At 36.5% G+C, this 66697-nt stretch overlaps 3 protein-coding genes across 3 annotated transcripts; 2 read left to right on the top strand and 1 right to left on the bottom strand.

Annotated features, from left to right (window-relative positions):
- Positions 1 to 38551: 38551 nt before the first annotated feature.
- Positions 38552 to 46978, bottom strand: LOC104896073 (hypothetical protein). Its single transcript, XM_010682767.4, has 7 exons — positions 46527 to 46978; positions 45981 to 46072; positions 45734 to 45875; positions 43381 to 43685; positions 41178 to 41231; positions 40942 to 41072; positions 38552 to 39155 (listed from the first exon to the last, which is right to left on the bottom strand). The coding sequence occupies exons 1-7, from the start codon at positions 46618 to 46620 to the stop codon at positions 38963 to 38965; spliced, it is 1011 nt and encodes a 336-aa protein (XP_010681069.2). The 5' UTR covers positions 46621 to 46978; the 3' UTR covers positions 38552 to 38962.
- A 5047-nt stretch (positions 46979 to 52025) lies between these two features.
- On the top strand, positions 52026 to 59845 carry LOC104896072 (ras-related protein Rab7). Its single transcript, XM_010682766.4, has 7 exons — positions 52026 to 52441; positions 52571 to 52597; positions 53260 to 53359; positions 53438 to 53584; positions 54704 to 54784; positions 54933 to 55096; positions 59406 to 59845. The coding sequence occupies exons 1-7, from the start codon at positions 52386 to 52388 to the stop codon at positions 59479 to 59481; spliced, it is 651 nt and encodes a 216-aa protein (XP_010681068.2). The 5' UTR covers positions 52026 to 52385; the 3' UTR covers positions 59482 to 59845.
- A 1160-nt stretch (positions 59846 to 61005) lies between these two features.
- LOC104896071 (probable leucine-rich repeat receptor-like protein kinase At1g35710) lies at positions 61006 to 63650 on the top strand. The gene has a single exon (XM_010682765.4). It carries the CDS (start codon positions 61390 to 61392, stop codon positions 63523 to 63525), a length of 2136 nt encoding a protein of 711 aa, XP_010681067.2. The 5' UTR covers positions 61006 to 61389; the 3' UTR covers positions 63526 to 63650.
- Positions 63651 to 66697: the final 3047 nt, after the last annotated feature.

The following is a 66697-nucleotide window of genomic DNA, read 5'->3' as shown; positions in this document are numbered from 1 at the left end:
TTGAACATTAGACATACGAAGTATAATTGTTTTTAGTTGCAAAATTTGATTGGTTTATTTTCTATCACTTAAGTCTCTCACTATTCTTTTTTATTTTTTTTGTTTTTACTTTTCAAAGTTAAATTCTATGAACAAAATAGAAATTTTATTGAATTTATTTATGATTTCTAATATTATAATTTTTTAGTTGATTTTTGAATTAAATACAGTACTTCATAAATTGTAAAGAAAGTGGACACTTTGATTTCAAGTCAATTTTTTCGTAGGTTGTAATTTGTGAGTGATTGTTATAATTATATTTTTGGTATATTTATTTGAAGCCCCCTTTGATTTGTAAGTGAATTTGTAATTTAGAATGGGAAGGGGGTAACATAGGAGGAATGATAAACCTCTTTTTGCTATATGTTTGCAAACATCTAGCAGGGGTAAAACTGTCAATATATATAGGAAATAGTTGTCAGTCAAACAAAAAAGTTATCTCGAAAATTGCAAAGTGTCAGTCAAACCAAAAAGTAGTCGCGAAGATTCCGATGCTAAAATATAGTGTTCATGCTACTAAAACTAGTGTTCGTGTAACTAAAAATAGTGTTCATGCAACTAACAAATAGTGTTCATGAAATATAAAATAGTGTTTTATTCATCTTCTATTTCATGGGACCCATATCACCAAAAAGTTATCTCGAAAATTGCAGATTGTCAGTCAAACCAAAAAGTAGTCGCGAAAATTCCGATGCTAAAAAATAGTGTTCATGCTACTAAAACTAGTGTTCGTGTAACTAAAAATAGTGTTCATGCAACTAACAAATAGTGTTCATGAAATATAAATAGTGTTTTATTCCTCTTTATCTGCTAGATGTTTACAAACATCTAGCAAAAAGAGGTTTATCATTCCTCGTAACATAGTCTCTTTATTCAGGGACACCATAGCTCCCCTTCCTTTATATAATAGAGATATTTCATTATCAGAGTGAACATGCAACTTCGCTACAACATTAAAAAAAAAAGGTAATTAATTCGACAAGCAAAAGTAGTTGAATATATTTTTTCTGAATAAAATGCATTATTGTCGAGTGATGCCTGACTGATGAGAAGATGAGGGCCCAGAGTCACATGAAGTGATGAAACTAGTTACAGAAAACGAACAAGTATAGTTATGGCCTATGGGCCACATGGCTAGCAAATGGACTAGGAACTTAGGAAGTGGAATAATAGGTTGTAAATGCACACTTTGTTTAAGATGAAGCTATACGTATACTCGGTGAGTCGGTGTATGTCATGTGGATCTCAACTTAGGAAGTCTCGAAGTGGAATAGTAGGTACTCAATTTTTCTGAGAAGACGAATACCCCTTGGATAAGTGGAAGGAGAGGCGCCAATTGAAGACTTGACTTTAGAAAGGACAAGAATCGAACTTTTGTCACAAAGGTGAAATGAAGGCCTCTAATCAATTAGATCAACCTTGATTCTTATTAGATTAGTAGGTACTTAATTGTTTATAGTGAATATACTTTATAATAAATAAGGATATGCATATATAGTGTATGAAGGTGAAATATAACCATGTAAGTTAGTCATTGTTTTGTTGTACAATTCAACTAACTTGTCAACTTGGTATTATAATGACGGGTGCATGTCGTTGCTAGAGTGTCATTGTTAACGCAAAAAAAATGACTTATACCTAATATGTACACGGTACAATTCATATATATACTGTTAATATATCACCGTTATAAACACCAAGGATCTTTGGGTCGAATATGGCTCCCTTGCTCCCACATGAAAGACCAATGTTCAAATCTTGGTCGAAACAATAACTTCAATATTGTGAGGAGTGGTGGATTGGGACTTGTTGGGCCTTTGGATGAGGGACCCATTGCGAGGGTATTCCAGAGGAAATTTTTCTTGCCACTGGATTCTTGAAAGGGGTTCCAAAAAAATATAATCGGAATATATCCGAACAAGCTCTAAAGTTTTATAGGTTATTCTCCTCAATTTCTCATAGATATGAGTTGAGTCTAAAGTTCAATGACATTAAAGATTTGATGGATACTTTTGACCTAACTTGGTTGAGGCTGTAAATAAATTAATAGAATACTATTGAAATATAGGAAAATCCAGACTTTTTTAATCGTATCCTCATTGTAGGAATCATGCCTTGAATCTGTTCGACAAAATGCGTCGAAAAGGCAAGTTTGGAGGTCTGCCCGATCGGGCTCGAGACAAAAGTTTTAACTAGATGGTTTTGTAGGACGCGGGATGGGGTTGGGCGTGTTCCCCGATCGGACGCCTTAGCGAACAACGACCGGGCGTGGTCGCTCGATCTGGCCTGCATCTATTCTAGGGTATAGAAAATTAGCGCCCGATCAGGCGGTGGCCGGTTTTGACGCGGAAAGCATTTTCTGACGTGGTATAAATAGGTTGTTAATCTAATTATTTTAGACTACGAATTAAGTCTAATTCTCTCTATAATCTGGTTTTCCTCGCATAATAAAATATTCTCTCTCTGTCCGTGGATGTAGCTAAATTGGTGAACCACGTAAATCTGTTGTGCGTTTTTCATTGTTTTACATTCGATTATTTGTTTCTTTCTCACGACAGTTGTAACAAATTGGTATTAGGAGCTTTCTGTTCGATCTGGATGAGAAAGATGTCTGGTATAAATGTGAAAATTGATAAAATTCACTAGGAGAAAGAGTTTCAGTCTGTGGCAAATCAAGATGCGGGCTTTACTGAAGCAACAGAGGTTGTGGGCACCGTTGACGAAGAAGTCAACAGATTCAATTACCGCTGACATGACCACTCTGAAGGAGAAGGGTCATTCAACAATTATGTTGTGTATGGCTGATGACATAATCACTGAAGTTGCGGAGGAGGAAATCGCATCTGGTCTGTGGTTGAAATTAGAGAATTTGTATATGTAGAAATCTCTAACCAATAAGTTGCTTTTGAAGCAACGTCTGTTTAGCCTGCGAATGAATGAAGGTACACCTCTTAGAGATCACATAGATTAATTAAATACAATATTGTTAGAATTGCGTAATATTTATGTTAAGGTGGAGGATGAGGATGTCGCTTTGATTCTGCTTATTTCTTTATTGTTATCATATGAAAATTTTGTGTAATGTTTCATTGTTGGTAAAGATTATGTGTCCCTAAAAGAGGTTACATCATCTCTGCATACTAGGGAATTGCGCCATAAGGCATCTGGTAGTACATGTACAGATAATCAGGCTTATAGATTAGTAGCCAGTAGTGGTGGTAAGCGACGTGGTAAAAAGAATATCAAAAAATCTGGAAATTCTAAAGGGGGTCCTAAACCTAATAATGTGTCTGTAATTACTGTAAGGAGAAGGGGCAATGGAAAAAGTAATGTCCTAAAAAGAAGCATCAGTAGAATAAAATCTAGCTCTGGTTCAGCTACTGTTGCAGCAGAAAATTCGAATTATGAGGATTATCTTGCTGTAGTTCCTAATAGTAAACATATTGTAATGATGTGCGGGTTCATGATTCTGGAGCGTCGTATCATATGAGTCCTCGTAGGGAGTGGTTCACTACTTATGAGCAGGCAGATAGAGATAATATTTCAATGGAAAACAGTGCAGTCTGTAAGACAAATGGAATAGGCTCTATCAAGATCCGGACACATGATGGTACATTATGCACTTTGAATAATGTTAGACATGTTCCACAGATGACCAAGAATTTGATTTCACTTAGTCTGCTAGACAATAAGGGATTCAGTTTCAGAGGTGGGGTGGAGTTGTATATGTATGCAAGGGTTCAAAGGATGTATTGAAGGGGGTCAAGTATGGTACCTTGTATGTTTCGCAGGGTTCTACTCTCTCGGGTTTAGCTGCTATTGCGTCGTCTGAAATTTAGAAGGGGGATATGACCAAGCTATGGTACATGAGACTTGGACATGTGAGTGAGAGAGGGATGCAAATCCTCTCCAAGGCTAATCTTCTGGGTGGCCATAAGGTCACAAACCTAGAGTTTTGTGAGCATTGTGTTTTTGGAAATTACATCGTAGCAAGTTTCCTAAGGGCATTCATGAACAAAAGGTACTCTGGATTATATCCACTCTGATTGTTGGGGTCCTTCACGGTGGAGTTTTGGAGGTCACAGGTATTTTGTATCTTTACATGATGATTTTTCAAGAATGACTTGGTATGTTATGAGACAAAAGGTGAAGCTTTCAAGAATTTAAGCAGTGGAAGGCATTAGTGGAAAATCAAACTGGGAAGAAGATCAAAAGGCTAGAACTGATAATGGTCTGGAATTTTGTTTGTCTAGTTCAAGAGTTCTGTAAGAATGAAGGGATTGCTAGGCATCACACTGTCAGAAATACACCACACAGAATGGTGTAGCAGAAAATGAATCAGACACTTCTGGAGAGAGCTCGGTGCATGCTCTCTAATGCTGGATGAATAAAAGGTTTGGGGAGAAGCTTCATACAACATGTTATTTGATAATCGTGGACCTCACTGGATCAATCTCAAAACACCATATGAGATGTGGTCAGGTAAGCCTGCAGATTACTCAGATATGCGAGTTTTTGGTTACTGTAATGTTTACTATCATGTAATTGAGGGTAAGTTGGAGCCAAAGGCTAAAAGGGATTGTTTGTAGGATATGAGGATGGAGTAAAGGATTATAGAATTTGGTCCCCATATGAGGGTTGGGTTATACTGAGTAGAAATGTTGTCTTTGATGAAAATTCTATGTTTAATCCTACTGTAAAGTGTATTGTTGTAGCAGATAGTGGTAGTGTTGATAAACATGTGGAGCAGCAAGTCACTATTGATGAGAGTGATGATTATCAACACATTGTTTCTCAAGCACCACCATCTTCAATACCAAATGAAGAGGTGCCTAACCTGGCTCGGGAGCGTCCTGGATAAAATTTGGGGAAACCCCCAAACAGGTATGGTTTTGAATATATGGTGGCTTATGCACTACAAGTTGCTGAGGAGGTGGATGTATAATGCCATCCACATACAGGAAAGCAGTTACACGTACGGAGTCTACCCATTGGCTTGCAGCAATAGGAGATGAGATGGAGTCACTTCACAAGAACGAGACTTAGGAGCTTGTGCCTAAGCCTCCAGGTAGGAAAACTGTTACTTGTAAATGGGTTTTCAAGAAAAAGGAGGGGATAACATCTGCAGAGGGGGTCAAGTATAAGGATCAACTGGTTGCAAGAGGGTTCACACAAAGGGAGGTGTAAACTACAATGACATATTTTCTAGTCAGACACAATTCCATCAGGGTGCTACTAACAATAGTTGCACATTAGGATTTTGAGCTTGAGCAACTAGGTGTGAAAACAACTTTTCTACATGGAGAGTTGGAGGAGGAGATATACATGGCTCAACCAGATGGTTTCCAGGTTCCAGGGAAGAAAAAATGTGTTTGCAAGTTGAAGAAGTCCTTATATGGGCTAATTAAAGTAGTCTCCGAGGCAGTGGTACAAGAAGTTTGATAGCTACATGATGAAGCTAGGCTACAACAAGAGTTCATATGATTGTTTTGCGTATCACAACAAGTTGACAAATGGATCTTTCATCTACTTAGTGTTATATGTAGATGATATGTTGATAGCTGCTAGGAACAAGTCAGATGATCAGGGGTTGAAGGAGCTTCTCAGTGCTGAAATTGAAACGAATAATTTGGGTGCAGCTCGAAAAATATTAGGTATGAAGATTCATAGGGAGAGGGCTCAGAAGAAGTTTTTCTTGACATATAAAGGCTACATTGAGAAGATATTTTCAAGTTTTGGCATGTCAATAGCAAAAACTATAGATAGTACTCCAAGTTCTTCGAGTAGTCATTTGTCCGTTGCGTTTGCACCTACGTCTGCTGAGGAGAAGGAGTACATGAGTCGAGTTCCTTAAGCTAGTGCATTAGGTAGCTTGATGTATGCTATGGTTTGCACTAGGCCAGATCTTACACATGCAGTCGGTGTAGTTAGTAGGTTCATGGGTGATCTTGATAAGGATTATTGGCAGGCGGTCAAGAGGGTCTTTCGGTATATTAGAGGTTCGTCGGATGTTGGTCTCATTTACGGAGGTGATCATATGGCATGTTTAGTTGCAGGTTATTCTTATTTTGATTATGCTAGGGATGTCGATGGTAGAAGTTCTATGACTAGTTGTGTTCACTTTTGGTAGTTCTGTTGTGTGTTGGAAAGCGACTTTGCAGCCTATAATGACTTTGTCTACTACTGAGGTAGAGTATATGGCTTTGACAGAAGTAGCTAAGGAGGGGTATGGTCAACGGGCCGAGGCTAGTCAGTGATTTGGGTCTACATCATGATCAGGAAACAATGTATTATCACAGCTTGAGTGCGATATGCTTGGCCAAGGATCAAGTACATCATGAGAGGACTAAACATATCAATGTCAGGTATCATTTTTTGAGGAGTGAGACAAGAATTAAGGTGAAGAAGGTAGGTACAGTTGATAATCCTGCTGATATGCCAAGCCGTTCCGCAGAGTAAGTTTCAACATTGTTTGAACTTGCTCAATCGTGATTGTTAGTTGCCCTTGTGGGGAAAATCTGGGGTCCATAGGGGCAAATCTGGTCTGGTTACCTTTCGGGGCAAATATGTTCGTAGGGACAATCTGGGTGTTGTGATCAATGCATCTGTTTTCTGGTTTATTGTGAGAGGATTAAAGTCAAGGTGGAGATTTGTAGGAATCATGCCTTGAATCTGTTCGACGAAATGCGTTGAAGAGGCAGGTTTTGACGTCCACCCGATCGAGTCGGGCAGAGCCGCCTGATCGGGCCCAAGACAAAAGTTTCAGCTGACTGGTTTTGTAAGGCGCCCCGATGTCATTAGGCGTGTTCGCTCGATCGTGCGCCTTAGTGAACAACAACCGGGAGTGGTTGCCCAATCGAGCCCGCTTCTATTTTGGTGTTCGGGAAATTACCTCCTAATAGAGCGAATGTCGCCCGACCCGATCGGACGATGGTAGGTTTTGACACGGAAACGCGTTTCCTAACGTGGGGTATAAATAAGTTGTTAACATAATTATTTTATACTACGAATAAGTCTAATTTCTCTCTCTAATCTGGTTTTCCTCACATAATAAAATATTCTGTCTCTTTCTACCCGTGGACGTAGTCAAATTGGTGAACGGCGTAAATCTGTTGTGCGTTTTTCATTGTTTTACAATCGATTATTTGTTTCTTTCTCACATATGTTATAACACTCATAATTATGAATTTTCTCGATGATAAGCCTTTTTCAATTTTCATTCTCAATGGTACCTACTAGACTATTAGTATTGGCTTTTTTCAATGATACACCATCTTACATTTTCATTCTCAACAATACTCTCCTAGTATTAGACTTTTTATGAAATTGAGTCATGAATACGATCTACCCACAAAATATTGACCAAGAACAAAGACAAAAAAATATGTTGGACGATTAACTTTGAATAAGACATAAATCGTCATATAACAATAATTATAGTTATGTGTAATAGTTGTTGTAGCATGAAAAATCAAAGGTTATAAATGAGACACGTGGCCCCATCACAGCCCTACATGCGGCACTTTTCTGCTATTGTAAAGGACATGGACCAGAAGCCTGTATGGACTAAAGTACATTTTTCTGAATAAAGAAAGGTGTACTAGCCCTTCTTATGGCCTAATTTGTACTTATGCCCAGTAAAAATAAAGAGCATCTTTTTGTTATAGATGACGTGTGCTCTCCAATCAACGAACGCCACGTGTCATAACATTATTACTTAGCCAACCAGATGCTCCCAAATTAGGGTGACATCAAAGTACAACAGTCATTTCAGACACTACAGATATTCCTTGAAATCAGGGGAAAGGTACGTTTTTCAGAGCAGTGTACTGTTATTCTACCATAAATTTTCTCTCTCTCAACTTTCTCTCTCTAAAAGTTTCCTTTCTACTCCTGATACCTGACTTAAGCTTCGGAGGGAAAGATACCACCAAAACCTCCAAGGTGGGTCCCTTTTTGCGGGTCTGAAGGCGGAGCTCAGGTTCGGATTTTGAGTCCAGACATTGTTGTACAAGTCTCTTATTAGCTAGTGAACCTACTGTTGGGGATAGTAGTATTATTTACGAGTCTAACACTACTCTTGGGGACGTTTCCTATAGCGGCCGGCCACAAGAAATTTGTGATAGTAGCAATAGACTACTTCACTAAATGGGTTGAGGTTGAGGCTATGAGAGGGATCACCACTAATGATGTAAAGGGGTTTATTTGGAAGAACATCATTACAAGATTTGGTATGCCTCAGTCTATTGTCTTTGACAATAGACCGCAGTTTGAGACGCCTAACCTCAAAGAATGGCTGGTCGATCAGAACATTAAAGCTCACTTTGCTGCTGTTACTCATCCTCAGGCAAATGGGCAGGTAGAAGCCTTTAACAAGATCCTCTCAAATGGCATAAAAAAGAAGCTGGACAATGCCAAGGGATTATGGGTAGAAGAGTTACAATTGGTTCTTTAGTCAATCAGAACGACGACCAAGAACTCGACTGGGGAAACCCCATTTATGCTCGTCTACGGTTCGGAAGTCGTCCTGCCTATTGAAATAGAAGAACCAACTCTGCGAGCCATGCTGTATTCAGAGGAAGCCAACTGGGTTGCTCTTCGCACGACTTTGGACCAGTTTCCTGAAGTCAGGGGCAATGCTTTATTAAGAATGTAGTTGTATAAGCTGCGAATGGCTCGAGAGTTTAACAAAAGGGTGGCCAGGCGGCCGCTGAAGGTGGGAGATCTTATCCTGAGGAAAAATGGAAGCGGTCGGCCGGGCTAAAAAATGGGTAAGCTCACACCGAACTGGGAAGGACCTTACATGATTGTCCAAGAAGTTCAAAGTGGCACCTTTCGTCTGGAACGTAGGGACGGCCGCCCAATTCCTCAAACGTGGAACTCAGACACTTTGAAAAAATACTACATCTGATGTAATTTGAAAGTTGTAATTTCCTGATAACAAAGTGCCATAGCACATTCATGAAAAATTAGAAATGTATACATGTATCTTGGCCCCTAGCCAAGCAAAATTCATATAATACAAATCTACTTTCATTTTATGACTGTCTCTTTGCATGTTATGCCTTGCTATTTGATTAACGGCACCCTACTATCGGCCAAGTTGGTGGTCTAGAACAAATATTCATAAAAAAAACAGCAAACTAAAAAAACACCCTCTATTAGGAGATCAGCCAACCTGTCAAAACTCGTTAAGGTTTACACATGACGAAGGCCACCAATTGATAAACTTATAAAGTTAACATCAATCTCCTAAACGAAGACGGTTGGAATCAAGAAACTTTAGTAAAAGGGTCTTACTTTCTGTCCAAAGGCCACTAACTGTAATAATCACCTTAGTAAAGGAATAAGTTATTGCAAACATTAACAAGGACGGATGGATTGCCGAAATCCTAGATTATTCTACTTTGCATAGTATATCACCATCAAACATGGTCGTTCTCCTTCTTAGTACAAAGAAAATTACGGAAATTTCTTCGTCCAAGAAGGGGGGATACATGGTAAATACACTAATGCAAGTAGGAAATCATCATTGTACAGAGAATTAAGCCTTTGTGCAATTTTGAGTGAAGTTCTGAAGAATAACTCTGGCATTTTAGGTCGAATAACTTTAGCAGTTTGGTGTTATTATTCTCATGGTTGGATTATTTCGTCCATAATTGGATCGTCAATAATTTTCAGTGAAGTTCTGACGAACAACTCTGGCATTTCAGGCCGAATAACTTTAGCACTTGCTGTTATTGTTCTCATGATTGGATTAGTTCGTCCATAATTGGATTATCAACATCTTCGGCCAAAACAATTTGCTTATAATGGGGAAAGTTATTTGGATTAAATTATTAAACTATGAGCAAAATGGAAGCAAGAGACAATAAGTGAAAAAAGAGATTCTATTATCAAAATCTAAGAGTTTAAAGTACAATGTTAGGCTAAAAAAGAAAACGGTTTTTTCATCAAATACCCCTGGCGGGGAAAGGGAGGGGGCGGCGCGACGGGCGCGGGGGGAGGGGGGCTGGGTGGTGGGGATGGGGTTGTTGGGGGGGTGGTAGGTTAGGGGAGAGAGAGAGGGGGTTAGCTTAGTTAGGTTTTTAGGGTTTTTTAGGTTAATTAGAGTTTTTTAGGGTTAATTAACACTAATGACTAACGGAGTTAACCGTCGTTAGTCATTAAGGGCATTATTTGTCATTTTTTTAAAATTTTGCGGTATCTGGTGATTTTTTAAAAAAGTTAGGGGTATCTGGTGAGTTTTGAAAAAAGCTGGGGTATTTGGTGAATAAAGTTTTTTGTCAGGGGTATTTGGTGAAAAAACTGAAAAGAAAAACTAAAGTACAAAAGTTCTGCGGCCAAGATTGAGCAGCAAAACAAAAGCTAAGCGTCCGACTCAGGAGGGTTGTTGGTGTCATCTGCTTGAGCCTCTAGATCGACCTCCTCCTCTTCCTCGTCGTCTGAGGATTCTTGGAAGACTGGGAGCTCCTATCCGGCCATTGTAGCTTTGTGAAGGCTTTCCTGAAACTCTGGACGACATTCATATCTGGGAACGTCGTCAGATTCAGCCAGCATTTTAAATGCCTTCACAGCCCAGGTCTTGGAGGTATCTATCACCTCATAAAGAGCCTCCTTGGCCGACTCAAAAGCATCAACGACCTTTTTCTTCAGGTCGTGATTTTTTGCTCGAAGAGAGCAGTTCTCTCTCCGAAGCTCAATGATCGTCAGAAGGGTCGTGTTTCTTTCGTCCCTCAGAGTGTGCTCAAGGGCAGCCTTCTTGTCCAGAAGCTCCGTCAGACGAACGAGATATCTCTTATTGGCCGATTCCAGCTCGGTTGAACGCTTCTCCCAAGCCTCCCTCGACTGGCAATATAGTACCTCCTGCTCGGCTATGGCAAATTGAGCCTTGTCCCCAGCAGTTGTAGCATCCCTGACGAGCTGCTTGTTTTCTTTTCTGAGCAATGTTGCCCAATCCTTAGTAATTATGCTGCGAGCAAATAGCTGAAAAATAGAAAGTTAAGGTATGTCAAGACGACCACAAAAAGTAAGCAAATTTTCTAAATATAAAAAAGAAGACGACAGAGAAATGAAGACTGTACCTCAGCAGCTAGTTGAGACATGTAGCCTACATGCCCAGATGAAGCCCCTCTTAAGCCTTTGATGTAAGGCTCAGGGAAGCATTTGAATAGCTCCTGTTTGAGCTTCTCACGATTGGCCGAAGTCATCCTCGCGAAGGCCGCCGAAGAGTCGTCGTCCGATAAGATGGGAGAATCGTCAGGATTTACTTCAGCTCTCCCTTTGTCTTTATCTGAAAGAGGAGACTCGTCAGTATTTCTGACGGATATAACCACGGCCAGTTTATTGGACGGACTCATCAGACATCCGCCAACGCGCAAAGTCCCAACAATGTCAGAGTAATAAGACTCACCAGAAGATCGAGAGGTTGATCTATATGCCCAGGGCATCTGTGAAACAGGCCCCGCTACGGCCCCGGAAAAAGCCGAGCCATCCTTGGCCGCGTCCGGCTGAGAAATGTTTTGTTCGGCCCCTTCAACCTCGTCCAAATTAACAGCCGCGTTCGGTTGTTCAGTAATAATAGGGTGTGCCAAACCTACTGGGCCAGTATACGGTACCATGGCCTTTTCCTCGGCTGAAAGAGGGACTTCCTCCATTGAAGGGGGAATTTCGACCTTCGACAGAGAAGGCCGGTCAGTTTTCTTTTTCTTGGCCGTGAACCCTTTGGATTTTTTGTGAGGAGGGGCATCTCCCATTACGGCCGGTATTTTCTTCGAGGTCGCCTTCTCCGCCAACGCCTTAAACGTTGGGGCATTTTTTTGAGAATAAAAGACAAAAGTTAAAAACGTAAGCGTCAAAGAAAAAAAAGAAAAGGAGATCGTCCAAAAGAATGGTAAGATTTCAATTTGGACGAGGTCCTGTCAAAAAGGGAGATCGTCCAAAAGTGTAACACCCCCAAAATCCACGCGCGCCTACCACTGCTGCGTCGCGTCGACCTCGGGGGCGTTACCGCCGCGATGGAACGCAAGGCATAATAAGAGTTAACTATAACTTAAAACATTAACTTGAAAACAAAATGCAGCGGAATTAAAATATAAATACAACTCGGGAATCATCAATGACCCCTTTCATTCAAACCACAAACCATATATAAGTCTTAGTTAAACCAATAATACTTATTTCAAAATGCTTTAAATGTAAATACCCAAGCCTAGTCCCCGTATGCTCGAGATTATGCAGCAGCACCAGCACACCTAGTCTGCTCCCCATTGTAGCATCAATGGTTCATCGCAGTTCATCAAACACATAATAACACACAATCAGCTATGCTGAGTACGTAATGAACCATTGAATACATGTAAACATAAATGATGCACACATGAACAATCTTAAACATGATGCTACACTATGTTACATCCTTTAACCTTTAATCTTTAATCTTTAATTGGCATCGAACGGGCACCGTCATCTTACTAGAATCATACGGGCTACTGAATCCTTAACAGACACTAGGTCTGTTAGATGAAATGCAAATACGGTTTTGTTTCCGTCTCACACCCATCACCTTAGTATGCATACCCCCAAGATCGAATGGAACCTTCCGCCTACTTGAGTGTCAAAATATAAGGACACTACTGTTGTCACAGTAGGCCTGCGTAGGAGCGTAGGACAAGTCCTACACTCCCCCCATTGTTCATCACTTGTAGGGAGTCCAACTACAAGATATTGCCATAATTCATTTTAATATTAACCATTCATTTCATAACCACATATAGTCATTTACCTTTTCTCTTAATTACAATGCTCAAATCGTATCTCTTGTAACACTCTTGTTACACTATGGATACATAGAATCAATTACCTGTTCTCTTCATTAAAATGCTCAAATCGTATCTCTTGTAACAACCTTGTTACACTATGGATACATAGAATCATTTACCTGTCCTCTTATGCTCGAATCATATCTCTTGTAACAACCTTGTTACACTATGGATAGATTAAAAAAATGCTCTTGTTTATATTACGATAGAATTACGCATTCCAATGCAACATATCAATTTCAATTACAAATGTCTAACCAGACAATCTCAATCAATCAAACATTCCCTATCATGCTTCTAGGTTCCAATAACATAGATTGCAACCTAATCATGATACTAATACTTGGGATTAAACTGGTACGCGTACGTACCTTGTAACGGAGAATTTTCTCTGTCTTAATCGAACGTTCCGCTTATGAAATTGGGACCTAAACCGTTAAATAAAAGCTTTAGTGCTACGTCGTTTGTAATATTAACAACTACTACGTAACTAAGACTATACGGTTTAATAATTCGAAGTAAACGATTAATAAACCCCTTGTTTAAGAATTTTCGTTACTTTTCTTATTATAAAGAGTTTAACGTCTTTTAGGAGTCAAAGCTAGTGAACATACTAATATTAGTTAGTGTCATTAGTCCACTATCTTTACTAAACCAATTAAATTAAGTCCAATCATGTTTTATGTCCAAAATCTTATGTCCAAAACTCTTAGGTCCGATCCAGTATTTTGTCCGAAAGTCAGATCCGCAATTATACTCAGATCAGTAAGAATTATTAATTAACTTATTATACTTAACATAATTATGAAAACATAATTTATTAATCATTTAATACAATATATACCTATTGGTTTTGAACCACTAGACTCGCCGGCAGGGCAACTCCGGCGACCCACTAGCTGCGCACCACCACAGCAGCCTCACGGCCCGGACCACTCGCACACCACTCTCGCGCACGATCTGCTCGCGCTCGTCGCGCAGCCTTCGCACCCACTCCAACGCGAGCCTCGTCGCTCGCACGGCTTCGCACAGCACTCGAGCTTCGTCGCTCGTCTCGAACACCGCACACACACACGCCCTTAGCCTTGCTCGTCGCGCACAGCGTCGCAACTCGCTCGCACCCTCGACTTCACTCACTGCTCAATACTCGCACGTCGCTCGTACCCTCGAGCTGACCTTCGAACGCCACTCGAGCTTCGTCGCTCGTCTCGAACACCGCACAGCAACGTCACTCACTCGCACACCTCGACGATGATCCGCGAAGGGACCCAGCGAAGGAGACGAAGTGAGGAACGAGCGGCGAGAGAGAGAGAGAAGATGAAGAGCAGCGAGAGGGAAGGGGAGAACAGCGAGAGGGAGAGGGAGAAGGAAGGCAGATGACGACTGAGGGAGAAAGGAAAATTTAGGGTTTCTCCACTTCCTCATCTTATTTCCTTTTTATAACCTTCTAAAAGTGGTAACCCTAGATCGGGTGAACTCGGTTTAACCTTTATAAATCCGAAATTAACACAACCGACTCGTATTAATATTATTATATTCTTACTATTCTGTAAATAATATTAAAATACCTTTTTATTATTTTCTTGGTATTTCTTAATTATTACGAATTAATTCCAAAAATACGGAGTATTACAAAAAGAATGGCAAGACTCCAATTTGGACGGGGTCCTGTCAAAAAGGGAGATCGTCCAATGAAAATAAAAAGTGTTTTCGGATGACGTCTCTCCACGGGAGAAAACCGGCCACAAAAGCATTGGCCCCCTTTCCCCTTGAAGCCAGAAGTGTCCTATAAAGGAGCCCGTCCAAGAAGTCAACAAAAATATCGATTCATTAGACGGAGTCCTGCAAAATAAGGAAGCCGGCCAGGGGAAATTTTGCCAGCTCCCTCTTCGAAACAGGAAACGTCTGGATTGATGCTCGTCTAGAAAACCAATATATTGATTCGATGGGAGAGCCTCGGGGGTTAAAGAAGGTCGGCTAGATGATTCTCGGACGCCTTCCGTTTTAGGGAAAGGTTCGTCCTTAAAAAAAAGAGGCCAGATGATTGTTGGACGCCTTCCGTTTTAGGGAAAGATTCATCCTAAAAAAAAAAGAGAAGAAATTTTTAGTTACCAAGGTGTCCGTCCACTTTTCAGAGTCGGACTTGTTGTACTCCTTCCATAGAGTGTTTGTGAACTTTGACATATAGTGATATCTCCCGTCCAAGATTTCTTCAGGACGGCTCTTGCAGAAGCTACACAAGAAGAAAGCCGTTGATTAGTTAATTATAATCACCAGACGAGGGCATTTACTTGGGAAAAAGTCAGAAGTATACCTCTATCCTCTGCCTGCCGCAAGCCGGCGGCGACCAAGAAGTTATCATTATAAAACATCTCTTTAAATGGAATCCAGTTGGACGGACCCTTAAAAGAAGAGTTGTTTGGAGTGGAATACTCCTATATCCTGAAGTATTCCATCATCTCCTCGACCGAGTCATCCTCTAGTTCTAAGAAGGACGTCATCCATCCAGTATTGCTGGTAGCTCGGCTGAAATATCGATATCGTCTAGCCACAGCTTCATTAGGGGCCTGGACGAATAAAAATTCCGCCTTCCAGGCGTGCATCTTGGATGTTTTGTCCCAAGACGTCAAGAAGCCATGACGGTTACATACGCTAAAACCAATCCCCTTCAATGGTCCTAGGAACTTTAGATACATAGTGTATCTAGGTAAAAGCGGCCAAGGAAGGAGCGACACCTTTCAGCTCGCAGACGGCCAGGAAGGTTAAAATATATTACGAAGAATTTGGGGCGAGTTGGTTATGGCCAATGATATAGTGTTGGAGAAGCCGTCTTATAAAAGGATGTAGGGAAAAATCGCAACCCAGCGTGCAAAGCTAGACGGTAGACGACGAAGTGGCCGGACGGGGCAATGACTATTTTATCCTCTCGTCCTGGCAAAACAAAGGAGTACACCGGCATAGGCATGGCCGAGGAGAAATGCCTAAGGTCTGAACCTACTAGTCCAAGCAAACTATTGTCAGCTAAGATGAATCTAGGGTCAGATAGAGGACCAAACGACGCCTAATTTCAGAAGAAGTAGTGGAAGGATCGTCCGAATTATTGGACGCGTTCGGTGAAATATCTACCTCGTTGGCCTCAACTGCCATACCTTGCATGGACGGGCTCATCTCAGAAAGACCCTCAGCTCATTGATCCTCTCATCCTGGACGCTTTCAGGAAAGGGAGTTGTGTGTGCTGGCCGTGCGCTTTGAACTTCGCGCTCCCCCTCGGGAGGGATTCGGCCGGTTGATGCCTCCATATGTTTGTTTCAAAACCGGCATGATATTCATCACCTCGTCTTTCAGGTTTTCGATGAGTTTGTCCATGATTTGGTGTTCTTTGATGCGGAAAAAGTGGATGGAGATCTGTTCAACGGAGGTGATTTTCTTTTCTTTTACCAGGCGACCGAGTTTTGTCATTGGGACCCACTTTTCTTCTTCGTCACGACCACCAAAGCAACGACGACCTCTTCCACGGTCGCCACGTCCTCCGCGGTCGTCGAAACCGTGATCGATTCACCTCTTTCTGCCATGGCTGGCGAGTATAAAACTCAAAAGTGGAGATTGAATCGCTGCAAATTTGGGTGCGTGAGATAGATCTAGCCATCTAGGTCGGAGAGATGAGTAAGTGAGATATAGGTAAGGAGAGGGGTGAGAGTAGAGGTGATCACAGGCCGGGCCAGGCCGGGCCGCGGCCAAAAATTTTTGCCCATTGGTCGGCCGGGCCTAAATTCGGGCTGAATTTTTGTGTCCAAAGCCCGTTATTTCGGGCCTATAGCGGGCTTTTGCGGGCCAAAACAGGCCAGGACAAAAAATAGACTAATAAGTCGTTTATTGGCTTGCCTAAAGCTCGCCCAAAGCCAAAAAAATACAGGCGGGCCGGGCCAAAAAATTCTGCCCAAAATCCAGCCAAAAAACTAGCCGGGCCAAAATGATCACCTCTAGGTGAGAGAGACGACGAGTAAGAAGTTGGGTAGGGGTGATGAACGAATGTTTAAGGAGTGGGAAGCTTATATTTTGTCCGTTATGTTACACTTTCACACATGCCAATGCACACTTTCTCCGTTTTATATTAAATGTTACCCTTTCGCACATGCCAATGCAAAATTTTAAGTACATATATCTCTAACTTTGTAATTTTAAAAATTATAAAAATACATATTAAAAAATTACATAACAAAGTGAAATTTTTGAATAGTATAGAAATTCAAATTTAAGCATCTAATATAAAACAAAGGAATTGAAGTATAAGAAGTTGATTTGCTTGGCACATTTAGCTACATTCAATGCAAATCTTTGTGTTATTTCTGTGTCAGTTGACCAACAACATTCGACGCAAATCAATAAATTGCGTTGGTTTGGAGCCAAGGTTCGACGCAAATCTGACTTCTGGTTTCTTGCTTTGGTTCATTTGCGTTGGGCGATAACGGAGAACCAACGTAATTTATATACCTGCGTCGTTTATCTTCGACGCAATAACAATGGCCGAACTTTTAACCCATTTAGGGTAACTTTTAACCCCTTTAGGATAACTTTTAGTACTTTTAGAGTAACTTTTGTCAATTTTGGGGTAAGTTTATTATACTAAGGATAGTTCTATATATTTCAAGGATAATTTTATTTATTATAAGAGTAACTATTACCACTTTTAGGGTAACTTTTACCATTTTTAGGATAACTTTTAGCAATTTTGAGGTAATTTTATATATATTTCAAGGATAACTTTTAGCACTTTTAGGGTAACTTTATATGCTATAAGAGTAACTTCTTCCACATTTAAGGTAACTATAGATATTTCAAGGACAACTTTCCACTTCCCCATCAAAATAATAAGGATTAAATAAAAGACACTCCCTTCCTTTCATCAGGAAATTTATGTTACTCCAAAAAAATGCGAAACACCTCTGCAGAGCAGTTCATAGTTCATATAATATTCTTAGAAGGACCCACCTAATAATCAGCTTATGCAAATTTCCAAGCCTCTGAATTCTGATGGGCTGAAAGTAACAGTATCAGAAAAATTGAACAAAAATTGTAGTTAAAGCATGAATCTTTTAAAGGTCACAGAAGAATTTAGATTGATATCAGACTTGGAAATCCACCATTATAAAAATGAACCAATAAGATGTGACTTTGTCAATATTGTTGCAACGACAAATTTGGCAACTCAACATCATCTTAACTAACAAAGAATGAACATATTATTGACATAAAGATCTAAGAGAATTATGAAAAGGACTAAACTAAAAGTTGAAAACTTAGATTAGAAGCAAATGTACAAAAAACTCAAATAATGCCTACTCTAATATTGACTTAAATCCTCCCTATCACCTGTAAAATCATCAGATTGGTGTTGCAAATCCTGATTCAAATCAGATTTGTTGCAAAATCTCTATCAGGCTCTCATCTGTTTATTTCTTTCCGACAGTCATTGCGTCATTTTTGGGGTCCTCCGTGAAACAGTACTCACACAAAGATGCGATGCATCAAACAATCAGTCATTTGCATGAACATGATGAGCTAAAGGTTGATTATTTCAAACAGAAGCTAGCTTAACCCAAAGTTTCTGATTTGATATAATGAGAGACCCCCCAAATTAACTTTCTTTTTCATTTTTAGCTGAACCACAGTAACCAGTAACCACCAAACCTTCAAAAAGGACTCCCACTTCCTTTTATGGTGGGGTTCCATGCTCTGGGGTGCATACTCAAGGCTAGAAACATTTGAAGATGATATGGAAACCAGCAAAACCAAGTGCAACTCCAGCTAAAAAGACTTATTACTCTTGTTCAATTGCAATGCTTTGCAATCTATGCCTCTGTCCAAATCCAAACAAATATTAACAGCGTATCAGGCCTTAGACAAAGTGAATTTGGCAGTTATCGTATTTATTTTCTGCTGATAATTTTTACAGCTTCCTTTTCTTCCTCCATGCTATTACTGACTGGCCTAAGGAGGCCTTCCAAGTCCAACAATTTCATCATCCGAAGCTCCAGCTACTAAAAAAGACAGAAAAAGAGTTGCTTTAGTTTATTAGCATATGATCGATTTATTCATAGATTAAAGAGTAAAGGATTAAAGGTAAAACTTCATTTAAGAGACAAACACAAGAAAAGAAGGGAACTAAAGTGCACTGGGAAGAAAGTCAAAAGCCAAAAAAGGAAACATATGCCTGCATTGAATCAGCAACATAACAATATACATATGCTAACACCCAATATCACATATATTATCCAAAGATCAAGAATCATATGTTATCATAAACAAGCCAAACTAAAACATTTATTCCAATGAACAACCAGAGGAGAATGGTCAAGCAGAATGAATGTCTAAGCTTGAAATGTGCATGATAAGCTGAACCTACATCGTTGTGTCTTACACAATGTTTTGCCAATTGGGCTAATAGGTTGTATGAATTTCGCCAAATATATGTTAGTGAGAGGGGGGTAACAAATAGCTTTAAAACCGCAACTAATAACAATACTTTGGAAACTAATAAAAACAGAGTATGCTACACCATAATGAACAAGATAAAAATAATAGAGAGAACACCTAAAGTAAAAAGTAGACAATACCACATGAAACGAAAGATTATGAAAATTAAAATTACAAGGAAAGATTATCAGTTTTACATCAGAGAAAGCAACAACATCCAAGTAATGTAACCATAAGATTTCATAAACACGCAAATTCAACGAAATCACAAAAATCAACACTTAATTACAAATAAACTAAACTCTAACAAACTCAACAGATTTTTATAAATGAGTAATAATTAAGCCTAAAAAAATCCAAATGTGACCTAATTCAAGAAATCAAGCCTAAAAATTTGAAACACATATAATTTTCAAATAACTAGAACAAAATTAAGCTAAAATTGATGTGAATCTAGCGATTTGCAAGTCAAAGAATGAGTAATAATTGAACTTCATGAACAAAACCATGAAAAAAACAAACGAAATCATACCAAAATTTCAGATCATAGAAGCAGCGAACAAATTATTAAGCCTAAAAAATTCCAAATGTGACCTAATTCAAGAAATTAAGCCTAAAAATTCGAAACACGTATAATTTTCAAATAACTAGAACAAAATTAAGCTAAAATTGATGTGAATCTAGCGATGATTTGCAAGTCAAAGAATGAGTAATAATTGAACTTCATGAACAAAACCATGAAAAAAACAAACGAAATCATACCAAAATTTCAGATTATAGAAGCAGCAAACAAATTATTAAGCCTAAAAAAAATCCAAATGTGACCTAATTCAATAAATTAAGCCTAAAAATTCGAAACACATCTAATTTTCAAATAGCTAGAACAAAATTAAGCTAAAATTGATGTGAATCTAGCGATTTGCAAGTGAAAGAATGAGTAATAATTGAACTTAATTCATGAACAAAACCATGAAAAAAACAAACGAAATCATACCAAAATTTCAGATCATAGAAGCAACGAACAAATTATTGGAAGGGATAGAATTAGCTGCGAGCAATTGATGAAATGCCATTGAGAGAGAAGCAATAGACCATGAGACAATCGAGCTCCGGAGAAAGTAGGATGAGAGAGAAAAACCATTGAGAGAGGAGGAAGAGAGAGAATTGCGTGTAAGAGAAGAGGAAGAGAGAGAATTTCGTGTGGGAGAGAGTAGGAGAGAGAATGAATCCTCACCATTCATTATCAGCATTTATTATAATTCATCCGATTACAGATGGACGGTCAAGATTGGATGTTTTCAGTTTTCAGCCTAGGAGTGGTTTTCACAAGATCCTATTCGTGTATATATATATATATATATATATATATATATATATATATATATATATATATATATATGTGGGTAAGATCACATAATGAGAATACTTCTTACATGAGAAATGAGAATGAATCTCAACCACATGATTGGATTAGAGTTACAACACTTGTTCATTAGAGTTATACCTCCCTAAAAAAATTGAGCCCAAAAAAAAATTTGAGTTTATTTTTCTCTAATATTCTTTTTTTTTAGTTACATCACTTTTCATTAAAGTTACATCACTTATTTATAAAAGTTATAGCGCATAAATTCATTCTCATTTCTCATGTAAGTATACATTCTTATATGAACTCACTTATATATATATATATATATATATATAATTGTTTGATGCCCATGTTGTATGGGTGCCACCCAAGTCTACTATCGGACACATCATAGAGTCCAACAGGAAAAGTCTTAGGAAGCGAACTTATAAGAGCAAAACAAGTCTTCCTTAACAAAGGACCGAGACTACTTTCGCGGTCACCGAAAAAGACAAAAGAAGGGAATCTTCCCTCCTGACAGACTCATCACTATCATATACGTGTTAAAGGATTACCTATCCTGTCAGATGAACAATACTTCTATATATAGCCCAATGGTACTATTTCTGCATGTACGTTCTCTGGTACTAAAAATAGCTTATCTGTCTCTCTCTAAGCTTTCTCTCTCTAGATCCTTATTGGACATTTGCTGACTTGAGCGTCGGAGAGCGTTTCCTCGCATAAGGGTAGCTCATGTTTGTTCTTGTGCAGTTCATCACTCACGGATAACCGTCAAATTGACGAACATTTGTTAAGTCCGCCACCGTTTCCTAACCGAAACACATGTATTACTTGATATCCTTCGTTTTTTGTAAAATAGTCAACATGAATAATTGCTTTTAGGTAGGGAGGGTAATTATTTTTTGAAAGTACATATAATCAATCCATTGGTGCCCACATATTACATGATATCCTTAATGCTCTATACTCAATTCAGTAATTAAGCATGGATACTCTCCTTGAGATAGGGAAGGAGTATATCAAAAAGGATCTACTCTCTGCAATTATTAATTATTGTTTTTCACCCTTTCCTTTAATGGATGTTTCCATAACAATTGACTGTAATTTGACACATAAAATAATACATATTTTTACCAAAAATAAACTCTTATTAGATATTAGCCAATTGTTAACACAAATTCTCGAGAGTAACTGTTACACCATAATTTACAACATAAAAATTCACAAACCACCACTTATGTTATAAGAACCCTCAAATGACATAAAACAAATTACACAAAATTCATGTCATTCTTGTTGAAATGTATGTCAATATGCATACTACAGATAAGTTATGGTGTTAACAAGTTACACCGGAAGTGTACTCAACTGTTAATTATCTCAGATTAGACAATAAAAGTAGTTGTAACGTACGCTCTAGTAGATCCCCATCAATATATGTTTGTTTCCTATAGGCTATATAAAGGGACGAACTCCTTAGATGCTAGACATGAACTATACATACCCTAAATACTTCAATATCTAGGTCACATAGCACAATTTTTTCTTCTTTTAGTTTGATTAGCAATGGGATATTTTGAAATCTTCATTGCCCTCCTATCCTTTGTTCTCTTTTGCTACTTCTTTCGTAACAAAAATGGGTTCCCAACTAATTGGCCTCTTCTTGGTATGCTCCCCGCAATCCTAAAAAATAGTCACAGAATACATCTCTTTATTATTGAGCTTACAAATCAATCTAGATTGACCTTCCTTATAAAGGGTCCTTGGTTCGCCAATATGAATTTCCTAACTACCGTTGATCCTGCCAATGTTCATCATGTGATGAGCAAGAACTTTGGAAATTATCCCAAAGGGACCAAGTTTCGTGAAAAATGCTTGATGTCCGAATTTTTTAGATGTAACATTGGACTTTTCACACATGTCGATCCATAACTTTGACCGATAATATCCCTAATTATATAAAAGTAAAAATTATAAAATGAATATATATATATATGGAAAGTGTATACTGTGACAAATCAAACACGATCCTACATGACTATAATTTTTTCTTATGTATATATAACACTTATGGTCAAAGTGTATTGGATGCATAGTGCCCAAAGTCAATATGTTACATCTTTTTAAGCAATGGTATTTTACTTCTATGAAAAAAGGTAGAGAGAATTGTGTGCCTACTCGACTTGTTCCCTAGTAAACTTAGTAATAGTACACCAATGAAAAGATTTAGCAATGTTGTTACTGTCCCGGATGGTGCATTGAGAGTTGATACATTGGTTACGGATAGACCTTAGGTAGCACACTAGTAATTATGAGTCTATGTTTATCACTATGCAGCTTTAGACTGTAGTGATGTTCCGCCCATTGCAGAGCATGAAGACAAGCTTTTGCTTCAGCGAGAAGAGTAGAGATGGCATGGAAAACCCTAGCTTGGCCCCGTCCTTGAATCGGAGTAGGTTGTAAAACCACCCAACTGCGCTCCCGGAACACGAGTTTTTGTCCCACAACCCGTCCTTTTGGATAAAGTATTCAAGGTATGTGGCCGTTCGTGGAAGTATTGACCAATGGTGGGTGCTAGAAAGCCTGGGGGAGAAGGTTGTTGCTGCGTGCAACATTGTTGCACCAGTTCTAGTTGTCGATTGAAGATTGTATGCCGAGTCATTGCTTCCATGTCTCAGTGACGGTGACGGACGTCCACCAAGTTAGTCTGTTGTTGCCGAAAGATGTGTGCGTTGATTCCCCATATACCCCACGGTGTAGAATCACATTGATGCCCACATTGGAGAAAGAGGAGAGATTAAACCACTTTATAAGCTTGGGAGTTACTCCTCTTATCACCAATTGGTTTTAGGATGGTACCTCATTTAGCTTTAAGTGGGCTAAACTCTCCTCCTCCTTATTGGGTTACCAAGGCCCATTTTATATAATCTGAATATTAACATGGAATTAGTGATTACCGAGCTTCTGAGGCTAGATTACATGTTGGAACACAAGGTGACACTCAAGAAGAGGGGGGTTGAATTGAGTGACGAAATCTAATCGATTTTCGCAAAACTTTGGTTATGGCACTGTGCCAGGCACTGTGCGAATCGTTCATCTGTGATTTTAGTTTTTGCGAAAACTAAAACTAAAACTATATGAAATCAACACTCAAACACAAGATATAACGTGATTCTATCTCACCTCTGAGATCTACGTCCACACGAACCAAACTCTTTTATTTCTCTGAATCCTAAACTACCAACCTCTTAATCGATACAACAAGACTCCCCCCACTACTAACCCTAGTAGTGCTCCCCAACACTTAACTCTAAGTGTTGCGACTCCCTATAATTATGAAATTACAGAAAGAAAAGATCCTCAAACGACTGATTCTTATTCAAGCAAATTAGAGGACAATTACAAACTTTGAATAGTTACTTAAACTGACTAGAACAGTGCTATACTCTGTGCCTTAGGAAACTGTTTTCAGCTCTTAGAATCTTCGATTTAAACTAAATATTAAACCCTTATATACCTTATGGACTAACTGAAAATCCTTCTTATGAAGAGATTTATCTTTTACTCCTAAGATTAAGGGATAAAACCTTTTCTTTTTAGAAAATAAACTTTCTCCTTTTCATCTTTATCTTTAATTCTAAAAAAAGATAGTTTTCCTTAAATCAATGTTTATCTATATCTTTGATAACCAAAGGATTTTCTTTTTATCTCATAATTCTTTTCCAAAGCAGTTTTCAAAAATCTTATTTTTTAACAAACTGTTTTACTCAATTTTTATCAAAAATACGTTTTTTAATAAAAATTCTTTCATAAGTCGATTTTCTTAAAACTTTATCAAAATCATTTTCTTTGATAAACTTGAATTTCGAATTTCTCTTTCCTTTTTAATATAGATACATAAAATTAACATAATTAATAATTATCCTAATTCTATATTTCTATACTTGGCACATAATATTATTCACCTAGTTCTAGCATATTACATTTTGCATATAGTAACTAAACTTGGAATTTAATATAAACTTGGAATTCAATCTTGATTCTTCAGTTCTTCCAAGCCTTCATTCATTTATTTGAAGCCTTCATTCACTTATTCCTTTCTCAACCATCTGTCACAAACTTTCATATTATAACATATTATATTATTTTTCATCATCAAAACTTAACATGCACATGCACAACAAATTCCCGTTTTTTGATGATGACAAACAATCAGTACAATATTATTAAGTAATCACTTTTTCTCCCTCAAAATATGCATTCCTCCTTAACATATGCATCTATTATTTCCCCCTATCAGTCATTCATACTTTAGATTAACAGCATTAATTTTCAATACCACCACAAACTCATATATTATATTCAATCCACTTACCATAACATTTAGGTATCTTAATGCACAAGTAGAATATTATATGTAGTTCATATTCCCCCTTTTTACATCTTCAAAAATAGCAAAAAGATAAAAAAAAAAAAACATGCACATAGTTAGAAACATCCAAAATATTAGCAATTTCTCAACCAATCCAGCTAGGGATGTTGGTGCTATAATCAATACCAATTCACAATCATCATAATATCCAAAAGCATCCGTAAAGTGTCACAAAAACAGTTAGAAAACCGACTAGTTCCAAAAAAAAAAAAATACAAGGCTAGCAAGAATTACAATGGTACAATCGGGGTCAACAAGCTGAGGGTTTGAGAAGGACGGAGAGAGCAGACATAATCTGACGATGTTGTTGAGCCACGAGCCTATCATGTGTCCTCTTACGTGCCAACAACTGCTAAAGTTGCTTATTAACCTGAGCAACCTCATCTTGCATCTTCAAACATCCATCGCAAGCCTCCTTTGGTTGAAAACCCAAGAAATCTTTCTTGAACAATTCACCTCCCAAAACACACAACTCCATTCTACTAAGCATGCCATCCCCCATAATATCTCGGCAGCTCACTCCCTTTGAAGAAGGAGTCAAAACATCATAATCCCTAAATATTCTAGTGAGCCACAAGCCATAGAGGTAGTAATGGGGAGAGGGTGGCAGATTCTTCATATATTGAAGCATGAGATGAGGTAAGCTAATAGGGTGGCCCTGGGTTAATAGCCACATCACAACATGTTCCATTATTAAACAATCTCCTCGATTTTCAATTCTAGGAATAATGGTTTTAGTTACTAAGCTTGTTCTTGGCCGAAAGGAAAGAAGCAGGGAAGATTTGTGCATGAGGCAAAGGTTGGTCAGAAAGTGTTCGGAAAATTGTAGCGTTATCCACGCCATTGACAAACGGCCAATTTTGGGAGGTGTAATCCCGAAACCCAGCATAAGGTACACCTAGTAATTGGGCTAAATCCTCCACATAAATAGTCATTTCAATTTCATTCATAGTGGTCATAAGAGTCAAATCCTCAGAATTTCCAAAGAAGTATAAAATTGCCTAACCTCTTCTTCATAAATGGCATCATTTAAATTTATCAAATTTACCCACCCCTGAGTATGAAGAGAGTCCGAAATAAATTGAAATGCGGAACTTAATAACAAGAATCCGGAAAAATGCGACCAGAGAGAATTGTTACACGATTTGAAGAAGCGGAAACTCGCAGACTTTTAGAAGTAGTAGGAGTGGATTTAGTCTTACCAGTAGAGCCGGAATCACGCCTTTTACGAGTTGTCGGTGAGCCAGTGGGCGCAGCAGCGGAATTCGACGGCGGGGGAGTATGAGATGAGAGAGGATTCGAAGTTGATGGAGGAGAAACCGAAATTTTTCGAGTAGGGGGTTTCTTGACTAAAGGTTTTTTTGGAAGGAGGCTTTTGAACGGTGGTTTTTGTCGGTGGGTTTGGAACTAGAGGGTGGAGGAGGAGTAGGTTCGGGTGGAGGAGATGGTGGTGGAGTCGGGGTTGGCGTGGTGGTAGAGGAAGAAACGGAAGGAGTAGCAGGTTTAGGGGTGGCAGATTTCGGGGGTGGTCGACGAGTGGTTTTTCGTTTTACCATGATTAGGGTTTGGTGTGAGAGGAAAGTGGAGGAAGAAGGTGAAGGAGAGAGAGTTTGAAATGAATTTGGTTAGATGGGTTTGGGTAAGGGGGAGGAATGAGGCGCGGGTTATAGGTGGGTTGGGTTTGTGTTTGGGCTGGGCGTGGGTAGAAGTGTTGGAGGGGGGGGCTTTAGGTGGGCTTTGTACTAATAATGCCCACATGCCTTGCACATAGTTTAGAGAAAAATTAAAAAGATTTTTGAAATTTTTTTTTTTGTCTTTTGTGCAAAGCAACATCACTGTGATTTTTAATAAAACAAGTGTGACACATATATAATTTTTATTGAATTTCATGAAGCAACTTAGATGTACATTATCAGGTTAGCATCCATAGCCTTTTTAGGAGTCTTGGCTTATGAGGAAAATAATTTCTGACTTAGTTTAGGTATAATCTTTTGAACTCATCTGAACATATGAAAATAGGTCAATGAAACATATGATTCAACTAGGTACCAGAAATTAATCCCAATGCTACTCTAAGTTTTTCAAATCGTTCACGAGCAAGTGATTTGGTGAAAATATCAGCTATTTGATCCTCAGTACAAATAAATTCAAGGGCTATGTTTCCTTTTTCGACATGATCATGTAAAAAATGATATCTTATTTCTCTATGCTTAGTGCGTGAATGTTGAACATGATTCTTTGAGATGTTAATCGCACTTGTATTATCACACATAATAGGCACATTATCAATCAAAACTCCGAAATCTCGAAGTTGTTGTCTTACCCACAATACATGTGCACAGCATGAAGCGGCTGCAACATATTCAGTCTCTGCAGTGGAGAGAGCCACATATTTTTGCTTCTTGGAGGCCCATGAGATTAAGCAAGGACCTAAAAAATGGGTGTTCCAGAAGCACTCTTGCTATCTACCAGAAATCCTACATAATCTGCATCAGAAAAACCAATCAAGTCAAAAGTTCCTCCTTTAGGATACCATAGATACAAGTTATTAGTGCTCCTTAAGTATTTAAGTATTCGTTTGACAGCTTTGAAGTGTGATTCTTTTGGACAGGACTGAAATCTGGCACAGAGGCATACATTATGCAGAATATCTGGCCGACTGGAAGTTAAGTAGAGAAGAGACCCGATCATAACTCTGTAGATTGTTTCATCTACTTTCTTACCATTTTTATCTGAATCTAACTTGATTGCAGTAGGTATAGGTGTGGGATAAGTTTTTGAGTCCTCCATACCATACTTTTTCAATAGCTCCTTCACATATTTCTGTTGATGTATCATTATTCCACTCTCAAGTTGTTTGATTTGTAGACCTGCTAGGAAGAAACTTAATTCTCCCATCATAGACATTTCAAACTCATTTTTCATTAGTTCAGCAAAAAAATGACATAATAATTTTGTGGTAGCCCCAAAGATAATATCATCCACATAAATTTGGACAACCAACAATTCTTTCTCCTTACTTTTCAGAAACAATGTTCTATCTACTGAACCTCGTTTAAATCCATTTTCCAATAAAAGTATAGATAAGCGTTCATATCAAGCTCTAGGAGCTTGCTTTAAACATATAGTGCTTTATCAAGTTTGAAAACATAGTTAGGAAAATTTGGATCAATGAAGCCAGGAGGTTGTTCAACATACAACGTTTCCATCAAGTAGCCATTTAACAAGGCAGTTTTGACATCCATCTGAAATAACTTAATATTTTTTAAGGCAGGAAAGGTTATCAAAATTCTAATAGCTTCTAAACGGGCCATAGGAGCAAATGTTTCATCATAGTCAATTCACTCTTGTTGGTTGAATCCTTGACACACAAGTCTGGCTTTATTTCGAACAATCATCCCACTATCATCCAATTTGTTTCGAAAAACCCATTTTGTTCCAATAACGGATTGAGTAATGGGACGATGTTCTAAGTGCCAAACTTTGTTTCTCTTAAACTGATTTAGTTTATCTTGCATGGCAAAGATCCAATCAGGGTCAGTTAATGCAATTTTATAATTTGTAGATTTAATTTCAGATATAAAGCATTAAATGCACAAAATTTAGGAAGAGATGAGCGAGTTTGTACTCCCTTTGCAACGTCCGTGAGTATTAGGTCATTAGGATGTTAGCTTTGATGTTTCCACCTCTTCGGAGTGAAGGATGCGTTGCTCTGCGCGGGTACTAACATTTTCAATTATTGGATTGCCTTCATCTTCTATAGGTTCTTATAAGGGTTTATCTTCGGCAATTTCAATTACTTCTTCTCTATTTTGACCCTGCTCGTCAAAATTGTTGTTTTGTTCCTCGGACAGCGCCATGCTTTGTGCTCCAGAAGTTGTTTAGTTTGTTTTTCAGCATTTCGATCTTCTAATGCGTATAATGATTCTCTATATAGTCCAATAGAGAAGTCTTCACCATCATCTACCTGCACTTATTGAGAATTTTTATCAGTTTCATCAAATATGACATGAACACTCTCCTCCATATGTATTGTTCTTTTATTATACACTTTATATGCTTTGATATGAGGAGAGTATCCTATAAACACTGCTTCATCACTCCTTGGATCAAACTTACCCAAATTATCTTTGCCATTGTTGTGAACATAACAAGTACATCCAAAACATCTTAAGTGAGATATATTTGATTTTCTACCTTTAACAAGTTCATATGAAGTTTTATTCAAGATGGATCATACTTTAGTTCTATTATATATGTAGCATAGATGCAGTACTCACTGCCTCGGCCCAAAAAATTCTAGGCAAGCCACTATATAATAGCATGGTTTGAGACATATTTTCAAAAGTACGATTCATCCTTTCTACAACTCCATTATCTTGTGGAATCCTTGGAGCAGAGAAGTTATGATCAATTCCGTTGTCATTGCAAAATTCTCGAAATCTTTATTTTCAAACTCAGTGCGATGATCAGTTCGGATAGATAACAGTTTGAAATTCATTTGATTTAGAACTTTTCGAATGTGGACTAGAAATACATCAAACGTTTCATCTTTTCCACCAAGAAATAAATTTCATACAAATCTAGAAAAATCATCAACAAGAACCAATACATATTTGCTACCACCTCTACTCCTTATAAGCATTGGACCAAAGAGATCCATATGAATTAATTCCAAGGGTTTAGAGGTGCTAACAAATGTTTTGGACTTAAAAGAGGATCGAACATGTTTGCATCTAGCACAAGCATTACAAATTGCTTCCCAATCAAAGTTTATAGATGGTAAGCCATCAACTAAATCCATTTTTCTCAATTTCTTAAGCAATTTAGCGCTAACATGTCCAAGTCTTTTATGCCAAAGTAAAGGGTTATCTTCTAGTGCACTCATGCATGAAATTTTATCGTTAAGTAAGATGTTTAGACAAGTTATGTAAACCTTATTTAACCTCTTACCTTTCAATATTAATTCCTGAGTGTCCTTGTTAATGATTTTGCAGATATTTGCTTGAAACTCAACAATATTACCTCGATCACACAATTAAGAAATACTTAACAAATTGTATTTTAAACCATTTACTAGCATTACATTCTTGATGGAGTGTGCTAGGGATTTATCGACATTTCTTATTCCAATTATTTCTCCCTTTTTGTTGTCGCCAAATGTAACACACCCTCCATTATGGGCTACTAGTGAGAGGAATTGAGATTTATCACCAGTCATGTGTCTTGAGCAACCAGTGTCGAGGTACCATAGGCTTCTTCCTCTCACGTTTACCTGCAGAAGAATCACTTGTTAGTTTTAGGAACCCAAATTTGCTTGCGTCCCTTTTTCTTTCGTTGAGCTTCTAGTAAATCTTTCCTAACCCATATTTGAGTAACATATTTTACATTCATTACAATACGCTTTTTCTTACGTTTGCAGCCATCAATTAAGTGACCATTATTTTTACAAAAGTTGCAAATTAAATATTCAGGTAGATCCACGTATTTTCTTTTTCGAAGGTTCTAGCACTGTGTCGTACACTGTGTTGCTGACCTGTATATCCTAAACCAATTCTGTTCACATTGTTTGCTGTGCTAGTTAAGTGATTTAGAGCATTTTGTCCATTAGTCCACTTTTCATGCATCCTTCGAGCAATAGACAGTTGTGATTCTAAAAATTCGATTGAGTTATTTAAATCACTGCATCTTTTTCTCGAAATTTCTAAGTCTCTTTTAACTTTATCAAGTTCTTCACTTATCTTAGCATCACTGGGCAGCATTAGTAGAATAATTTTTGATTTCTGTCTTGAATTTTTAAGTTCAGCTAACTCATGATTTAATGATTCAATTTGTTTTTTAAGACACGGTTTTTCAGCTTCTAATACAGTGGATGGCACTGTGCCATTTACGATTTCATCAGCAAGATATTTTTTGTATCTTAGTGCATTTATCTCAGTGTCTTTTTCTTCAATTATTTTCTCTCGTTCGTCAGTCTTTTTCATTAGTATTTTATGTTCTTTCAGCAAGTCTTTATATTCAAGTTCTAGTCCAGTCTTTTGCTTGGTTAAGTTATTTATTTCCTTTTTCATAATCGAGAAGTTATCATTCATATCTTGACAATCATCAATAACGTTTCCAAGCAAGGTAACAAGTTGATTTTTCGAGAGAAGATGAATTGAGGGTTTCAAGGATAGTAGGCTTACCTCACTGTCTTCGATTTCTTCTAGAGAGCTCGAACTTTTAGTCATTAGGCATAGATGGGAGTCATCCTGGCACGGTGCCTTTTTTAGTGTTGTCTGTACAGCATTCAGACATAGTTTAGCCTCATGGCACTGTGCTACGCTATGTTCTTCATTAGAATCTGAATCTCCCTAAACTGCAGCAATCATTGCTTTCTTGAATTCTTTCTTTGACTGTTCTCGTTTCTCCTTGGGCTTTTCATCATCCCATAGGGGAAATTCTTTAATCCTGTGGTCGAACTCTCCACACTTGAAAGAACCACAGTTAGTAGCACTTTTCTTAAGGTTAGAAGTAGTACCCTTATCTTTGTAGTTTCCACTTCTTCTAGAGTTATTGTTCCTGTTCTTTTTTAGAAAATTCTGAAACTTTCTAGTGAGAAACGCCACGTCATCATCACTATCACTATCTTCAATTTCTAATTCAGTTTTCAAGGCTAAACCTTTATTCTTTGGTTCATTAGTTTTGGAATCTAAAACTAGTTCATGAGTCATTAATGAGTCAATTAGTTGTTGTAATGAGAATTTAGTCAAATCTATAGCCTCTTGGATAGCAGTGATTTTAGGAAGCCATCGATTTGTTAAACTTCTTAAAACTTTTCTTACTAGATCTTCAGAGGAATAGGTTTTGCCTAGAGAACGCAATTCATTAGTTATTAGCGTGAATCTAGTGAACATCTCTTTAATAGATTCGTCCTTATTCATAGTAAACAATTCATATTGTTGGACAAGCAAATCTATTCTAGATTGTTTTACCTCATTCGTACCTTCGTGGGCCAACTCCAGTGTGACCCATATTTCCTTTGCAGTAGTACATGCTGAGATCCTTGTCGACCATCTTTCCTTCAGCATCTTTGACTTAGATTAGAATAGGTCATATTCTTATGATTCTCCAGCACTCATAGTCTGAACCTTGAATGTAGATCCTCATTCTTGTCTTCCACCATCCGTAATCCTTTCCATTGAAAGTATGGCACTTGGAGTGTCTATCTCGAGAGTCATCTTGCATATTCATGATTTATATTATCTAGAGATTAGTCTTACGAGAATAGCCTACTCTGATACCACTTGTTGGAACACAAGGTGACACTTAAGAAGGGGGGGTTGAATTGAGTGCCGAAATCTAATCGATTTTTGCAAAACTTTGGTTATGGCACTGTGCCAGGCACTGTGCGAATAACTCGTAAATCACTGATTTGAGTGTTTGTGAAAACTAAAACTATATGAAATCAACACTCATACACAAGATATAATGTGGTTCAATCTCACCTCTGAGATCTGTATCCACACGAACCAAACTCTTTTATTTGTCTCAATCCTAAACTATCTACCTCTTGATCGATACAATAAGACTCCCCAACTACTAACCCTGGAAGTGCTCCCCAACACTTAACTCTAAGTGTTGCGACTCCCTATAATTATGAATTAAATTACAGAAAGAAAAGATCCTCAAACTAGTGCTTCTTATTCAAGAAAATTAGAGGACAATTACAAACTTTGAATAGTTACTCAAATATACTATGTGCCTTTAGGAAACTATTTTCAGCTCTTAGAATCTCCGATTTAAACTAAATATTAAACCCTTATATACCTTATGGACTAACTGAAAATCCTTCCTATGAAAAGATTTATCTTTTACTCCTAAGATTAAGGGATAAAACCTTTTCTTTTTAGAAAATAAACTTTATCCTTTTCATCTTTATCTTTAATTCTAAAAAGATAAGTTTTTCTTAAATCAATGTTTATCTATATCTTTGATAACCAATGGATTTTCCTTTTATCTCATAATTCTTTTCCCAAAACAGTTTTCGAAAATCTTATTTTTTTTAACAAACTGTTTTACTCGGTTTTTATCAAAAATACTTTTTAATAAAAATTCTTTCATAAATCGGTTTTATTAAAACTTTATCAAAATCATTTTCTTTGATAAACTTGAATTTCGAATTTCTCTTTCCTTTTTAATATAGATACATAAAATTAATATAATTATTTATTTCCTTAACTCTAAGAAAATAATAATTACCCGAATTTTATATTTCTATACTTGGCACATAATATATCATCTAGTTCTAGCATATTACATTTTGCATATAATAACTAAACTTGGAATTCAATATAAACTTGGAATTCAATCTTGATTCTTCACTTCTTCAAAGCCTTCATTCGTTTATTCCTTTCTCAACAATCAGTCACAAACTTTCATACAATACATTGCAAATCAGTAGATAACTGAGATACAGATAATAAGTTACAACTGAACTGAGGCACAAAAAGAACATTAGTGAGAGTAAGATGTGTTGAGAGACGAACATAACCCTTATGAGTAGCAGTAATCGAAGATCCATTAGGAAGGCCAGCAGGACAATCAACAACATCCTCAACATCAAACAAACATGACTTCTCACTAGTAACATGATGAGTATCCCTTGTATCAATAATCCAATCAGTTGGACAAAACATACCATATTCAGTTGATCATTAGAAATTTTTGCAGATAAGACCAGCTAAGGCCTTCCACTGTTCAGCCGAAAATAGTTAAGCAGAAACCAGAGGAGAGGAGGACGAGGCAGACGCGGGAGGTGTTAGCATGATTTGCACGAGCCGAGCCACTACTGCCACGACCACAGCTGGTGGCGTCGCGACCCGAACCGCGCCCCGAGGCAGGAGACCGCGATGAATCCGAATACCCCACAATTTTGTAGCAGGTTTCCGAGGCATGGGCCGATTTCTTACAGTGTGAACATGGATTGAGAGTCCAACAAGATGATGTTTCCTGTCCCTGTTTGTGACAATGACTGCAGGTAGGAGGCGGTGTGCGGCCACGGCCCACACCAGTCGATTGCGCGTCAAACCCCAGAACAGTTGCGGGTTGTTCCTCAACGGGCAGGGACAACTGACAAGATGGTAGGCTCAGTCAAGAGTAGGCATAGGGTCGGTGAACAAAATAGAGGAATGTAAAGGAGCATAATCGAAGTGCAAGCCCATGAAAAAATCATGCAATTTTTGTGTATTCACAACGAGATTATGGCAAAATCCCGCATCACAAGAAGAACAACACTTCGAAGAGATTAAAGGTTCATACTTGTATAATTCCTTCCATAAACAATTTAATTTGACATAGTATGTGGAAATAGGCATAGATTTGGTTTGTTCACACTTAGCAATTTTAGATTTAAGTTGATGAATACGAGGGTCGTTGACTAAAGCAAATCTAGTACGCAAGTGTTCCCATAAACGATGAGCATCACGAAATTTAGAAAGTGGATTTTACCTCAGGATCAATAGTATTAGTGATCCAAGAAACGAGCATGGCATTAATAGTGACCCAATCGTCATGCGTGTAAGGAGGAAGCGCCTTGGTAATCGTGCCATTAAGAAATCCGAATTTATGGCGTGCCTCAAGTGCCATCTGAATCTCTGCGGCTCAATCATCATAATTATTAAGTTTGAGGCGGGTGCAGTGGCGGATTTACTTAGGGTCACTGTTGGTCACGTGACCAACTATCATTTCTGGAAAAAAAAAATCATTTGAAGCATTTTCTCACGAACTAACCCAGACCACTTCCTCTTTCTCTCTCTTTCTCCTTCGAAAAACCCTAAGTCCTAACTAGCAGTGACCGATGCCGCGACCGGTAGATCTTACTGGTGAGTTTGCCGATTAGTAGATCTTCAGACACGACGCAGTTCAGTCAAACGCAAAAAACCGTAACTAGTAGCACAGTAGCAGCGGAGCAGCCAACTCGCAGTTACGGTGCCCAGTGAGTTTGTTATTTTGTTTGATTTTGTTAGGGTTTTGTTCGATGAGTAGATTTTGTTTTGTTTGATTTTGTTTTATTTGATTTTGTTAGTTTTGTTTTGTTCAAAGAATCTGATTAACTGATTTGTCTGATTTGTGTGGTTTGATTTGCGACAGTCACTTCTTCACTTCTTCACTGTCGCAAAGAATCTATAGGCGGCACTGCGGCAGCGGGCGGCAAACTTCAGGTATTCTTCTAATTCAACCTTCTTAATCTTCGCTTAATCGCTTCTTCAATTATTCTTCATTGAATCATCGTTGGGTTGTAGCTGAAAATTGATGTGTATTTGTGTATTTTTGTCAATTGGATTTCATTAGGATTTCATTACGATTGTGTTGTGTTTTGGGAATTAGATTAGGATGCCAAATTGACAAATGATTGTGTATTTATGTATCTTTGTCAATTGGATTTCATTACGATTGTGCTGTGATTTAGGTTAGCAAGGATGATATTATAAATCGATATTAAAATATGAAAACTATTCATTGTATATGTGCCATGTAGATCATTACGTCATTTAACAAAATAAATATTGTTTGCCACAAGATTTGAACATGCGACCTCTTGCAAAGAAAAGTTTGTCCTTACCATCTCAACTAACTTTTTTTTGTGCTTCATAAATCCACACAATGTTATATATTCATTGCAAACATAAAGTAAATTAAAAGTTAGGTTTTTTAAAAAATTAATTTTTACAAGAGCAGAAAAAATACATTAATTATGAAAAAGAAAAAACGTAACGTCCGGAGCAATGCCCAAGCCAACACACTAGTTATTAATGACAAAACTTGACCTTTTCTCATTGAGCTATCACAATATATATACAAGAGAGTTTTAGAAATTCGACTTGGAAAACGAAACTTAATTATAATCTAACTATGACATACTAAAATCTACCTATAACAAAGTTCTTTGTTATCTCTAATAGTTATCTACCCAATGGATAGGTGTAGCAGTGTCCTTCGTCGAGGTAGCTGAAGAGTTATCCCTTTCCCAATAAATACCTTTTGAATGAGGTTTGGACCACAGTTTCCCTGTTATCATGTCATCAATAATTTTATTTGTTGGTGACCATTAAAAGGGATTATGTAGACTGATATCAATAGTACAAAAAAAAATTAAAAGGGATTATTATGTGCTACTACAACTCAAATGAAGCATTTTTTAGAGCATTCTTATCAATTAACCCAAATAAATGGTTCATCCTTCTCTCTCCTCTTTTCTCTCTCTTCCACATCATTCTCACAAACCATTTTCAATTTCACTCTTAACCATGAATCCAAAGATAATGGTTCATCACTATTTCTCATTATTTTTTCCTATCCCACCACATTTTCTCTCTCTTTAAATAATTCTATAAAGTTGTATTAATTAATGTAAAATGAATAAAAAAAGATAGCAAAATTGGTGTCTATTCATAGAGAATAAAAAAAATATGAATTTTGATATTTTTTTTCGAATTATATTTTTTGAAATATTAACGTTATAAAAATTGTAATTTTTTTTAAAAAACCCAATAAGAACCTGCCACATGGCGTGAGATAAGTGGGCTGCAGGAATTCTGACGCGCGTCAGAATTTCCTGCAGGCGTTCAATGTTTTTTTTTTCTTTCCAGCACCCTCTCTTCCAATCAACTAGTGACATGTGGCCGATTGAGTTTTTTTTGCTTTTTTTTCTCTACCCACATACAACATGGTGAGATGAATTTTAACATATGAACTATTCGGAAAACTGAATAGGTTCACCTCGATTCATGCACAAATCCTTTACTAGTTAATGATTGAGCAAAAAAAAAAAAAGGTTCCCTCATGAACCATTTTTTTTTTCATTGTTAAGAGTGCTCTTAGTTCTCACTTTGAGGTGCTTCGGACTTCAAAATTGTACTCTCTTTATATATTTTTAGTTTGCATTATGTGTGTTTGTCAATGCATTTTTTTGACTTTAAATATTTTTCATTATATATTAGTAAAAGTTAAACAATGGAAAATTAATACAATAATCATTGAGATGAATCAAATAAGATCTCATATGAATTTTTTTTTTTCTTATACTCCCTCTGTTTCCTAAAGATCTTCCTTGTTACTGTTTCTACAGATACCAATGAGGATCCATTTGTGTGGGGTATGTGGTAGGTAAAGTAGGAGAGAGAAAGGGGTTAAGATAAATAAACAAATAAATATGGGTTAAAGTAGGAAAGAAAAAGGGAGTAAAATTGAATTAATAATGTAATGGTGGACCATATGATAGGGACATGAGAGGGTAAAAATGGGAGAAAAAATTCCAAATAAAGAATAAAGTAAAAGAGGAAAGATTTTTTGGAAACGCACTTAAACGGAAAGAGGTAAGATCTGTAGGAAATGGAGGGAGTATATATCAAGAAGAATTTAGAATATTTCATCAAATTGTGAGTAGCATCAAGATTCCAAGTGAGCATGCATGAGTAGTGTCAAGATTTCAGGTGAGCAAACGAAAATAATACAGACATAGTATACTGTAAAATAGTGTATATATAAGTCATCAGTTAGAAATTCTTTTAGTTGGGATGAAAATATTTCAAAAGTAGTAATTTTCCTATTTTTTCATTGTCTGAATTATAAAATGTAGAATATAGTACTTCTTAATGGCGGAAAAAATTTATGATCCCAAAGATGAAAAACTTTTTCCTTTCCGAAAGGAAGAGGAATGTAATGCCACATTTTTCTCCATATTTCTAATACATCATTTTTCTTCAAAAGTTTAAACAATGTAACTATTCAAAAGAAACGAGTATTAAAGAAAAATGTAGCTTCTAAAAAAATGGCAGGAATAATATACAGCTGATAGAAGCAAATTGATGACAGACGGGCAGTAAGTAAGTGGTCCTACCAATTTCAGATTATGGGGTCTTCTTGGCAATATTTTGGCTCGTTTCAGAGATTGGAGCTAGCTGATGCGAGTTTGTGTGGTTCATTACAGCAAATTTTCGATTATGTGGCCTTAGTAAATTGTTAGTAGTTTGTGTTTCTAACTTTTGGGAATTTTACTAGGTAAACGTCTCATAATTCAAATATCGCAGCTGCTTAACTAAATTAGTGGATATTTACGTGCATGAATGATGCATGATACATGACAATGCTGTTTCAAAGACGTGTTGAACTCGGTGCCAGCGACTACTGAACCAAGTGTGTGACACCATCGTAGGGAGTTGGAGCAAATTTGCCAGCTTCCTGGCATCGTCCTAGCAAAGAGTTGGAGAGAATATTGTAAGCAAGCTTTGCCCGAAAAACATCAACATGTACATTCACCTTCTTCCTTTGAATATTAAAAATCATGCTACCCCATCCAACAAATTGATATTATACTTTTTTTTTTTTTTAAGGGGATTTTATACATTTGATAACTTGTGATAACAATGATGACAACAGTTGTGAAGAGGCCAAACCTTCCAAAATTAATTGGCCAGTTCAACAACATATGGAACGTACTTTTACAGAAAATAAAGTACATTAATCAACAACAATAAATAAATGGAAAAAAAAGAATCACAATATTTTTTTGGGGTCCCTACTGGGAAATAGGAGACCATTTGGTAAGAAGGACTCTACTGGACCAGCACCTATCGCAGGTCAGCCAATCCAACTACACAGGTCAACGCTTGAGAGTAGGGGGTAGAAGGGAATCTCTACTCCCAAGCACAAGTAGGTAGTGAGATTTGAACTTGTGACCTCAAAGTTACAAGGTGAGTTTCCCACTACCTCCACCAAGCAAGCTTGGTTAAAAGAATCACAGTATGAATACCAAGCTTTTGACTGTATAAAATTCTCTCGGAGTATTCTTCAAACATTAATATCTGTACGTTTCGGTTTAGTGTAACTGAGTTCTGCAGCACTGGCCAGGTTATACCGAGGAACATTATTGGCTTCTGGGGTCAACACTGGCCGTTGAGGGTAAAGTGTGGGCGGAGGAGTAAGACTGTGTTGAGCTGGCAAGGGAGGAAGCACATTGAACTTGTATGGATCCCCGCTTAAGCTGCGACAACAATGTAACAAACAAAGTTACATTGGATCTGTAAAAGACAAACACTAGATAGAACAAATGCCAAACTTGTTTCAACATCAGTTCTGTCTCATCTATGATTCCATGCTCACATATATACTGTTGTCATGGAATGACCAAGATGCTTCAGCTTAATCATAGCTCTGGCCACAGGTAACGCTTTATATCTTACTATGATCTAAGGTTATATTTCATAGAAATTCAGGCAAAGGTGGATGCACATAGCTCCACCTTAACATAAGTCCACTAGAGTAAACTTCAAAACTGTTGTGCCATTGCTATCCTCTGCCAATAACTTTATTAGATGAAAGACCAAATCATGTTTATTAGCAGAAATCCCCAAATAGGTTGGGATTTTGGCAAGTATTTATTTACTCCATATGTAATTTTTGCTGACTTGAAATGTATGAATACATAGCCTAATTGTGGTAACCAAGCAAATGCAATCTTAACTTAAAATCTAAAACCACGTAAGCAGCGAAAATATAGGCAACATTCAAATAACATGGGTAAAGTTACTGAAAAAATAAAGATGGACACACAAATGTACAACTTCCAAAAATCAATTGGGCAGTTCAATAATTTAATGTTCCTGGTAAGATATGTTATCATCATCTTAAAGCCATAGGTCACTAGTCTGCACTTTGCAGATATTTGTTTTTGTCCATATTCATTGTCTACGCTATCATTGGAGTTGAGCTTAATACAAACACTTAATATCCCTACAGTAAAATTCTGGGCTTTGCTAAGTATCCTATCACATAAAAAGGTGAACTATATACAAGTCAAAATAACATACTAATATATTTAGGCAAGAGAACACAACTATTGAAAGAGTAGAAGGAAATACGAGCCAAATGAGAAATCTGAAGGCATATATAACTGATCTCTTATAAGAGAACATAGCGTGTTCAGGTGGTTCAGATATGGATAAGGTTGGGGGGTTTATTATGCTTCATTAAGAATAAGAACGCTATGCAAAGGCAGAGACTTCATACAGTGCCATTGTATAGGGGCTGGAGATCTGGAGTATGTGAAGCTTAAAGCATGAGAGATTGAAGAAAAAGACACAATCTAGGACCCAGAACAGTTGCGAACTTGAGACTAAGTAATAACAAAACCTATAACTAGTTTGATAACACAAGACTTCAGCACATAGGTGCCCAACTGCATAATAGAATCCTTTTTATTTCAGAAACACTCACCGACAGTTGGTTCTCAAAGAGGATTATTGTAATGATCTTGCCCTTTAGACGTTCAACACCTAAAAGAATCGGAATATAGAGGCAATAGGAAATAGAAAAGGAATCCTTTTGCTGTGATTGTGACAAATAAAGCTTAAGTTATTTGTGATGAACAGAAGGAACAAAGATGCCCCAACCAGATATAGAAACTCCCAGTCAGCTTCCCTTTATAAGCACAGCCCTAACGTAGAGCTTCTTAACTTTTCATAGGCCCCTTCTCAATCGAGATTGATTAGGAGATTTAAAGAATGACATTAACCTGTCTCCATATTGGCTAGATAATATTGAATCTCGGCTGACTGGCTAAATAATATTTGCGGCATACTTTGTTCTCTCTAGTTAACATAACCCCATACAAGCACACTACTAAGAGAAACAAAATAGCTGTAGAGAAAGGACACAGAGAACCTTGTGCAAGTCTGAAAGGCAAAACAAAAAGAACATGCCTTAACAAATTTTAAAAATGACAACGGATGAAACAAGAATCACATAAAGCATCATGAATAGACTTATACCTCGTATTATTTCCGAAATGATCTTTGCTACTTGTTATTTCACTTGATGATGAAAATGATCTTTGAATTGGTGAAACAGTCCATGGATTTGATGGTGCTACTTCATCTGAAAAATATCTCCGCCTTATCAACTGTAGAAGCAAATGATTAATATAAATGTAAGCAACACTGCAGTTCAGAGATATGAGGGGTAACCATATTCTCCAGACAGCCTACTGAAATGAAAAAAGACAAACCGTGCGGAAGAACTTCGTCACAGCTTCTTTGTCAAACCTCGCTTCTTTGGCAGCCTGCACTTATTTATAAACACGTATTTCAATACGAAAACAATCTATAAAAAGCCACGGGAAGCTTAAACAAAGTAGTTCAGAAATTTACACATAGCCATGCAGAACAATCTAAATATTGTATTTGCATTTTCTCCCCAACAGATACAAGAAAATTCATGATTAGCACTGACAGACATCCCTCTTACAGCAGTTAAAACCTATTTATCTTCATGAATGAATATCTTAAGTGTTTGGTTACCCCATTTCACCATATTCTATACTATAGTCAAATTGTAGACACAATTTATACTTCTACAAGAAAAACATGATCCAGACTTGTGCACCCCATTTCACCATCTTCTATACATACTATAGTCAAATTGTAGACACAATTTTAGATACTTCTACAAGAATAACATGATCCAGCTTTCTGCATAAATCAACAAGAACCCATATGCTTTGTGTCTTCACTTTTTAGCATATAATGTAAAGGCACAACTTTTGATTAGGGAATAATTAATAGTCTACCTACATCAAGCAAAATTCCTCATTCGCTGACATGACGCAACAAGAAGCGTAGGTAGGCAAGTCCTACTTCTGTTAGATGAGATAATCAGGTGGCAGAAGTAATAACCATATGGGAGGAGTGCGTGACAGGGAGAATAGAGAGAAGGATAACCAAAAATGTACAATTCAGTTTGTTTACTGCGAGTGATCTAAGCCAATGTTACTTGGACTCTGTACTTGACTACTATGCAAGTAGACGTCCAGGTACCTGACTTGGCTATTCATGCAAAAATTTCATGATTATAGACTAATATGAAGTGTTGAAGTGTCCATAACCTTGTCTGAGTGTTGCGGGTCCAACCATAAACTTGAGGTAAAAATAAAGTTTAACACAGATCTTAGCCACTGAAACGCTTAGAGAATTAATTGAAAATATTCATCAAAGAATACTACAACCTCTCTCTCTCTTTCTCGCACATATCCAGCCATTTTTTCGTACTCTCTCCTATTCTTCTTCTCCGTCTTCCATCAATATTTTTGGTCTTCTTCCTGGAATCCAACTCATAACACTCACCCGAGCTTGCCAGGACATTAATGATGTGTACCTTGTGTAAGGATCTGCCAGGTCAAGATTCAATCCTAAAAGTAACTATATTATTCATTTGCAGTATTTTACTTATTTCTCCTATCTTCTACAGCACGATAACACTGTAATGAGATCCATAAAAGAACTCTCCCTTTCCCCTTAGATTAACTAAATGACACACATCGAACTCACCACTGATAACTTGCAAAACCTTTAACTGACCATCAACATTTACGGCATCCTGGTCCAAGTAGCTTTTTGTGACTCTACAACTACATGAGGAAAATCTTTGCTCTGCAAGATCAAGGTCTAAGATTTTGTTGATATTGACATACAATGCCTGGAGATCTCATTATCTTGCCCAGGTGCACCAACATTGGATATGTCAAGATAGGAGTAGGGAATAGCAAGTAGGCACTGAACAGTCATGGAAAGCACTAACAATATGAAGTTTTCCAGGCTTTTCCTCCAAAATGTTATTGCCATCATATTAATCATTTTAATCATGTAAACAGTCAATTGCTAACTGAAATCTGGTAGATAAGTTTATGCAAGATATTGATTCATCCAACATATTAATATCTTCGACTTGAAGTCTCACTGCATTGAGAGTATGACAAGAAGCAGGTAATGGTTTGTCACGATTTCAATATTTATATGTAAACTCTTCTGTTTTTAACTTAATAATGGATACCAACCAGTAAGCAGTTATTTCTTTAGGAAAGGCATAGAAAAATTAAGGCTTGATACACACACAGGCACTGAACAAAAGAGAGAAAAGAACTACTCTTTCCACAGGATATCAGAAAAGAACTACTATTTCCACGGGATATCAAAGGAAATGTTAAAGTAGAGAAGAAAGTAGGTGGGTGTGGAGTGTAGGCCCAACTTTAGAGAGTGTAGAGAGGAAAAATTGCTAAAAAAATGTATCTTACTTTGGGACATCCCAAATAAAAGACGTTCACTTAATTGTGGGATAGAGGGAGTATTAGCGACTAAATCCTGCAATCATAGATATGGCTAAAAATTGGTGAGAAAGAAACATTTAATTACACGGATCAGAAGTTCACATCTTACAGCTCTCAATGCTCCATTGCCAGGAAAACTCTCAGTCAGTGGCAGTTCCTCGCTTGCTGGAAGAAGCCCCTGCTTTTCAACCCATTGTCGAGCTACGTCCACAAGATTACCACTACTTCCTCTAATACCTTCTTTTGCTGCAACATCTGCTTTATTACTGACCACAATATATGGAACAGGAAGACCGCCAGGGCCTCCAGATCCCATTGGCGCAGAGAAAGTCCCAGTTGCTGCAATCTCTGCTGCCCATTTATGCAAACTTGTTTTTGTTCTGCGTTGTGAAAGATCATAAACAAAAATAACACCTGCATATATGAAGGTCAAATATATATTGACAGCATATAACAATAATTATTACATGTTTTAGCTCAACAAGGCATTATATCAGTACAGTTCCCCGCTTGTCAGAAATCAGGAACAATTTAAGACCTCAATCAGAAGCAGTCCTCTTGAAATTTGAAAAGGTAAATGTGGTTGACGATATAGTCTTAGTGAATGATAGATACCCTATAAAGCATGTGATTTGTATTCTACACATGTAAGAACACAATGCAGTAAACCGTACAAAAAAAACCTGCCTATATTCCATTTTGAGTGGCCTAAAGTGCAATAAACTAGAACAACCACGCCAATAAATTTGAGTCCTGTTTTAGTTTCTTAGTTGGGAATTCAACTCCTACTTTTCTCAGTAATCATAAACAGAAAGATAAGACACGAAGTTGGAGCATCCTATCAAGCTGGCTTTTATGTTAAAAAAAATAATTTCCTGCCCTATATTATTGTGGTGAGCTTAAGAATCTGTCACCTTGTTTTGGGAAGATTTTCTTTTTTCATCTCATGGCCTCCCAGAAAAATCTTAGGATCAGTTCATCTTGGTTCAAAGTAGCCTTTTGAGGGATAACTAGGATGGATTGGCTTTGGAGATGTTCTTACATTAACAGGGTGCTTTTGGCTAGAGTCTATACCTTAAAGTATGGAAGTGGTAGAGTTCCATTCTACGATGGGGGAAAGTGATCACGGACAAAACCGTGTAGGCCTACTGCAAGAAAGAAGGAAGAATATGAGGTATAGGACACATTGTGCCTGACAGTAATCAGCACCACAGCCTGGGTCAGCCATCAATAATCAAATGTGCCTTCAAGTCCTGACACAGGTGCCTTTGGAAAGACATCTGATGCTTAAATCTGTCCTGAAACATCCTAAGCGACACCAGTACAATGTCTTCTAGTGCCTAAACTAGCAAAGGTCTCTAAAGATTCTTAGTCTGGAATCCCCATGTCCCCAAAAAACATTTCGAAAGTTGGATGGTGGAGGAGGTGGCGGTGGGGCTGGAGGGTGGCCATCAGGGTGGTGGTGGCATAAGGAGGTGGTTTGGGAAAAGTAAAGAAATAAGAAGGGTAAAGTTGAAAATGTTTGATGGGTACGAGGTGATTTTAAGAAGTTTTTGGGCGATGTTTAGCATTCCAAAAGGGTACCTCTAGGTATATCATATACACATACATACATAATGAGGACGATGCATCAATTATGGCTGAATCAATGAACAGAAACTATTTAGATTTGCTTCTCTCACTAGTTGCTTGTCTAGAGTTATTGCGGGATTTATGATCCAAACCTCCTTGATGCAAAAGTTGTATTTATCATTGAAAAATCTTGTTTCTGTGATCTTTGATTTGAGCTAGATTATTGAAGTTGAGTCTTAGAATAGAGCTGCTTTGTACCAAAAACCTCAAACTAAGTCCATATCCCTTTTATTTTCTCCGAAAATATCAATCAATAAACCACAAACATTTTCCTCTCTTATTCAAAGATTGTGATCTCGTATTTGGTGAAATCCTAAAATCTTGAAGAAAAACTCACAAGTAACATCATATCAGACATTGAACTTCACATTTAACATTTTTGTAGAATTAGATCATCCTCATAGTTCTATTTATATTCAGTAGCTAGGAGATGGCATAGTCCCCAACCCATAAGGCCATAATTCTGTTTCTATCCTCATAGTGATTGCAGAAGTTTCATGCTTCACCATCCTGTAAGTTCAAAATGAAAACCACATAAAGTTTCTCCAAAAAATTTAAATGCCCGTCAACCAGTCATGCAAACTACGAAAACTTTAGGAGGTCAAGACCCATAACCTAATACTTGTACAAATAGTGACTTAGGCCTTACCTATATATTAAGAAACTTTTATTAGCTATTTATGCATCATGTATAACATACATAAAGAAAGTAAAAGAACATAGAATGTGCCAGGATTTCTGGCCCAACCCACAATTCACCCTGCATAGAACCAGGCTGGGTAGCATCGCGAAATGAAAAAAGTTAGTGAAGCATTAGTTAAGCATTTTACCATTTATTTGAGTATAGAAAAGAGATCGACAATCTCTATAACGATCATGACCTGAGATATCCCATAGCTCAACAAAGAAATCTCTATCAGCGTCACCTTTAATGCTATTTGAGGAACTACTAGGACTTCCATAAGTAATGTGCTGAAATAAAATTTTAAAAAATATATTAGGCATGACAAGAGTTAGATTGTAGCTCAGTGATTGCTTCAAATCGGACCAGAAATGCACAAGAAAATTGGACGTAACCTTGACGTTAACTGAGCATCCAATTGTTTGAGCAGGACGAGTGATAGAAGAAGCTTTGGTAATCAAATGTACAAGAGAAGTTTTTCCCACACCTATTCAGATAAACAAGTGTTTCAGAGATGTTTCAATTCATTTATGATTCACTAATTTGCGTAGCAGCACTTGACATTAGTACAACAACCATAATCTTTAGAACTTAAAATTGTGCTAATATTATAAAGCAACTCTATATCTCAAGATAGATGATTAATTTAATTTCCTAGTATGCCATAATATCATCAAAATTCCCCCAAAAACCCGAATTAAAAGCTAAAACATATAATAGTGGCTAATTCTTTCAAGATTTATGTTCCAAAAACCCGAATCAAAAGCCAAGAAACATAAAGAGCAACTTCCGAAGATCAGCTAAAACATAAAATAATGATGATTTATAGAAGTAAGCAACAATGTAGATGAAGAAGTGGAATTAAAAGTATAGTATATACTTAAAAAAAACGCATATTTGATATGAATAAAAATTAATGGAGAAAAAAAGGAATATCAAACCTGAATCTCCAACTACAAGAACTCGAACCTGTCCACAAAGGGGCCCACCATTTTGGTCCTTATTGTCTCTCTCACGATCCCTCCAAAACATCATCTCTCTCTCTCTCAAACTTAAATCATACACACATTTCGCCCCTTTTTTCGCAAATTAGGTTTGTTGATCAAATGCGTAAAGAGTTGTGGGAACACAATATGGAAGATCGGAGTAAATTGAAATTCCAGAAAATCAATTGTTAAGAGTCTGCTATGGAAAATACAACTAGTACAGATCTGATCTGGGTAATTTACAATCAGGAGATGAAGATTTCGTTAAATTTAAGACAATTGGGATTTTATACCAGACATGTTACAATGGTTAAAAAATGGTGGTTAATTAAGCTTTTGGTAGCGTCATGGAATAAGGAGAGAGAGAGAGAAAGAGCGCTCGAAAAGAGGTTGTTAACTGTTTAGTGAATAGCACCCGCGTTTCAACCAAACTAATTCACTTGGAATCTACGGTCTACCACAATAGTAAATAATAGAGGTGGGCATGCGCCGGCTCGGCCCGGCCCGGCACGAGCCCGCTCGAGGCACGGCCCGGCCCGTTGTTCGCTACGTGGGCTGTGGGCCTGTCACGGTCAAGAAATTTTATTTTCGGCCCGTACCGGCACGAGCCCACGTGGGTCGGCCCGCGGGCCACACGCTCCTTTTCTTTGTTTTTTACCCTAAAACTGTCAAAAATACAACATAAAATATGGGTCGGCCCGTGGGCCTGGGCCGGGTCGTGGACAAATTTTAAAATTTCAAGCCCGGCACGGCCCGGCACTCATGGGCCTGGGCCTGGCCCGGCCCGCCATTTACTTAACCCCGCGGGCCGAGCCCGTGAACAGGCCCAGCCCGGCCCGGCCCATGCCCACCTCTAATAGTAATGGACTAGGGTCAGATCAATGTTACAATGGACGGGGTTTGGTCGAAACGTGGTACAGAAACGGATACGTGGAACGTTATTTATTAGGGAATCGGGGACAATTGGGCAAAAGAATGAGTAAAAAGATACTAGGTTGACCAAAAAAAAGGTAAAGAAAATGGTTGCAAAAATTTAATAAAATAATTACGGCTCTATAGCTGTAAAATGAAGAAATGTTACAGTTATCAAGATTTGGCTAAGGCTTCAGGCTTGATTGTGAAGGACATTTTTGAAAAAAGTAAATAATGACTGTTTTATAGCTGTAAAATGAAAGAATCTGTATTTACTCATGCATACTCAAGCATAGTACGAAATAATTAGAAGATGAAAGAAAGAAGCACGTGACTTCTTAAGTAAAAAAAGGAGAAAACCCTAGATCTCATTACTTATCAACCTTTCCTTCTCCTTCGACCGACGCTCTTCCCTCCGGCCAAGCCATGGAAAAGCAAGCTTTTTTCCAGAATTATGTGGGCAAGGGTATCAAGAAATGGATCGCGATCAACATCGACTTCAATTGCGACTGAGGTCGCGTCTATTTCGCTATTCGGAACAAAAGATCGGTTCGCAATTTGCACCTCCATTCCGCGTTCCTTGTAACATTGGGTCGGATTTACCAAAGTTTGTATCCCATCACAATGAGTCATTCTTGCAATCACCTACCAAGAATTTAACTACCTAAAACTAGCTGACATCTACTAACAAACTAAACTTTTACTTAACATGGTTCACATTGGCCTTTACCATGATAATTTTCCCTTTAAAATGCTTATTTTAAATATATTCTATTGTCCATCACATAGTTTTTATGTTTTCAACAAATCAAACAATTATATTGTAGTCCCCCACAATTTTAAAGAATTTTTATAAATATATTTAAGTATTTATATAGTTATGTTTAAATCCAAATGAGTTTGGAAAATGATTTGACTATTTAAAAAGGGTTGACTATTTTAAAAGTCAAATGAAATTATTTTTCATAACTTAATAAAATTAGAAATATTTTAATTATGCATGTTTTAATAAAAGTTTTAAATATTAAAGTATATTGAAAAAAAAGAAGTTTAATGGAATCGAAAATCCTAAAAGGATATAAAGGGAAAGAGTCATGTTGATGACTAAAGTCTTAAATTGTCCATCTTATTAGTCATCAAATTTCATCAAACATTACCTCTTTTCCTAAGTCCATCAAGGGAAGCCTTTATATAAATATCCTAAAATCCAATTATTTTATCCCACATAATTATTTTCTCCACAAAAATCACGTCATTCACTTTCTCTTCTTCCTTCGACTTTTTCTCTCTCCTCTTCGTGCGTCATTCTCGTTCTCTCTCTCAAATCTTGTTTCTTCTTCTTCAAGTAACATTTCTTGTTGAACAAGAAACGTCACAAACCTTTCTCAAAACCGAAGCTTGCTGCCGCCGGGTTGCTGCTGCTGCTGGGCCGGCGATACCTTTCCTCCTTGTTTGTCGGTTGTTTTCTTTCTTCCTTCCTAAGATTCCATTAAAAGACTAGGTTTTTATGTTATTTTATTATTATTTATCATGTGTACTAATTAAATTACTGTTTTTTTTATAAATATATTTTTGGTCATCATAGTATAAATTATAAGAAATTTCAGATTTATTATATTGAGTTTATTTTTAGTTTTGATCATGAAAATAAGAGTTTTTAGGGTTTTTGATTGCAAGAAACTAAAGTAATACATTATAAACTATGAGATTTACTTAGTAGGTAATTTTAAATATATTGTATATGTTTTAAGGATGGTTATTAGATTTTAAAAGTGCTATAATTTCATAAAAGAGTTATTTATGGAGTTTTTAAGGATTTTTAATTGTTAGAATAGTAGTACTATACTAGGAATTAAAAATACCTTAAGTTTGACACTTAAAAACGATTTTAAAACGTGTTTTTAAGGGGTTTTAATTTATTTAAAGTTGCTGTAAATTTTATTTCGAGTTATTAATTTTAGTTACTTTGTTTTCTAGGCAGAGAATACATTGTAGGAGACTTTTAACGATTTAAAAGTGGCCTACAGGCTAGTATATACAAGGTACATACATTATTACGTGCTATGTGGTTTAGAAGCATGTTCAAAGGAATATTTAAATGTTAGTATCATGTATAGGAACTTACCTTATTCATATATGTGATTTCTGAAAGTTATTTTACATGTTATATGTCTGTGTACAACATGTGACCTATAATTGATTATGATTATCAAATTATATGTTTGTGTGGAATAATTGATGCAAGCATGGTAATAGAGTTTATTTATTAATTCGCGTACGAATTAGTATATATTAAAGTGAATCATGTAATGCATGTATTCTTTGAGAAGTAGTATTTTATTATCTTATGAGGATTGTGGACCTTATTTGGTAAGTTACAAGTTATACCTATATAAAGGTAAGTTTATTGTTGGCTAGGTTCAACAAGTAAGTGAGTAAAGAATAAAAAGGAATTAAAGTAGTCTTGGAATGTAAGTTGTGATCACTTGTTAATCCAAAGATAAAAGAAGTTCTGTTCTGATTGTTTGATTATTAATTATGTGTTACTTGTCCGTATGTGTCAACACAAGTAATAAGATGTAATTAATGTAAAGTGTAACGAGAATAAGTTATAGACTTTAGACTGGTCCACGTCTAGAGTTGGGCATAAGGGTTGGGGTTATGGTGAGCGTGCCATAGCTTTGCTAGGAATGGATTGATCACCATCCCTCTTTTATTTCAAAAGTTCCTCGATATCGCAAGTCACTCTGAAATGCGGAATCGCACCCGCATTTCACATTAGTAGGCAAGACAACTCGTCCCAATACATTCTCATTAAGTATTAAAAGATGTTTTGAGTTTAGTTCAGTAAAAGTTGCCTGCAGTTTGTTAGATGTTTATTTATTACTTATTCCTATACGTTATTGTTTAGTATCATGTTTAGGAATATTTATATTTGATATGTAGTACTCAGCTTTGCTGATTACGTGCTTTACTTGTGTATGTGATCATGGCTTTGCTTATTGATCCTGTGATGATCCTTATGGTGAGCAGAGTCGATAGTGCATTGACATTACAGGTTCGCAGATGTGCATCGCATTGGGAATCTGGAGTGGAGAGACTATACATCTAGCGTAGTTTAACTTATGCTTTCGTAGGAACATTTTATTTTAGATGGTTGTTTATTTAAGTTGGTTTGTTTAGATCCTGGACATTTGTCTTTTACTTAATGAGTTTAATAAAGTTGGTTTTAGTAAATTGTTTTCCGCTGCAAAATTTTGAATAAGCCGATACGTTATCACACGGGCGATAATGTCTGGGTAATTCTCTAGGTTTCATATTATAAAGGTATTTCTAAAAGAGAGAATTATCAGGGTGTTACATATATTAATTTGCTTACTCTTAAATTGGATATAGAACAATCGTATAACCGTGTTGAATGGGATTTTCTTTATACACCTTAAGAGCCTTAATTCGAATTTAGTGTTTTCATTTTCTTTTTGAGGGGGTAATTCGAATTTAGTTACATGTTTGCTTCTTTATTTTCTTACTCTTAAATAATGAACATTTCCATAACTAAATTTGTTAGTCAACAAAGGCAATAAATCAAAGGGACTCACATGCTCCTTATCTTCTTTTAATTTAGTACTAGCATTCTCTGCACGCGATGCGTGCTTGGATTTTCTTTGGTAGATTTTTTTTCTTCTAAAGTACTCCATCTATTTTTTTATCCTTCTCACTTGTAATCTTGACATTATTCATACTTTGAGAGAATTTTCTTAATTTTTCTCAATTTATAAGGAAAAATATAGTCATGTGGGGTCTTGTTTGATTCGTCTCAATTAGTACTTTAGTAATCGTTATAATTTTTACTAATATATAACAAAGGATATTTAAGTTCAGTGCATTGGAAGACGCGCACAGGAAAGTGAGAAGCATAAAAAAACAGAGGGCGTACATCTCTCGATGTTTTTTTTACATGAATAATTGTCTATAACATTTTTAAAACATTATTATAATTAAATGACTTGAATAAGCAAACCTATATAATGTATAAATATCATTAGATTACATCTTGCTGTTTTCAGCAATATAATTGGAGTTGAAACTATGTGAAAGATCATGGATGTATGTTCTACCAAACAAAAGAGTGTTATATATTGAGGAATATAGTGAGTTTTTAAATACATTATAAATCAATATTTTCCACATACAATGTTACCCATTAATAATATTATCACTATTAAGCATTAATTAAAAGAGTTAAACCCACTAATCAAGAAAGTTGAGTTGCTCCTCAACATCATCCGAGTTTTGTTGGGAAAAAAAAGTATAGAAAAGGGTGACGAAATGAATAAATGACCTGCACACCTGATAAACCCCAAAAATCTCATGTAGGAAGAGTTCTAACTCCTAATTCCAGTAAAGTCATGTACCAAATCAAAGCTTTTCTTTGTGCTCCTCAACAAACAAAAGTTGAGGATGGCACGACCAAAATAACGCAACAAATACAATCAAACTCAACCTCTTATATCATTATTTTTTAAAGAAACTTTTATTGGTATCACATCAATATTTTGAATTCCCTTTTATTAGAAGAAGTATTGTTATTTATTTTTTGAGTTGAGTCAGTCAGCATACATACAGCTGCATCATTTCTGATCACATGAAAGTTTGCTGCTGTTGCTGCTGCTGCTTCCTTTTCCCTCAAACCAAATTCATAAAATCACCATAACCCCCTGATCATTAACCAACCAAAAAGAGAAACTCAAACCTAACTTACTTTAGTTTTCATCATCTTGTTATAAATACATTCACCGCCACTCTTTTTGGTTGCCTCTCTATCTTTTTAAGCCCACAATTTTTTTGAAGATTAAGCATATACTGTAGTATATTTTTATATACATTGTATAATTTGATATAATGTCCACGCCTTTGAACAGAACATTGCTCAAGGTTATAGTCCTTGGTGATATTGCGTAAGTTTTATGTTCCTTGCTTTCTTTATCTCCTTTCATGTTTTTTTTTTTTGGTTCTATGGCAGTTGTGGTCAATATATATTGTATGGCATTATTGATGAGTTTTTTTTGTTTGTTTTGTTAAAATAGGGTGGGCAAGACGTCTCTAATTAATAGGTACGTACCCATTTTAAAGTAGCTTCAACTCTCGAAACACCAATGATAAATAAAGGTGGTAAACGTATCCACTCAAAACAAAAAAAAGGTGGAATATGTATTATTTGATTAAGTTTTGTTTAAGTGATGAGTCATTTGATTAGGTTTGGTTGCCATCTAGATTGAAATTTGATTATGTTTAGTTTGATACATCTTTTTGTTAAGATTTTGTTTATTGTGAAATTCTATTAATACTAGATCATATAAATATTTCAACGGATTATAATTGGTCAAGTCAATTTTAGCTGGATTCAAATGGAATGGGATTATTTCGAATTAATCAATCTCTCGGATATTTTTGTTTATGAATCATTTGATTCTGTCTAACTTTATTTTTTGTTTCTAAGGAAAAATTATCAATACGGGTCATCTTAATTTGGTTGAGTCAATTTTTGCTAAGGTCAAGATTGGGTTATTTTGTTTTCCATAACATTGCGAGTTTAAATCGAATTTCAATATCCAATTATAAGTCAATATTGTCAAGTATATGTCTTTTTTTATTGTTATTGATGCAAATGTTGTCAAGTCTATGTAATATTATGATGTATTAATGTAAGTGCAAAAGTGTTCATATGTTCTGTATTGTATGTAATTCAAAGTTCCTTTTTCCCCTCATGTTACAGATACGTGCACAAAAAATTCAATCAACAATACAAGGCAACAATTGGAGCAGATTTTGTGACGAGGGAATTGCAAATTGATGGCAGACTTGTTAGCCTCCAGGTGAGTTCTCTTGCATATTATCTCTCTTTTTCCGGCCACTTCAAAAATAAGTAATTTTACAGATATATATTTGGACAGATATGGGACACAGCAGGGCAAGAAAGATTTCACAGTTTAGGACCTGCGTTTTTCAGAGGAGCAGACTGTTGTGTTTTAGTATATGATGTGAATGTGCATAAATCTTTTGAAGCCCTCCAAACATGGCGTGATGAATTCATCAAACAGGTCATCAAAGTCCCATTTAATTTCTTCCTTATATTTTACTTGGCTATTATTAAATCTGTGTAATCTGAACTATCCATGACAATAACAATGCCATACTATAGTACGATTACTACTCCCTCCATTTCGGCCTATGAGCTATGTATTCTCTTTCACTTATAAAGAGATTGAACTAGTTAATGGCTCAGGCGATGCTCCAAATAGTTGAGTTGTGTTATGTCGGGTGTTCTGCACATTATTAAATCTTGATGTTGAGTTCCTTATTTGACTATCTTTTATAGAGTAATCAAACTCGTGACATGAATTCAATTATTGAGTTTCCTTTTGAATCATTGATATTTCAACTCATTGATAGGCATTCTAGCATCTCGATACAAGTGTAGTTTCAAATCTTGTTGAAAACAAAAAGGTTTTCTTTTTAAATGTTTAGAAATGACATGAAGTTAGAACCCAGGTATAGCGCCATATAACTAATATATATTCTATTGTTGTTTTTTTTTTTGAGGGATATATTCTATTGTTAATGCTTCTTAATAGTAAGTATAATTTCATAGCTAATTTGATAGATATGATAAATATAATACTTCAAAATACTTTTAACTATTTACATATGGATATTAACTAGTTATTAGGCCCGAGCGACTCCACGGGTTATTTATATTTTCATGTCAAAAGAGTAGCATCTAATGTTGCGTAGTTTTTTGGTTATAACTTTACTATATTAACTTGAGGTCACATGGTTGAATCTTGTACGAAACATGTTTCTAATTTTTAATGTATGTTGATAACATGAAATAAAACAACTAAACAGATAGTGCCACGTGGCATGTAGATATGCTTAAGAACACTTTTTGATATATTTATATAGATTACGATATTAACCAATATTTGTTTTGAGAGAGATTAATAGTCAATGTAAACTTATGGGATGGACTATGGAGGGAGAAGTAGAAAGTAGAAAGGTTAAAGGCTATAAGAAACAACACAGACATTGTAATTGTTTAATTCTCATCTTTCCAATTTTATTGACTGATCTTGTCCATCTAATTATAATTAGATTATTAGATTACATTTAATCTCAAATAATTACTCTTCTATTTATTTTGGTTTTGTGAAAATCAGACAGATATTTCAAACCCAGCTAGGTTCCCTTTCGTGGTGATTGGAAATAAGATTGATCAAGATGGTGGAGCTAGACGCATGGTAGGATGTATACATATGTAGTACCCTTCATTTATAAAAGATCGTCAATTTACTAAATTGTACTCCCTCCGTCTCCTTTTGTGGTACTATTTTGTCGTAATTAATTATTCTATCCAGCTTATTGTGCATTTTTTTTGAGACCTATTAGGTGGATGAGAAAAGAGCTAAGGATTGGTGTGGCTCTATAAAGTCAGGGCCATCAGCAAGCAGTATTCCTTACTATGAGACTTCAGCAAAGGATGATATTAATGTAGATGATGCCTTTTACAACATTGCAATAGCTGCACTCTCTCATGACCGTTCACAAGAATTGTAAGTCAATTCAATACCTATATCTCTTTGGGTAGTTAAAACTCACTAACATCTACGACGGTTTGGTAAGCGATTGTAACCGGTGATAGAGGAAGTGAATTTTTTTGTAATTTTTCTAACAAAGTCTCATTTCAATATTCATAGTAATAAATCCTATCAAAAAATATATATATTCATAGTAATAAAATTTCATCTCAAAACATATCTCACATATTTTTATTATCACTCAATACCCTCTCCATAAAGGTAATAAAAAATTACGAAAATTTAGATGTTTTGGAATTAAATAATATCACCATAACTATTACCATTTGGATTGCTAATAAAAACAAGCAAGTACTATAGATTGTTAGAATTATTTTTTAGGGGAAAAGAGAGATAATATATTAAGAAAGAGCTAAAGTGCTCATAATTACATACGTAGCAACTTCAGAAGAGATATGATTCTCCCAACGTTGCTACACCCCAAACAGCACTAGTCTTGCGAGGTGATGGGCTACACTATTCCCCTGCGCACACGAGACCAAGACGCATAATAAAAAATGTCTACCAAAAATAAAGCATCTTCCATAATAGAAGCGAGATCAGATAAGTAAATCGCTCCACTAGTAAGACGAGAAGCCAAAGACAAGCAATCGGTTTCAAAGATGACTCAAGAATGATGATGAGCTTAGGTAAGTTTGACGGCAAAACAAAGGGCCTTTACTTCAGCAATTTCGGGTGACCACCATGCACGAATCCTCCTCGTTGCTGTCCGCAACACCACACCACAAGAGTCCCGGGCCACAACACCTAGCTCCATCCCTCCCCCACATCTGCGTTGGTATTAACCTTCATTGCTGCCTCAGGAGGAGCTTCCCAATAATTCACCCCCACTCCTGCATTTCTTCTGCCCAACACCAAACCATGCACACAACTGGTATAATTTGAGTAATCACTTCTTAAATTACTAGCCCTCTCCACTAAGACTTGGTTGGGAATCACCTTGTTCTAAAAAACACATTGATTCCTATGAAACCAAAGGGACCACGCCAACACAGCCCAACCCTCCACCTTCTCGACATTCACCTCATCCCACGCCTCTAACATCTCTATCAAGAAATTAACACTCGTCCTTGGCAACAACTCAGAAAAACCTCCCAACATCATAGCTTCCTTCGCCAACTCACACTCGAATAACATATGGAACACAGTTTCTGAGCTCTTGTTACAAAGGGGGCATAAGTCATCAATAATCAAATGTCGGTGTTTGAGAAGAGCTCGTACAGACAAGGCGACTGAATAGGCGAACACACTCTCCATATATAAAAAATGACGGACTTCGGGAGAAACATTTAGATCCCAAATATGAACCCAAGATCGATGAAAATCGTCAAAATTACATGACTTACCTACTTCCGTTTTTTGTAAAAGCAATCTCTCACTGGGAGGAATAGTGAAAATTACCCGCGCATCTTCCTCCAAAAAGCATTCCAAAATGCAGTCAGTGCTCTAACACGCTCGATCATGGTCGATAATGTCACAAACCCTTTCAATCCCCTCAACAATAAGACCATTCAGAAACCGTTTCCCCTTATTACACACCCACGTATCCTTCGAGATTTTAATGTTCTTGCCATCCCCCACCCTCCACAACAAGCCCTCCTTCAACAAAGATTTAGAACCCCAAATACTCTTCCAAGAATAACTACTAACTGAGCGCAAGAAGCTTCCACAAAAGAAGAGTGTGGATAGTACTTCGCCTTCAACACACGACCTGTCAGTGATCTTGCAGCTTGAACCAATCTCCATGCTTGCCTCTCTAAAAGAGCTTCATTAAACACACCCAAATCATGGAAACCCATCCCCCCTAAGCACTTCGAATTACAATGAATTTTTCGTTCAGCACCCTGCTGCCCCCACCAAAACCTAGCCATAGCAGAATGGATAGATTGGATAACAGACATCGGAACCTTATAAAAACTCATCAGATACGTAGGGATAGCTTAAATAACCAATTTCAGTAACAGATCTTTGCTAGCACGATAGAGAAGCTTTTCTTTCCACCCATGGAGCCTTTTCCATATACAATCCTTCATCTCAGTAAAAATAAACTTCTTAGACCTTCTCATCAGAGTTGGAACACCTAAGTATTTCGAGTGCTTCTCAACATGCTTCATAGCCAACAAATATGTCAACTCTTGTTTTAACTCCTTTGCTAAATGTAATTTTCGACTTTTCAGTATTAATTTTTTGATCAAATGTAGCTTCATATTTGTTGAGAATATCAACTATAGCAACGCATTTCTGTCGATTAGCTCTAGCAAACAGCAAACTGTCATCGGCAAACAAAAGATGAGAGATCATAGGGTCACTACGGCTAGCTTTAACTCCATGCACCTATTTATCTACAACACCTTTAGATAACATCGCAGATAGAGCGTCATCAACCAAAATATAAATGTAGAGAGAAATAGGGTCTCACTGTCTAAGCCCCCTAGAAGGGTTGACCAAATCACACACCGAACCACTCACCACAAAAGAATATGTGACAGAAGATATACATCCAATAATCACCTTCACCCATCTCTCATCAAACCCCAAATCAGAAAATCTCATTCCACCCTGTCATATGCCTTGCTCATGTCCAGCTTCATAGCAATTAAACCCTTACGACTCCAAAATTTATATTTCGTAGAATAAAAAATCTCAAGAGCAATGAGGGTGTTGTTAGTAATCAGACGTCCAAAAACAAAATCACTCTGATTTCCCGAAACAATGTCTGGCAATTTACTTTATGCCTATTTGCTAATACTTTCGAAGCAAGCTTATAAATAACATTACAAAGACTAATGGGGCGGAACTCAGACACCAGAGTAGGAGACTTCACCTTATGAATCAAAGCAATATTTGTAGCATATCATCTGGAGGGCGGGTACCATGGATAATTCCCATCACAGCATGGGTTACGTCATCACCAATATAATGCCAGAATTTTTTCTAGAAGATAGCGTGCATTCCGTCTGGGCCCGAGGCTTTACAGGGGTACATCTGATTCAAAGTCTCAAAAATCTCTTCTTTGGAACAAGGGCGCAGCAGCACAACGTTCATCTCAGAGGTAACTAACGGGGCAACAGATGACATAACATGTTCAACATCATTCGCGGCTTACTCGAAGTAAAAAGAGAAGAATAATACTCACATATTATCTGCTCCATTCTATTATTATCCTCACACCACTCCCCATTGCTATCAAACAAACCACTAATGCAATTCCTCTAGTTATGAACTTTGGAGTTAAAAAATAATGAAGTAGATAATATTTATATCTATACAAATATAGTAAAAGGCGTGCACAAACAAGAAACTGTGCCACGTGGCGCTCTCTCTAGGGAGTTTTAGTTCATATGATCCACGTACAATAAAAAACTTTATAAATTGCATAGTATAGGGTTTGATCCTGAGACCTCAAGTACATATACTAAAGTCTTAACCACTAAGCTAAGTTGTATTTGGTGTTATTATCATAAAGTATTATATTAATAAATGAAATTTTTTCTTACCCGGGGAATAGCCCGGACCTAATAACTAGTTAATATATTAAAAGGCGTTCCTAAATGAGAAACGATGCCAAGTGGCGGTCTCCCTAAGAGCAGAGGGGTAGATGAGGGTGTGCAAAGAGCCGAACAGCACAGGGCCCCCAAAATTATAAAGGCCCAAAATATGTTATTTTGAAAATTTTACTTCATATTTGAAAAATCACTCTTGTTTCCCACTCTTAATAAATTGTCAATGATTTATCTTTAGATTTTCAACTTTCCATCTTTAGAACTCTAACTTTCCATCATTATTTTCTATAAATTAGGGCCCACTTTTCATGTTAGAACCGGGGCTCCAAAATCTTCAAGACGGCCCTACCTAAGAGAGGTTTACTCTATGTAATCCGCATAGAAATCAAATAGTGTAAGATTTTATTATTTTTCTCCCGAGAAAGCTAAAAAAAAAGGGTAGTTTTTCAAAAAAGAAATTGCCTTAAATGTATTTTCTCACAAAAAATTATTATGTCATTATCTGACAAAATATGTGCTGAAAGTTATTATTTTACAAAAAAGTGCTTTACAGTACTTTAGTTATTCTATTTTATTAGAACTTTTTGACATTGTCTATCATACTTCTTAAGATGACGTACCAAAATATTTTAATGCAAGGTCTTTAAAACCGAGAAATACAAGTCACTATTATATTCAAATGGAGGGAGTGGATAATAGTTTCTTGCCATTTTGCTACAGATGCATCCGTAACACGATGACTCACCATTTTTGTTATGCAGGTATTTCGAAAGCATAACAGAGACAGGTTCTCTTTCAGAAATAGTCGAACAACAGAACAGAGGATGCCCCTGCTAAATTATTTTGTTCTTGATGGCTTTCCTTCTAAATTCTTATTATTGAGGTCGTTTGATTCTTTTGAGCTAAGTGTACACAGTTTGCGTGCACCATGACCAAAGAAAACGCAAAAAAAAATGGGGACTTGATGTCATGGTTGTTCTTGTTAAGTTATTATTATCAGGGATATTGAGAAAGTTCTAGCTGATCCAACTTTACTTTTATGAAATTTTTTATGTAATTATGAACATCCAATATGTGCTGTTGGAATGTGAATAACTCAAAAACAATCAGATATTTGAGAATTTATTGTATTTTTTCCACTTCGAGGTTGTAAGTAAACAAAAAGGTGAATTCCATGCATGTTGAGCAGATATTTGTTGAACGATAAGATTTTATCTATTCTTCATGATATTATGCACGGATCAGATATATCATGATGAATTTCTTCAGAAAAAATTGTGTCTTACACAATGAAATCTGAAAAGTGAGATTTCAAGTGTATACATAATCTTTTTCTGTCCGAAGAAATGATTCATCGAAATAACGAGGATCGAATTCCTCTCTTATGGGGGTCGATGTACAGCCGTACAGGTGACTAAGTGAGTGTTTTTTTTTTTTTTTTTTTAGGTAATAGGTGAGTGTTCCTTTAAATGCATACTAGTAGATTAGTAGTATTAGTAAGCGTATTAACTTAGACTTGGGTGAGCCCTTGAGTGCTTATATAGCTATAACACATGCAGTGGTACCCTTTTAAAATGGTCATGCTAGACCTATACAAAATTGGCGTAACTCGTCTTTTGGATTTTGAACAAGATTTTTCATTCTAAAATTCGATTTAACCCGAACCCAAAAACCTAAAAATTAGTGGGTCAAATGGGTTGGGTCAGGTTTTGACACCACTAACATAAGTAGGGAGCAACCAATGAAAATAAATTAAGAATAAAAAAACAAGTATCTACATAAAATTCAATAGCAACTCCAATATGTTCATGATCCATCATGGTCATTCATTGTTTTAGATGAGACTTTGTGAGTGATATAAGGGTTAGACCTAAGTATGACAAGTGTAGAGTAGACTAAAAAAATGATCATTCCCATGAAAGCTATACTAATTTATGTTGGTCAATTCATAGAATACCACAATCTGCCACTTGATTGCCGCAATCTTGAGCAACTGCCCATCACCCCCATGCAACTTCCTAGCAAAACTAGCAGTAATACACTCCTAATACTCCGCCTGTGCAAGTAGTGCAACTTAAATTGAAGCCGGCAATCATGAATTCAAGTTTGTATAGTTGTCTAGTTGACTGCCAACTTATATTTGTAAAATAGAACTAGTTTCTGACAAATTTCAAGGTTTTTGGGGGTTTCCCCTCTATTTCATGGTTTTGGGCTTTGACCTTATGCAATATGCGCCTTGTAACGTCTGCTTTAAAAGCTAGGTAGAAGAAGTTAGTACTTGTACAACACACAGCCTTTTACTTCTATATCTTAAACATATGAGCCGTAGCGATGAATGCATGGACTAATGGAAGTCAAATACTGTGGTATGTAGTTTAATTATCCAAATGAATCACAAGTGTACATAATCATATCCAGATAAAAGCGTTCATATTAAGCAAAAGTTAAGGCAGATCATACATGAAATCTGGTTCTGTCTATATACTTGGTTCAAACTTTGAAACTGCACAGCATGCACATGGTCACATCTTTCAACAATTTCAATACTGAATTAGTACCCTGCAACCATGGAAAAAAAAAATTTAATAATGAACAACACCAAGTCAAATATGCAACTGTATACTAACTCGTACTTTCCTAGTTCCAGGAGTAATTTTCATCGGGACAACTATATAAAGAGATGCATATATTGCATACTTGTTCTCCTTAAATAAATCTTCTAATAACACTCACTTTACTCCCATCATGTTAACCTTTAAGAAACACTCTCTCACAATTACAATCAGTTTACTCATAATCTTTGCTATTAACATTATATTCTGTCCCCTAGTGGTAGAATCCTGTAATGCTATAGATAAAGAGGCATTACTATATTTCAAGCATGGGATCCAAATGGATGTGTGGCAAAAATTAGCAACATGGGTGCCTGAAACCGACTGCTGTGCAGCCTGGGAAGGCGTAAATTGTGATCCTGCCACCGGAAGGGTAGTTGAAATTATCCAAGTCGGCTTTTGGGATGAATTTGGCGTCGAAACTCTCATGTTAGGTACACTCTCTCCTTTCCTTGGCAATCTCACCTATCTTCGCGTCCTTAACCTTAGAGGCCTGGGAGGGTTAAGTGGTCCAATCCCTTCCCAGCTAGGGAAGTTGTCACGTTTAACCTCTCTTTCACTAACTTATAACAACCTGAATGGTTCAATACCCGCTTCACTTGGTAATCTCCACAAGCTAAAATATCTCTTCCTAGGCAATAACAGCCTCTCTGGCACCATACCCAACTCTCTTTTTCAATCATTGAGCTCACTTTCAATATTGGAACTTGAAGGAAATCAATTAACTGGCTCGATACCTTCTTCCATTACCAAATTGATTTCACTTAACAAGCTTTATCTTAGCAGAAATTCTTTCTCAGGTAAATTTCCAAGTTGTATTGGCAACCTAAAGCACCTCATACATATAGATTTGTCATATAATCATATTTATGGAAGTATACCAGATTCCATAGGCACTCTCTCCCAGTTACAAGCATTACTACTCACCTATAACAATCTTAGTGGATCCATACCAAATTCTATAGCTAAACTCTCTCTGTTGCAAGATCTATACTTAGATCATAATGAATTCACCGGAACCATACCACATACTCTAGGCAAACTATCCAAACTGAAGAATTTATACCTTGATGACAACAAAATCACCAGAATCATACCATATTCAATAGGTAAACTCTCCCAATTGCAGAATTTATACCTTGACCATAATAGACCCACCGGACCCATCCCTTCTTCCATTGGCGGCCTTGTGTCTCTACAAGTCATGGATTTGAGTCACAATCAATTAACGGGCGTTTTACCACATTCCATAGGCAAACTCACCCAAATCCAAAGAATAGTGTTAGAGAACAATATGATCACAGGAAAGCTACTACCAAATATCAGCCATCTAACTGCATTATATGATATCATGTTCTCAAACAACCAATTTGTAGGTCAAATCCCTTCAAGTTATGCCAATCTTTCACTCAATTCTCTACAATTGTCCAACAATAAACTCATTGGCCCACTCCCTCAACTTGATAAATCATTTATTTACAAGCTAGACTTATCCTATAATCCACTTGGGTTAACAAAAATACCAATTTGGGTGTTCAACAATTCCAACTTCTATAACCTAACATTAGCCGGAACCGGGATTAGAGGGCAATTACCACAATCGGTATCTTCCCCATATATAGCTCACCTTGATTTATCAAATAATCAAATTACAGGAAAATTGCCTTCATGGATTGGAAAAATGAGTATTCTGCAAACCCTGAATTTATCCAATAATAGATTTAACTCCACCATTCCTGTTCAATTCAAAGATCTTTACCAACTCTCAACCCTAGATATTCACGCAAATAACTTCACAGGATCATTGGGAATGATTTTTGATAAAGTAGGTTGGGAATTCAACTCAATTGATGTTTCTAACAATGCATTCAAAGGTCCAATCGACAAAAATATAGGTGACAAACCTGCGATGAGAGGGGTTACTTCATTGATATTGTCGAAGAATCCGTTGGGAGGAACAATACCAGTGTCGATTGGAAAATTGACGCAATTGAAAGTGTTGAAGATGGTAAATAACCAGATTTCTGGAAGAATTCCTGAAGAAATTGGGAATGCTGAAGAATTAACGACGATTTTGTTATCGATGAATAGGTTAAGTGGAAGAATACCGAAAAAGGTGTTGAATTTGAGGAATTTGCGGGTGTTTGATGTTTCATGGAATAAACTTAGTGGACAAATTCCTGCACATAACACCAGTTTTCCTGCTTCTGCATTTTCAGCAAATCTTGGCCTCTGCGGTGCTCCGCTCCCTCCTTGTAAGACTACGTAGGAGAAGATGAGATGATCATTGATCAGTAGACAATGTAGACTGTAGAGTGGTGATAACGGAAAGATACCCTTTTTTCCCGCTTATTTTTAGTGATTATCTGAAAAAATAAGTTTAGATTTGTTCAATTTGGTTTCACACAATAAATAAGGTTTAATAATTAGATAAGGGTCTGAATAATAAGGTTTAATAAATTTAAATACATTTAAAGTTTAATTAAGTTTAGATAAGCATAAAATAAGTCGAATAATACATGCCTAAAATGTGCCAAGCGTTATTGGAAGAGAGGAGGATATGGCAATGGCAGATATCATTTTTACTTATGGTTTTTGACAATAATTTGGATTTTTTGTATAAAAGTGAAATTGTAATGCATAATTGTTTCACAAGTGCCAAAGATATTTGTGAATTGTCTTTTCGTGCAAAATGCATGGGAGTAGTGATAGCCACTGGAGCGGGCTGGGCGGGCTGGACCATGAGTCGTAGTGGGATGGGCTAAGATTTTACGGCCCAGGACCAGACCGTGAAATTCATGGGTTGGGCGGGCTGGTCCACGGGCTAAAAAATATTGGCCCACACTAGTCTGTTATCAGTTTTCACGGTTCATGAGTTTGATGGGCTGGACCGGGCTAACGGGCCGGCATAAGAATTTTTTTTTCAAAATTATTTAATCATTGAAATTATTCATTATTCTTACATAAAATCTTTTAAATGAATTAAAAATATATACAAATATGAATATTAACGAATAATTTCATTATTTTTAAATTTGATTGAATTATAATATATGCAATTTGATTAAAATATATGCAATTTGATTAAAATATACATAATTTGGTTCAACATTTACTTGGATTGGACTGGTTTGGTTCATGGGTCGGGTTGGACCGGTTTCATGGTCCGGGCTGGGCGGTTTTAGTAGTGGGTTTTAGTGGGTTGGGCTCAAGAAATCTAGCCCACGACCAACCCACCAATTTCACGGTTCGAGCTGGGCTGGACCTGGTTTTTTGGCCCGGCCCACACGACCCACGAGGTGGGCTGGGCTAGATGGGCTGGATTGGGCCGCACTGTTGGCCATCTCTACATGGGAGGTTTTAAATAGATATGATTTAGTCTCGTGCATAATCTATGGGTTACATTTTGTTTATTAAGTAGTGTTTTTATTCCAATTTATCTAATTCATAATTATTAGAATCCAAGTATTTAAAGTTGAAAGATTATAAAATGTAAAATTATATATCACGATATTTGTTACAATATTTTAAAGTTTGAAAATCTTATAATTGTGATATATAAATTGATAAATACGTAAATAAAACAAAAAACACATCAACATGCACAGGAAGTTTTTTGTTTTATAAATTTAATATTTTAGGATGGTCTCGTAAAATTATAGTTTGAATATTAGCTCGTGATTCAAAGTTTTTATAATCATATCATGTATTAAGAATACATTTTAAAATCGGTTTTAGACTTGTGCCACTTGCACGGGAAGTTTTTGTTTTAATTCATAAATTTAAGATTTTATATTATCTCTCCTAAAATCATGGTGGAAGTATTTAACCCGTTAATCTATAAATTAAAATCATAACTTAAAAGTTAAGAATATTTAAAAAAAAAAATGAAACATACATATAAGTTTGAAAAAGTAAATTTTAATTTGCTATTCCCATATACAGGTTTTCTAAAGTATGAATGGTCAGCTATAGGAAATCAATGGTTGAATTCATGATTATTTACTTATATAAAGAAAACAATACTTTGAATTGATATGAAATACTTTTGACATATTATTATCAATTTCAATGACTATAGTCAATGCTTTTAGACTTTAAGAACTCATGAGATAGTTCTATCTAAAATTTGAAACTAATAACATGTGTTTTAAATTTTATGATCTTGTATTGAGAGTATTAAATGTGGCTATGACCCGTATGTTACATAGTTATGATTTTTGTAAAATGGCCTTAATATATGAAAATATTGCTCATACTTTTATACTGGCATTATAGAATACTTTTTACATGTTTCCATCAATGTTATTGACTATAACGTCCGTGCTTTTAGACTTTGAGAACTACATTAGAATAATTCTATCTAAATTATAAAACTAATAACTTGTGATTTAAGTTCTATAATCTTGTGTTAAGAATAATTAAAACCTGGTACGTTGAATAGTTACAATTTTAGGGAGAAGTGTTTGTTGTTGTAATGATTACTTGTGTTCAATCAATATTCTTGTATTGAGAATAATTAAAATTGCCTTATGACCCGTACATTATACAGTTCTAGTTTAAAGATGTATGGATTATATTATATAATGAATATCGACTACACGATTTTCATAACTCATATAATTATACTATCTAATATTGCAAGTTGTTCTGATATAAACATATAGTAATATAATTTTCAGTTATTAAAAGATTTATGCATAATATGATGTAATTGATAATTTTTAATTAGCAAGAAATCATAGTGATTCGATTGCTCTTCTTAATAGTGTTTTATTGAAAAACATGAAAAATAAATAAATGGTGACATATGATGTTGTATAATATGAGCACTATAAGAGGGGGGTGAATTATAGTGAGAGAATAAGCTATACTTTTTGCGGAATTAAAAGTTAACTTGGGAACACACAATAGGAACACGAGAGATTTTAGCGAGAAAAAACTTCTTAGGCTCAATAGGAAGAAACAACCTCGACCACAAGCGATTTTAACTCAAACTTTCCACTATAATAGGCCAAAACAACTCTGTTTACAATCCTATTACTTTTCTCTCGAGCCACAACTTAAGTTACTAAACTCAAGTTCCCAACGACAGTTCCCACAACTGTCGTTCCTCTCAAACTTCACTCGAAGTTCCTTTCTCTTTCTCTTTCTCTTTCTCTTGCTTCACTCAAAGCTTCTCACAGTTACAAGAGTTCACTCAAACCCTTAACTCAAAAATACAATTTGTAAGAGAATGGAAGAGTAATAACTCGAAAAAAGTAAGTATGAATTCTCTTAGGAACGACACTGACTCTTCAGACAACTAAGAATATTTAGCTAAGCCAGACACACATTTGGTGTGACTAATAAAAGTCAGATACACATTTGGTGTGACTTCTAAAAGTCAGACACAAAATGTTCTAAGGTTTAGGCGCCTATTTATAGATAATTTAGGCAAG

The sequence above is a fragment of the Beta vulgaris genome, chromosome 6 (assembly GCF_026745355.1).
Source record: "Beta vulgaris subsp. vulgaris cultivar EL10 chromosome 6, EL10.2, whole genome shotgun sequence".
Classification (NCBI taxonomy): domain Eukaryota; kingdom Viridiplantae; phylum Streptophyta; class Magnoliopsida; order Caryophyllales; family Amaranthaceae; genus Beta; species Beta vulgaris.
Note: the sequence above shows the minus strand (reverse complement) of the source record. Positions and strands in the feature narration are given on the sequence as shown.

Coding starts and splice junctions, on each gene's coding strand:
- LOC104896073 (XM_010682767.4), bottom strand. CDS start 46,620: ATGATGTTTTGGAGGGATCGTGAGAGAGACAATAAGGACCAAAATGGT. Junction 46,073..46,526: donor TCTTGTAGTTGGAGATTCAG/GTTTGATATTCC, acceptor TTATCTGAATAG/GTGTGGGAAAAACTTCTCTT. Junction 45,876..45,980: donor GATGCTCAGTTAACGTCAAG/GTTACGTCCAAT, acceptor ATTTTATTTCAG/CACATTACTTATGGAAGTCC.
- LOC104896072 (XM_010682766.4), top strand. CDS start 52,386: ATGTCCACGCCTTTGAACAGAACATTGCTCAAGGTTATAGTCCTTGGT. Junction 52,442..52,570: donor ATAGTCCTTGGTGATATTGC/GTAAGTTTTATG, acceptor TTGTTAAAATAG/GGTGGGCAAGACGTCTCTAA. Junction 53,360..53,437: donor GCAGACTTGTTAGCCTCCAG/GTGAGTTCTCTT, acceptor ATATTTGGACAG/ATATGGGACACAGCAGGGCA.
- LOC104896071 (XM_010682765.4), top strand. CDS start 61,390: ATGTTAACCTTTAAGAAACACTCTCTCACAATTACAATCAGTTTACTC.